This window comes from Neovison vison, chromosome 1, assembly GCF_020171115.1.
Source record: "Neovison vison isolate M4711 chromosome 1, ASM_NN_V1, whole genome shotgun sequence".
Classification (NCBI taxonomy): Eukaryota; Metazoa; Chordata; class Mammalia; order Carnivora; family Mustelidae; genus Neogale; species Neogale vison.
Window position 1 is genome coordinate 26,167,727 of NC_058091.1, and position 72,089 is coordinate 26,239,815.

The window sequence follows — 72,089 nt, forward strand, 5'->3', positions numbered from 1 at the left end:
TCTCCATTCTTCTCAGCATGCTTTTCGGACTCCTCTTCATTCTCCACATTTGTAAGTCAATGGTGCTTTACCTTCAGGTTCAAGTTCATGGCCCCTGAAAACTTGATGGAGTTAAGGACCCTTTTCCCACATGCATGCACATGTTCCAACACGCACAAAAACTTGACACCAATGAGATACCGTCCACACCTAATGGATAACAGCAACAACACTACCAAGTACTGGCAGGAATGCAGAGGACTAGAATTCTCACTCACTGCAGATGGGAATGCAAAATAGCATAGCCAATTTAGAAACAGTCTGGCAGTTTCTTATAAAGTGAAATATACACCTGCTGTACTACCCAGCAATCCTACTCTCAACTATTTACCCAAGAGAAACGAAAATTTATGTTTCCACAAAAATCTGTATGCAAATGTTTACAGTGGCTTTTTTTTCATAGTCAACAAAAACTGGAACTGATCCAACTGTATAACCCAACTAGGGAATGGATAAGCAAAGTGTAATATAGCCATACAATAGAATACTGCTTATCATTTAAAAAAATACCTATCATACTCATCACAGCTTGAATGAATCTCAAGTAAAGGAGGCCAAACTCAAATGGCTATGCACTATATGAGACTATCAATAGCTCATTCTGGAAAAACAAAAATACAGGGTTAGAAAACTGAGTGGCTGTTGCCCAGGAGCGTGGGTGTGGTGAGAGATTAACTGCTAAAGGGAAGGCAGGAATTCGGTTTGGAATGGAAACACTCTAGATCTTGATTCTGGAGGTGATGAGACAACTGGATGTATTTGTCAAAACTCATGGTGGACGTCAAATTTGGGGAGTGAATCTTACTACATAAATTTATACTTCAGTGAACCTGACCTTTAAAAAAAAAAAAAACCACACTTTTTTTCTCTGAGTTTCAGAAGTAAATTTTCTACCATAAAATTCCTCTTTTTTTCCCCTTTTCTCCTCTCACTTGGTACTTTCTAGGCTCTCATCCTGGAGACTTCAAGCATAGTCTTCACACTGGTGACTCTAAATTTTATATCTCCTGAGCCCTGATTCAAAATATTTGCTGGTGATTCAAAAATTGCCATGTCCTGAACTTGAAATTCTTCTGGAGATTTTCCTTCCAGAACTGTACCTTCTCATGTGTTTCCTATATACTTCCTTAAACCTCCCAGCTCACAGACCTATTTTATCGGACTCATTTTTAATTTTTTTTTAATGCTCATATCCCATCAGTCACTAAGTCCTCTTAATTCTACTTTTTAATTATCTCTTAAACAACTCTATTTCTTCCCTTCCATTTCTTAAGCTACTTCCCAAATCCACGCTGTTACAATCTCTCTTCCTCACACCTTTGTAATAACTCTCTCTACAAATGAACTCTTATCTCTTCTGTCCACACCTCATTAACATGGCACTATGTTGGGTTACAGATTTCTTTGGCTCAAAAGCCTGCAAATTTTCTCACATCCTACAGGATAAAGTGTGATCTTAGCCTGATATTTAAGGCTCTTAGTAAAAGAGTTCAAACACCTTTTCCAGTCATATCTCCTACCATATCTTCTCCCACACAACCACCTCCAGAAACATCATCAATATACTAGCAGAGCCCTGCCCCAACCTCAGCACTTGTATTCTCCTGGCTTGTGCAAAGTCTTGTTCTAGAAAACTCTTCCTTCAAAATTGTCTGGCTAGTGAGGAAATTTCTATTCTTTGAGATGTAGCCCAAATATCATAATCTCGAGAGTACCCACCCCAAGAATGCCTCTCAGAACTAATTAATTCCTTAATTGTCATGCCTTTGGCATATGTATACATGTATATGTATGTGTGTAGGCATATTTTAATAGATTCGGTTACAAGATTGAAGGTATTTATATAATTGCTTGACCCTACTAGAGAATCAGTCACTTCAGGATGGGAACTATGTCTAACTCATTTTTGTATACCCTACAGCTGACTAGTAAGGGCTTCTTCCAAAGAAGGTAGTGAATATTTGCTGAACTAAATTTAATTTAATTCATCTTCTGAATTTGAAAGAAATTAAATTCCATAAGTTGAAATAAAGCTTAAATTAAGGTCCACATATCCTATAAACAAGATTGTGTCTGCTATGTAGACTGCTCTATTCCAAGTTTTAATCCGAAAGATAAAGAAAATCTATATCCCCAAATGTCTCCCCTCTTAGCCTTAAATTGTACCACATGTCATTAGAACAGCAATATCTGACATTGAAGAAAGGTCTCCAGTACCCATGCCCCTTGGTACTGGTCTTCCTCAGTAACAGGAGTAAGGCTATTAGACCTTTCGGATTTAAATCACTTGTAGGTTTCTGTGTAACAATCGCTTGTTAAAATAACATGTATTTGCCTGAAGTTCAATACTAAAGGTTTCTCTATTCATTTTGGGTAAGGATGAGAGATTATTCTCTAAATGTTAAATAGAGAAATAAATAAGAAAGTAAACCTCATGAGTATCTCAAGCCTATAGTCAATCAACAGGAATCCACTGAGAATTTTCTATGAAACTAGCCTTGTCCAAGATCATCTAGAGGGTCTAGGCATTAAGATATGCTCTTAAGGGAGCAAAACTAGTGTGGGAAATGATCAAACACGACCATCTTCCTGCTAAGGGTTGATAAAGGACCACTCATATCGAGAAGGGAGAGCTCTCCATGGGCTGGCATCATGCATGAGCTTTTCTAGAGCAAGGCCCACAGGTCTTGTGTGAGAAAAGGGGTTCAATGAAACAGCCAAAGTATTAGTTTCTTAGGGCTCTGTAATAAGTTACCATAAACAGAGTGCCTTAAAACAACAGGATGTTTTTCTATCACAGTTCTAGAGGCAAGAAGTCTGAAATCATGGTGTCTATGGGGCCGTCCTCCATGCTGAGGTTCTAGAGATTCTGCTCCTTGTGTCTTTAGCTTCTGGTGGCCCCAGGTGTTCCTTGGCTTGTGGCAACATCATTCCAACCTCTACCTCCTACATCATACTGCCTCTTCCTCTTCTCTGTGTATCTGTTTTATAAGGATACATATAAATGCATTTAAGACCCACCTGGATAATCCTGCCTAAGCTCCTCCTCTCAAGATCCTTAACTTAATCACATTTTTGGATATACATAATAATATTCACTCTTTTGCCGTGTAAGTTACAGGTTCCAGAGATTAGGAATAGGGGGGCCATTTGGGGGGCCACCACTCAACCCAACACAACCAGCTACGTAATTTGCAGTGGCCGGAGCAAAATGAAAATGCCGGGCCCATATTTGAAAACCAGGAAAACTGCTTTTAAAGGTGTCAAGATATTTTTTCTTTGGTGGTCTCTCTCTCCTGACTTGTCATGGTTTTTTATGTGCTATGTAATGTCATCTTAAAAAATGTAAATTTGTGCATGACTCTTATCAATCACCTTTATTCTGTGCAGTGAGTTTTAAATGCAAATAGAATAGCATCTAACTCATAGCAGAAGCACCAGATCACACAATTTGTATTTCATACTAAAGCATGCATGTGTATTTCATTCTTGCTGGAACATCCGAAGGCTGCACAAAACTACATCAGCTGTTTTTATTACATTTCTTGATGTTCACACTTTCTACGGACTCTCTCTCTCTTTGCCTCACTGATGATTAAGGAGGTACTGAAAGGAAAAGGAACTCTGGGTTGCCGAATTTTTCCTATTCTTTCTATATCATCCTTTTCAGCCCAAGTGGTTGGCGAATAGAGGGAAGTAATATATGCTGGAAAGGATGTGATAAGGCTATTTGGTAATTTGTGTTTCCTAGAGAGTCATGGCCTTGTTTCTCATCTGAAGCAAATTCAGGTTTGAATGGAAAGCATGGTCTCTTACGGCTGTCAGCACCATGACTTCCTCTATCATAGGCAGAGCACACTTACCTTGACCCCACTTTGAGTCTTGCTGAATGCCCAGGCTTTGAGGCACCACTGGAATTCTGTGCCCCCAGGGCATCCTGGATGCTGCATGTGAACAGGGGGCAAAAAATAACAGACATAGAGTGTTCGTATACCTCTGCTCAAGTTCACTGCCATGTTCCCATTTGACTTCACTTCCAAAACACAAGTTCAGAGATAAAATGATTAAGAATGTTAAAAATTAAACCCAGGGCCCCTCTGAGCATGGGACCCTCCACCACGATAAAGTTTGCATGAGACAGCCCTGCAGTGAGAGACCTTGTGGCCCAGCTTTTCAAAGTGTGGTAGCAGCCTATCTGTGCATTGTGATCCATTGATGGTGAAACTGGTTTAGACATGGGTCACAACCAGCTTGAATAGACACATTAATAAATATAAATATTTATTATTTATAAATAATGGTGATTTATTTATAAAAGGGTAAGCATTATTTTATAAAACTTATAATTCAAATATGAGTATCTGCGTCTCTCTTTCTGTGGGTCATTGAAACCACTGTCCTAAGGGCAGGCCTGTGGGTTCTGGAGTCAGACATTGAGATTTCAACCCTATTTCTGTCCATTACTATCAGTGACTAACTGAAAGGGCAACACTTAAATTTTTTGAGGCAAGTTTCTTCCTCTACATGAAGTTCAATTGAGATAAGTGAAAGTGGTAGATAACAGTCATAATGAAGTTAAGCCTAAACTGATGCTTTACTCATAAGTTCATACAAATGACTAAGTAAAATTGATACTTGAGGATTCTCAATTCTATCATCGAAGATGGAATGAGTCTTATTTCCTGGTTTGCTCAAGTGCTTTGAAAGATAGGAAGTCTTTCTTGTAGAGTAAATACAGTCATTTACCTTGAATAGGTGAGTCACACAACAACCTTCCAAAGGTAGATTTTAACTTAAAACTTACATGTGATAACCAACCCCACTCACAAGTATCTGCATGGCCATACTATTCGTCATGTCTTATTACGAGAACAGATTTGCATCGTATTATGCAGATGTGCTTCTCCCTCTAAGAACATATGCCTCTATATGGGGTTCCCTCAAAACATTAGAAAAGTACTTTGTAGTTTCAAGAGTCATAAAAGCTAATTAAATATCCAAGTTTATCTCTTAATCAGTGTGAAGCTGATGTACCTAGCTACTTTCATCAAATTGCCATAGGATCATTTCCTGAATACTCTGTGTTTGAAAACAATGGAATGTACCACTTGAGAATGAGAAAAGAAATACCCAACTGTCAGTAACCTCCCACAGCTTGGAATGGAAATAGAGAAGAAGTCATTACAAGGATTTATAAAACACTGGACAGGAAAATTTAATCATTGTGACTGTAACCTAGCCCATGATCTTTGACACTGAAAATGGTGTGACTGAGCCATGCCTTCTTGAGAAGTTCCCTGCACTTGGAGGAAGAAGTCCAGTGATTGGGGTTTTATGTCATTTGCATTACGTAGCATTTGGTTCTGGTTCTATAAGGGAAGATGCTTGAGAGATATGGACTTTAGGCTCTTTGTACTCTTCTTAAAATGGTTGCCGTCTTAGAAGATGTTTTTAATGTAACAAACCATCTAGGTCCAATGCCAACAATCGTGTAATAAATCTAACATCTTTTTCAAACTTGAGTACTCTTGCTCTTAAAAATGTGTGGGTTTTCCTTTTTATATTTACTTCGTTTTATGTTCTTTTCACAAAAGAACAGAGATCTAATAGCTACCTCATTCAGCAGGCAAGACATGGTTTCACTGATCACCACAGGGCTTGTGGTTTTAAGTATAGACCATTGACAAAAGGAAACCTCAGTCTCTGTGTGGGATGAGGCCTGAAATGTGGGTGGATATGAAGCAGATAGTTCCACTACCCTCCCCCCAAATGTATGGATTGGGGAAAAACATATTTCAAACATCCCTAGACCAGGTTGCAGATTTTATGAGTGAAGGGAAAGTGGGATTCCTGAAAACACAAAGTAATTCAGACCCATCTTTGGCTGCCAGAACTTACTTCAGACAAAAAGGTTAAAGGCAGCATGAAAGCAGGCAGCGGCGTTCCCAGAGAACCAGATGCTGTGGTGAAAATGCAGCTTGAGTAGATTTTACTCCAGACATCAATATACGCACTGAACCTTTGGGGAGGTGAGAGAAAAAATAGGAATTAATAATTTCCAGATTCAAGGCTTCAGGGCACACCCTCGTCCACTGGCAATTAGTCAGTCTTTATTTTCTCTTCCTGTTCTGTATCTGTGCTAAATTGTGTTTGTAAGATTTGTTTAAAGCAGCTGATGTGTTTTCCCATCATTCTTTGGAGATGGGCTCCCTCTCTGTGGTGGTAAATTGAGCATTCCCGCTGAATATGGGCTGAATGTGGGGATAATGATTTGAAGAGTGCCGGGTTGAATTTAGAGTCAACACCATAGAAAACAAAGACCATGTCTAATGATTCCTAGTAAATACACAGAGCAAAAACTTGCCAACAAGGGCTCTCCAACAATTAATTCACTGTTGGATGAAAAAAAAAAAAAAAAGAACACCGCAACCCTTATAGTTACTGGGAATTCAAAATGCCATATGGTTCTGATAGATCAATCTAGAAATGAAAATTTGTTTTCCGCTATTAGGATTTTTATCATTTTAGTTAACAGCACTCTCATCAGAAAACACTGGAAGGTGCTTATTTTTATCATCATCAGGAGTAAAATCTTTGTATTTGTGTATTAAAAGAGGGGAAGTCTAGGGGCGCCTGGGTGGCTCTGTGGGTTAAAGGCTCTGCCTTTGGCTCAGATCATGATCCCAGGGTCCTGGGATAGAGCCCCACATTGGGCTCTGCTCAGCAGGGAACCTGCTTCCCTTCCTCTCTCTCTGCCTGCTTCTCTGCCTATTTGTGATCTCTGTCTGTCAAATAAATAAATAAATAATCTTTTAAAAAAATAAAAGAGGGGAGATCTATATAGTCTTACCATTGTTCAAAATGTTATGAAAGAAAATCAAAATCAACAGACCCCCCCAAAAAATAAAAGTACTCAACAGCAATGTTCTGTTGGGCTAGCATCCTGTTCTTAAATGAATTTGAATGCCCTTAGGCAGAACGTTCGTACATTCCCAAAGTTCACCAAAGGCTCACCACTCCTCTTTATTTTTTTACTCCACATTTTCTCTTTTTTTTGTTATTATATTTTTTATTTTTTTATTAACATAAAATGTATTATTTGTTTCAGGAGTACAGGTCTGTGAATTGTCAGGCTTCCACATTTTGTCTTGCCATTCTAGCCAATAAATGCATTTGAGTTTTACCTCTCCCCAGACTATCATGAGACTTAAGAGCAAGAATATAATTCTTATTATCACTATAAACTCGTGAGGATGTTTACGGTTCATTGATTAAAGGCTGCTGTAGTAACAGGCAGAAAATGTATGCAATGAGACAGATGGATGGAAGGTTTTTAGAATAGAATAATCACAGATGCTACACAGGAAAAAAAACACCTTCATGAAAATGCAATAGAAGGGACGCCTGGGTGGCTCAGTTGGTTAAGCAGCTGCCTTCGGCTCAGGTCATGATCCCAGTGTCCTGGGATCGAGTCCCACATTGGGCTCCTTGTTCAGCAGGGAGCCTGCTTCTCTCTCTGCCTCTGCCTGCCTGTGCTTGCTTTCTCGCTCTCCCTCTGACAAATAAATAAAATCTTAAAAAAAAAAAATGCAATAGAAAACTATTGTAAATGTCTAGGACCTGGGTCTGAAGTAAGGTATGGGTAAAGGTTACACTCCAGAGATGAAGAGGAGTATATTTTAAGAGCCTTTCTTATGGAGCGTGCACCTAGAGGGATGGCGTATACAAAGTTGGCACTCCGTAACCTGCTTATTAAGAAAACATTTTATTTTTTAAATAAACACTTAAAATATGTTTCTTTAAGAAATTGTAGATCAGTTGTTAGGTGTTGTGAGTTTCGAATATGAGAAAATGTCAGATGAGTCATTTTGGATAAGTGGTGATGGATGTGTTTAGGTTGTATTACTTCTAATTGGTCTTGGCCATTCAAACACACTTGTTCTATACCGAGAAGTAAATGTCTGAAATTTTTAAATTTGCTATATCCAGTCATTTGCATTTTATTTCTTCATTTTTTAAATGTTATTTATATGATAGAGAGAGATCTCAAGTAGGCAGAGAAGCAGGCAGAGAGAGAGAGGGGGAAGCAGGCTCCCCACTGAGCAGAGAGCCCGATGTGGAGCTCAATCCCAGGACCCCGAGATCATGACTTAAGCTGAAGGCAGAGGTTTTAACCCACTGAGCCACCTAGGGGCCCCCCATCATTTGCATTTTAATTGAAAATTATAAACAAGGGTAGAAAAGAGTTTTCAATGTAATAATGAAAAAAATAGTTAACACTGTATTGGTACCTCTAAAGGGGTCCCGTTTTCATGTTGGGGAGGGAAGATTGGTTCCTACTACAAATAAAGAAAGAGGATTCAGCAGTATTAGGGATTTTTCAGAAAGCCCTAAAACCATTTTGATTTTCCTTCAAGTTTTGTTTTTGAAACATCCAGTTTCCAAAACATTTTCCCCCCTTAACTTAAGCCTTTGTTTTACAAAGGAAATTTAATTTAAAAAACATGTTTTTTTTTCCTGAGCTTAAATTTGTATTATACAAATAAAGACAGATTTTTGTTTGAAATTAATTCTTGCTTGCTTCTACAACTATGAAGGAACTCCAAAAGACTAAGCTTATGCATTTTCAGAGGTGAATATCACATAGGCTAAAACATTTTAAATTCTGTACTCGGGCCAGATTTTAAAGCATTTTATTTATTTCTTATTATTATTTACAGGTCTTCCTTGACCTATAATGGGGTTAGGTCTCAATAAACCTATTGTGAGTTGAAATATTGTAAGTCAAAAATGCATCGAGCACACCTAACCTACCAAAGATCATAGCTTAACCTAGCCTACCTCTGCCTGGAACACTAACATTAGCCTACAGTTGGGCAAAATCCTCGAACACAAAGCCTGTTTTATAATAAATGTTGAGTATCTCATGCAATTTACTGAGTGCTGTACTGAAAGTATATGGCTACATGGGTACAAATGGTAAAGTACAAAAGGAAAAGATCAAATTCAAAGTATGCTTTCTCCTGGGTGCCCATCGCTTTTGCACCATCATAAAGTCGACAAATCCCAGGTTGAATTATCTAAGTCGGGGACCTTCTGTATTTGATTCCCAGGAGATGAGTTTAAAAAAACAAAACAAACAAACAGACAAAAAAACCAATACCTATCCATCTGGAAGAGATGTAGTGAAAACCTAGTGCGAGGTCACTTTGGGAAAGTGTAAGTTGGCAAAATCTCTGCTTAGTTTCCAGGGTTTCTCGCTGGGGAGGGAGCAGATTAGCCTAATGCTCCCGTGTTACAAACCTCTGCTGAGATGCAAGCAGCAGACCAGCAAGCCCTGAGTGCTAGGAGACTAAGTAGGCGTCCTATTGCCTCTGTGTATCTCCTCGTGATTAACTGTGTACCACGCACTGGTACACATCAGGCAAGGTCATGCGTCATAGTAGAACCGCTCAGGAGAAATTTTTCTCTCAGAGAGCCTTTTCAAGTTGTCTAATAATTTCTCCCGTCCCTGCCTCACCCTCAAAACCACTGCATGCATACATAACAATGTTTTCCGTCCATGCATTCACTGTTTCACCTGACATTTGCTGGGCATCATAAGTATGCCTGCCAGGTGCCATCCTAGGCCTTGAACATACTACGGGAGATGAAGGCACCTTTAATCTCCAGAAGGTTACACCATTTTAAATGTTACCACAAGGCAATGAATCACAGCCTTGCTAGAACATAAATGTAGCTTATCTTTAGGCAGGCTTATCTCAGAGACATAAGCATCTAAGCACTATTTCAAAAGCAAATGGGTCAGCATTGGATTGGGGATAATCAGGATGTCCCATGAGTTTGCCAGTGTGCAGAGAGCAGGACAGCGGACTGGGGGCTCTCCTCCTCTTCTGTGGCCCCACAACAGAGGCCCTCATTCCTGGGCATAGCTCAGCTGAGCTCTGCTCACATGCCCTGGTGATGATAACACAACCCCCAAACACAGCTTCTTTTCATCCACAGGCAGAGGGAGGTACACAGAGTCACCCCAAGGACAAAATGCGGAGCAGACCTTTTCCATCCTGCCATTTCTGCTCCTTTTTACTTTTGATCAGAATCAGATCCCCTGGCTTCCTTCGGGGCACAGTACATAGCTTTTCCGCAATCCTCTCCTTTTATAGAAAGAGGAAGGAGTCCACCTTTGCTACATGGTAGTTTGTAGGTTGCTATCTGGAGCAGATAGTTTCCATTTTTGGCTGCCTGGCGATGAAAGACGATGTTGGGAGAATGCCCAGTTTTGTGAATCTTGTGGGGGGGGGCGCTCAGGGAAGGAAAAGAAGCCCTAAGCTCTTCCTCCCCACACCCTGAAGCCAAGGAGCCAGCATGAGACCGTAACACTATGAAGCCGAGACAACTTCATGGGTTACTAGAACCCGCAGAAGCAGCATCAAACATCCAGTGGCTAAGGTGTCAAGGCCATGGCTAGCCACATGGATGCCATGGTCTGAGCTGGTTCTTTCATCATTATAGGTTGAATTTTGTCCACCCCCCAAAAATGTTGAAGTCCTAACCCACAGTACCTGTGAATGGGAACTTATCTACAAACAGGGTCTTCATGATCAAGACCACGGAGTGGCCCCTAATTTAATACGACCATGTCCTTACAAAAAGAGGAAATTTGGACATAGTCACACACGCAGGAAGAAAAAAGCCCAATCGATGTGATGCGTCTACAAACCATGAAACTCCAAAGATTGCCAGTAAACCACGAGAAACTAGGAGAGGAACTTGGAGCAGATTTTCCCTCTCACCCCGCTGATACCTTGATCTCAGACTTCTAGCCTCAAGAACTTCAACAGAAACTTTTTTTCTGAAGTCCCCCAGTTTATAGTACTTCTGACAGCTGTCCTAGGAAACAAACACATGCATTTTACCCAACCTGGTTTTCCAGACTTTTTGTTGGTTTGTTATATTAATGTGTTTCTGATAAATTCCTTTTTTTTTTCTTTTTTTCTAACTAGAATTAGTCTCTTGTTTGTACATTTGGACCCTAACTGATATCTCTTTCAGTATCTATTCTTCCCTTTCACCTTCCCAGCAGCTCCACTGGAGGGTCAGAGGGTCGTGTGGTTCTGGGGAAACTTGCCTCACCCCAGGAACCAGGGCAGAGCACATGACTCCTGCTTAGCCAATCAACAAAGTGATGGGCTGCTGTGTGGGTAGGTCCCAGAAGATGATCTAATCATGGTGACATGCCAGACATTTTCTAGGAATGCTGAGGTAAAGATATTCTGTTTCCTGCTGTGCATAAATGAAGATCTCTGTAGCCTAGCAATTCTGGTGAGCTTACCTCAGAGGAAAGCCAACCATGAGAGGCAAGAAAGAAGGAAAATAAGAAACCCCATACCTTGGAAGTATCATTGACCCACTGGGCCAGGCCACACCTGATGTCAGTGCTCCCTTTGGGGAGACATTTAGTTCTCCTTATTATTTAAGCCAGTTTGAGACCAATTTTCTGGCATCTCCATCCAGAAGCATCTTAACTGATACACCCCATTTGTAGTTTACATATCATTCCAGAATATCCATATGCCTCTAAGTGATGTGCTGCTTAAAATATTATGTGTCTAATTTTGGAATGAAAACACTTTAAAAACAATGTCAATCAGTCATGAACAGACCATTTTAAGTGAGCAAAGCGGTTATTACTTAACTCCTGTGATGACGGTATTGACCCGGAAGAAAATAATAATGGAGTTGACGGTGGTCACGGCTATCACTTTTCACATACTCACTGTATGGAGGCAATTTGAGGAAGGCTTCTGTGAAATAGAAACCTCATACCTGGGGCTTGAGCAGTACATTGGAGTTTGCCTGGCACTTTGGATCTTTGGGACAGTAGGAATGTCCAAAACCAGGACCAAACTCCTCTCTTCCTAACCTTTGTTCATATTTGCCTGTTCCCTGAGTCATGCAACACAGGGTTGCAGGACAAAAGGTCCTGTAATCATAGCCTTGCCCATTCACCAGAACAAAAGAAATGAATTTGGATCTCCATCTGCCCTGAGTGGGGTAGGGTGAGAACCACTTCCTCTTCCTGGCAGGGTTTATGATGTACCCTGGCTATCCTTTGTGTGCACTGAGTCATGGTTCCCTCTCTCATCTTCCAGCACTAGTCCCTTAGTTCATGTGGTTGGAATCGTATCTTGGGTCCTCATTTACACTCTAGCCTTCTGTTGTATTGAAAGATTCCAGAACCTTTAGCCACTTGCTGTTCAGGGGTTCCCTCTTAGCACTGAAAGACCTCCCTGAATCTGACTCTACCAACTGCTGGAAAAAAAGTGCAACCCCCACCCAGAGACTCCTGCAGACTTGCCCTTCCTAATTACTAAACTTGACTTTTAACTGTGAATTCTAGCCTACCTGCTGTCTGAGTTTAACCCGTAGCGCCTGAGGTAGAGTTCCACTGGCTACCCTTCTTAGAAGATGACCCCACTGCTGGCAGCTCTTTCTCCCAGGACCTCCAGGAAGAATAGCTGTGCTCTAGTCCCTACCCCAGTGAGAACTCCGGCAAGTGTCATAGCTGAAGTTATACTGGTTATGACCTTGCTTCCAAAAGACCTCTCATGATTTTAGCTCTTCTTCTATCAGGTCCTGGGGGGCCAGGGTTCATTCTCTTGAATCCCGTCTGTTTCTCTTTCCTTGTAACAGCACCACTAACCTGGGTCTCCTGTTTCAGAATAATAAACACTCATTATCCAACCCTATTATCATGTAAGAGCCCCAGAACCCAAATATTTACCACTCAATTAAGGGGCAAGAATCCTTGGGTATTTGAAATCAGAGAACAAACCAGATAAAAAGTGTGCATCTGAATGAAACATGTGAATGAATGCCTAGGGGAGTGACAACAGAGGGCTTTGAAATAAAGAGAACCCCAGATGTGCGAGGAAGATACAAGACTTCCGAGACTTATGTGAGAATCACTAGTGATCATTATAGTCCAACAGCACATAGTAGCAAGAAAAGATCATTAGCAAAAATGGCTATAATGAGCACTAGGAACCAATAAGAGAAAAAAGGATAATTATGCCATTTTCATGTCAATTATCATCATCTAGGTATATCACTATAAAGATATCATTGAATATTTCTGTATTATATATATTTCACTGTCGCAATCTGGTATGATTTCTAGCAGTTATAGTATCAAATTTAAGAAAAATGGGGATGGTTGCTTAAAGTTATATTTGATTCCACTGATAAGGAACCACACACACTGGATATTACAGAGATCAGCAAAGCTATCTGCCTGGAGTTCAGAAGGTAAATGCACATGAGATAGTCCTATAGGGCAGGATGGGTGTATGTTTCTGAGAGGACAAATGCTAGAGGTGGCATCTAACTGAGTTGGAAAGGAATTGTCTTTTGAGATTAGATAGAATTTAGACAAGAGAATTAGGAAAAAGGGACAGCATCATATAGGACGCAGAACAAGTGTGCTAGTTTTTAATGCTATTTTAGTTCTCCCTCCCTTTTTTCCTGTCTGCCTACTGTTAATCCATCTGGGAATAGAAGAGAAAAATTGTACTTCAAGAACTCTCAACACAAGATTCAGAGACTCAGCAGAGACTAATACTTACCATGTTTGGTCAACTTTAAGTGTGTTCTGTTCCCACACTACACAGACAGGATGAAATAAATGTTTGTCACCAAAAGAGCCCCCTTTTCAGAGGACTCATTTTTATAAACAGTCATCTAACTTGTTTTTTGTGTTTTTTTTTCCCCCTGAATTTGGAAAACTGGAAAGTCCATGCTTTTCTTCATTGACAGCATGTTGGTTGGGAAGTCATTCCAGATTTATTACAAAATGGAGGGACATTTCCCAGAAAGATGGAATCTATTTTGACCATTCCTAGCATTGCCACCTTAGCAGGATATCTCATTTTGTTTTTGCAATACCCATGTCTGGATGAGGGCTAGGAGTCTAGGGTCCCACACCAAGAAACTTGCAGACTCTGGCTTTCTTTGTGCTGAATCAGGAAACAAAAATGTCACTTTTTGTAATTCTGGGTTTATCCTATTCTCTCCTAGCCAGATGTACATACTTTGAAAAGACTCTCTTCTTTTTTATCAACCAAAAATGTGAAAACAATGGCTTGCTTAAATGATATTATATGGAGAATATTGAGTCTATTATGGGCATCCCTTGATGTGGTACAACTTCCTAATGAATGGTCACTAATTAAGAAGCCGCAGAAGGAAATTTTATTTTATGATACTGGGAAAGTTTATTGTTGAAAAATCTATTTGGATATTTCTTCTGAGCCTAATGTTCGTGCTGTTATAGGTGGAGTGATTCTTGCAAAGGTTTTCTTTCCTTCTCTGACTTGGACATAGAGATCTGCTTTGTTGTGCTTTGTTTCCCACAGAGATACTTGCCAAGTTTAATCATGACTAAACTCAAGCCAGGTTCATTTAATGGACTGCCTTTGACCAAAAGATTACTCTGATCGCAAACCTTTCAGCTAGTTGTGTATTAAAGTTTAGCTTAGAATGACAAGAAATGGGAGTGGGAGTGTGGGTGGGAACAAACCTCTTTCACCATTTCACAATGAAGAGTTGGCCCCGTGCAATTTCTGTGATCTCGTCTCCCATTGCCTCTCATCTTAGGCAGCTTAACTTTGACGTTTATAACACAGCACATAAAACAAAAATTAACTATTTCGACATTCATTTAAAAATGTTTATTAAGGGGTGCCTGGGTGGCTCAGTGGGTTAAGCCTCTGCCTTCAGCTCATGTCATGATCCCACGGTCCTGAGATTGAGCCCTGCATCGGGCTCTCTGCTCAGCAGGGAGCCTGCTTCCTCCTCACCCTCTCTCTCTGCCTGCCTCTCTGCCTGCTTGGGATCTCTGTCAACTAAATAAATTTTTTTTAAAATCTTTTAAAAATTAATTAATTAATTTTTAAAAATGTTTATTAAAAGTCAACTCTGGATAACTTTTGTTGCTAGAGATATGGTGTCAACAAGATAGGCATGGTCCCTCCCTGGTACAGTTTTCAGGGAAAGGAGGAGACAGGCTAATAAATGAGCAGAAACACTCAAGTGTGATGAGTTTTGTTCGTTATCCATAAAACAAACTGGGAAGCAATGTTAGTTACCAAACAAGGTCGAAAAATTTTAAATAATCTAATTCTCCTTGAAGAAACTTTACACACAGACTTTTTCATGTGACGCTTTTTCCTTAGTTTAATAGCAGGTAGCTAAGTTTTTATACTATGAAAAGAACAGTAAAGAAAAATGTTCTGATGGATGCATGATTACTTGTTTGGATCTTTTGAAAGAATTTATAGATGATACTCAGAGAAGGCGATGAGAATATGCCTATTAGGAATTTGACATGGGAATAAATGGAAATTTAGTTTTTATCAGAAAAGCAAAGTCGTAACTATATAATTGAATAAAACCAAGAGCAGAAGAAGAATAGAGCGTGCTTTAATCATATAGCAATTTTGAAATAACTTCTACAAGCCAGTTGAAATTTAAAAGCTAGATTTCAGCTCATGTATTGAGTTTTTCTTTTTCTTTTTTCTTTTCTTTTCTTTTTTTTTTTTTTCCTTTTTTGGAAACTGCTTGGAGCATTCGAATGGGAGAGGCAAGGTCCAGGCCTCCCCTTAAGTAGTTCATTGTCAGGCCAGTGGTAGATAGTAGGCAATACAGCCATCAGGTTGGGAAGAAAAGATTCTCCATAGTCAGTAAAGAACATTTGTAAAACATAGCTCTTAAAAGCACATGCCTGCTGTTTGTGTAGGAGACAAACTAAGAGACAGACAAGAGGGAAGTCAGAAAGTTTATTACTTTATTTATTTATTAAATAAAGTATTAGAATTTCAACATGAAACAGAAAGCTTTCACGCCCTGGGAATGAAGCAGCCGGGTGACACCATTAGTCCATTTGTTTTAGAAAAATCTTTCTGGTGGCATGTGAAGAATGGGTCACAGAAAAGACTAGAATCAGAGACACAAATAGGAGGCTTTGGCAATAAGTGACAAATGGCCCAGTCCTGAAACTTGATGATACAAACAGAGAAGAAGGGATGGTCTGGGTAATTGATCGGAAGTGAGGGTTGAGAGGATGCTTCCAGATTAAGTTGGATGGTGGGGTGGAGGGTGAGACATGGACAAAGAAAGTACGGGAAGAGAAGTAGGTTTTGGTAAAAGATAAAGAATGGAATTTGGACATTTGCATGTAAGATGTCTGTGGGTAGAGAATTCTGGAAGTGGGACACATTGGCCTGGAGCTTTGGAGAAGAGATCTAGACTTGGATTAAAAGAAAAGAAAAAAAAAATCATGTGAGGGAAATCCCCCAGCAAGAACAAGTGAGGGAAAAATGAGGGTCAGGGAAACAGGCCTGGTAAACACAGACATAGAAGGCCTTGGCAGACAAAGAAGAATTATAGTAGATGACCAAGAAGCCATCAGGAAAGATGGGGGTCATGGAATCTTAGAGTGGAGAGAATTTCAGAAAGGAAATATGGTTGATAATGTTAACTGCCATAGAGAGTGAGCAAGGTGGGTCATTGGGTACTTTGCCAGGGACCATGTCAGGAGGAGGGTGGGGGCAGAAATCAGCTTGCAGGCAGGGGGAGGAGTACATTGGAGGGGAGGAAGTAGAAACAAGAAGTGTGACTTGTACGAGGCTCTGCCTTTAGGATAGGAGAAACAGATTGGTAGATCTGCAGACCTACGTGTTTATGTTTTGAGGTAACACCACCCGTGCACACACCTCAAAAGAAACACTGTCATTTGTTTTATTGCTCTAGCTTAAAAGCAATAGAATGATACTGACACAGAAAATTCTAACAATAGACATCCCAAAGTTTTCAATAGTTCTTCCCTCCCTTCTTTTCTTCCTTCCATTCTTCCTTTTATAACTCAAGAAGATAGAACAAATTATCTCCCATGAGCAGGAAGAAATACAGTAATGCAAAGGAATTAGATGCAAATGAGAAATTTTGGAAACAAATAACAAAAACATCAGATAATGAAATAATGCCAATTTGTAATCCCAAATCTACGTACAACTATGTGCTTCATTTTGAGAAGACTTCATCTTTTAAATGGAGGCCTGCTTTTTTATTTTTTAAACAAATAGAAATATTTTACAGGTATGTTCTGAAGGAAATGTACAGGAATAAAAGTGAATCAGTAGGAAGAGAAGACATGATACGATATGAACAAAAGTAAAAAATGCTCTTTAAAAATAGTCATTTTCTGTTCATTCTCTCAGCAATAGAAGGGACTTTAGAATTCATTAACGCATTTTACAGATGAGAAAAATGAGGCCCAGCAAATCAAATGACCTGTCTAATGATAGGATCAAGATAATAACCTTTATGTCTTCATATCCACCCAACCCTTGCCACCCCTAAAAGATTTCCTCTTCCTAAAACAATGCGAGTTGCTACTGGTGATGAAAGGAATATCATAATTCTGTCCATTTAACTCCCAGAGATTTCTTGCAACAACCAAAAAGGCATACAAAGTGCATTGATCTCCAGAAAACTAAACTGTACTCATTGAAGGCTTTTGTCTTCTCCTGATTCTGCCCCTTTGTGTTTACATTTACCTCTTCATAGTTCCTTAGTTCCTCTCTGTATTATTATTCTACATCTATCATCTAGTTTACAATGATTGGATCCCTCACTTTATACACAGTCACAGACACACCCCTTTGCCTCATGAGCCTATTCCCCTTTCCATACAGCTGTCTTCATTTTGACCAGGTCAGGCTTTGGTTCTACCTGGTCACCATGTGTCATGGGTTCTCTGCACACAGATGGCCTTAGCTTCTTTACTTAGGGATAGTCCCTGTCCCTAAGCCTTGTTCCCACAATTCGTACCAAGGCCAACCTCAAAGGACCACCATTTAAGGGTCCTCTGTGGATTGGAAACAGGAGGTTTTAGCACATGTTTTCTGTACTGGTTCTATTTCTGAGAGTTCCTTGCACATGACATTAAAATTGGAGATACTTAAGGGGGAAAAAAAAGAGAGAGGAAAATAAGAACACCCTTAAAGTTAGTCCTGCTGTTGACAGAAAGCAGAATTAGACTTTGGAAAATGTCCATTCCTTAATATCTCATATTGCTCTCATTTGTAGTGTAAAATGATGCAACTCACATTGTGCTTTGTCCAATAGTGCAATTAATCCTCATGAAAGAAAGAAATGAATCACCGCAGCAAGACTCTTGCCTCCCAAATGACTCTTTCTCAAATTAGAAATGAGTAATTATTATAAGGATAAATAACTATGAGTTTCTCAGAATGGATAAATTTTTCTCAAGTCATGAGACAGTGCTCACAGGATTCCCCTCTCCCAAATCCTGGAAACGATAAGCTTCTGACACCCCCATTCTTGCGTTCAGGAACTGAGACATTTAAATGGGCATCAGTGGAAAAATCCACATTGGCTCACAGGATATGAATACGGTTTCCTTGCTTCAAGTGGTATCTTAATGGGAATTGTGTTTTGCACTCCAGTTAAAGAGGCCAAGCCCTGGAGAAAGGCTCTAACTTTCAATAGCTGTATATAAATAGAGTGCGGGAGTAAACAATCACCTTCCCGCTTTCCCAGGCCAACCTTCAGGGGCATCAGACCACAGGACCCATCACATGAGAAATGCCACTCGTGGATTACCACAGTCGTTTCCATCTTAAAAACTGGTATTTACCATTCAGTCAAGAACATAATGTAACCGAAAAAAGAAAGATTGCTTTTCGTCGTGATAAAGTTAGTCCAAAGCAAGTGCCAACTTTTTTTGGGAAAACAGATACTCTAAAGCAATTCAGATGTCTTCAGGAGAAAAGTCATTTATCTTGCCTCTTTGTTCTTATAGGACAAGCTCACTTTCAAACTCAGGTGTCTCTCGTCATTAGGAAATGTCTTGAAAATTAGGCTAAAATCGGTAAATGAACAGGCTAATGTCAAGCAAATTGCTCCCCAAGATTTGATCAGAACATATTGAGCATAGATGAAGAACATTCTCTATCAGTCACGCATTGTTCATTCTGGGCCAAGCTCGATGAGTAGAAGCTGAGTCTCTTGGTTGAGATCAGCTGTCTCCAGGAACCTGAGTAACTGTCTCTAACCCAGTGTGTGTACAAAGAGTAGAAAGGCTGTAGGTAGCCCCAAATGTAGGCAAACACAAGAAGACCGCCTTCCTGATAACCTGTTGATCTTATATGACAGCCAAACTACAATTGAAAATGGGTCCAAAACTCTCTTCTAAGTAAAAGCATTAGAATTTTAAAATAACAAAATTAACACCATGCTGGGGCAGGGATGGCCTGTGAGAGGGGTTTTCCCACTATCACCCTGACCTCAAAAGACTGTAGATAAACCACAAGCATTGTGATTTCTCTCAGAAGCACATTATGGATCTGTCATCCATAATCTAGCTAATTGTTTAGAAAGTGATTTATGTTTCAGTCTAATGTATCTTATGAAGATAAATATATAGATATATGTATGTATATGTACATATATACACATACATATATATGCTATTCATTGTGAAAGAGTTGTTCTTATTTGTGCTTAGTTTCTTTCTCTTGATGTTTACAGGTTTCCCCCCCGCTCCTATTAAGTCAGATTTTGTAAAACAAGTATATAATCTTCCTCCCTACCCTCCACCCCAGTTTGGATGATTTCACAGACCCTCCTTCACCTCTGCTTTTTCAGACTAAAGAGTACTTTCTTATTTTGCTTTTCAGACATTTCACTGGCAATATCCAATAAACCTATAAATGTCAAAATCTCAGAAGTAGGGCACGGAACTTTTTTGCTCACTTCTTGGTAGATAATCCTTATGGTAAACATTGGGATAATAGTCGAGAGAGAGACAGAATATACTGCACTGTTTCTGAGGAACATTTCTAGGGATCATGGCTTGTTTCTCTACCACACAGGGCAGATTTCTCAGTTTTATGCAAAGTTTCTTAAATTATCAGCCTCCCTCCTCCCCTTACCCCATTTTTGTTGCAGTTAAAGACAACAGTTATTGAGTTATTAGAGCATGTCAGAACATTTCTTCTTTACATATAGGATCTTATTCCAACTTCACCACAGTCTGAGAAATGGGCATGATTATGTACATCTTACAAATGAGCAACAGAGGCTAAGAAACGGCTTCAGACACATGCCAAAGGTCACAGAGCTAGTAAGTGGTAGGACTGGGATTCAAACCCAGGGCCCTCTGGGTACCCAGTGAAGTAGCTAAACTTAATTCCAGCCCTTGCCATTGGGGGAAGTCTTATTCCTTCAGGCTGACCATCATCTTTTAGGATATGGGTATATCCTTACATTCACAGTCCCTTTACACCAGCTCTGCATTTTAATTGTCTTAGGATAAAACTATAATCACAGAAATATATCTGTCTCTATAGCTTTTTCTCTGCTTGGCGATCCTGTTTGGAATGAAATTATAGCACATTCACCAGCATTAATCCCATATGAGTGAATGTGAATGGCATCAATGTTATTAATTTAAAACGTGGGATGCTACCAGTTTTCAATTTGGACGGTTGAAATTGTATATATGGCTATTTTCCACTTGTAAATTCAGGCTTTTATCCCTAAGAAGCATTTAAAAGGAGAGAAATAAAAATACTATTGCTAAATATTTGGGGGATTATTTTGTAAGTCAGTGAAAACAGAATCTTTCATTTGTTTCACCAATGGTGGGAAGGTTTTCTTTTTTATTTTCCTGAATAGGTCCCCTGGGAATGAGGGCACATAACACAAAATAATATTCCTTTAATTAATTTTCCAAAAGCACTATTACTTCCACATGGTGACATCCATCTCTCTTTCCCAAAATGTCCCAAAAAGCTCCCCAAACAGATTCAACACAACTCAAAAACATAAGGGATGGCTTATTTTGACTTCCGTACTAAAGTCTAAAGACAACTTTTTAAATGATGCACAGGCATAAAATTGTAGGTTATATTCCCAAATTACAATATTTTTAACATTAAAGTAAATTTCTCCACTTTCTTGGGTCTTTGACTGTGAAAGTGTGAACTCATCCGGACTCTTCATTGTCAGGGGACTCGGGGTACAATATGGCAGCTGGCTGCTGAGCAGAAAGCCAGGGGCTAAGTCTGAATTTTGAGCTATTAAGCATTGCTAAAACATCTATGCTCTTCAATAGGTGTGATATCAAGCAGTGTCCCTTACATGTATTCATCTTGTCTGACTAGCTGTAACTGGTCCTGGTCAAGGACATTCAGAAAATAAGGTACATTCCCTTCTTTCCTATCAACAACATACATTTTCATGTTAGGAGAATGCAGTAAACTGCTGAATTTTCTTTAATACAATGGTCTGTATCCTTGACAATGGGACTCCTTATCCTATAGCCTCATGTAAAGCTAATATTCAGTGGAACATTGGAAATTCCCAATCACTGGGGAGAAGGCTCAATATCTAGCTCAGAAGAGGCTCAGGCTTATTGACTGTCTCCTGAATTTTATAGGTGTCACTTGGGCAAAGCAGGAGACCTCAGCTTGAAAATATGGGGTGGGAATTGTCCTTGTTCTATCTCAGGGAGATAGAGAGAAAGAGATGAAATCATGGGTATGAAAGTATCTCTTAAACAGTAAAGTTGCCTGTAAATTAGTTACTATTTTCATTGTAGCTTTTTTGTTTGTTTGTTTGTTTGTTTGTTTGTTTGTTTTTAAGGAATTACAAGAAAAAATTTAGGTGACTTTTTGATTGTGGCACAATGGGTTCATAGGTCAGGAGAGGAGCTCCTCTGACATCAGATTTTATGACCTTGAGCTTTATCTCCCTAGAGATTTCAGGGTAACATTTGGACATGGTCCCCGTGTTTCTCGTAATGTGTCTGAGAAAGAGCTGAAGTTTCTGTTTTATACCTTGGTATGTTTTTTTTTGTTTGTTTTTGTTTGTTTGTTTGTTTGTTTTTTTTAAAGACTTTATTTATTTATTTGACAGAGAGAGATCACAAGTAGGCAGAGAGGCAGGGAGAGAGAGAGAGAGGAGGAAGCAGGCTCCCTGCTGAGCAGAGAGCCCAATGTGGGACTCGATCCCAGGACCCTGAGATCATGACCTGAGCCGAAGGCAGTGGCTTAACCCACTGAGCCACCCAGGCGCCCCAATACCTTGGTATGTTTTTGAACCAAGCTCAGGACCACCACCAACACAGGAGGTACAATGCCCTTCCTTATCCATTAGCTAAAAGAAGAAAGAAGGAAAAAAAATTCCAGGGATCACTGGTTAAAGAAAAACGGGCAGGATTCCCAACAGAACAGAACAGATAACTAGCTACCAAACAGAAACTTTGATGTCTAGGGAGTTTCTGATATATATTATTTTGGTTATGTGGCATCCAGACTAAAGTCTGTCTTCTAAATTATTTTGAAAAGCACTGTTAAATGTGGCTTTCCTTTAATTTGTAATGATAAGTTTTCCATGTTCCCAGAAAAGAAATGTATAGTAAATAAACTCATAACAACAATTTGGTTCTTTCCCTGGACCTCTGTCATTGCCAATTTTCATTCTCTAATCTTTGAATTTGAAAAATATTTTTCCATGTTCGTATTTAATACTACTTCATACTTATGGCTTCTTACTGATATGGCATCCTAAAAAGTCTTGTAATCATCCTTCTAATCAGACGTGTATCATTTGAACTCTGCTTCTCACACTGAGATCCAAAAGAGAGTATTTAAGATTTGTGCCAGAATCCCTGATGGTAATGAACAGGACAAATAAGCTGAAGTAAAATGATAATAAGTAATATTTGTTGAAGAGATACTAAATGTCAAGTCTTGTTTATGTTGTTTTTGTTTTTGTTTTTGTTTGGTTTTGTTTTGTCCTCTAAAACTGGTAATAGTTTTCCTGCCTTACAGATGAAGACATTTAGGAATTAAAAAAAAAACAAAACAAAAAAAAAACCCTCATACCTTTTAAAAAGTCCAAGCAGTTATAGGATGGAGCTGGGATTTGAACCCAGAATGGTTTGCCTCTAAGACTGATCATTTTTCAATGAATACTGCTACCTCTCCTCATCACATCCGGTGTACTTCTACCTCATGTCCTAGCATGTTTGCCTTTTTAAATTGTGTTAAATTGTGTTTTATAAGCTTTGGTTACCAGAAAATAAAATAGCCAATTTTTTAGGATTCAGATTTGAACCTACCCCCAGGAGATATTTTGCCCAGATAGTGTCATCTAATTGGGCACTTACTCTTTTCATAACCAAATTCTTCTCTCTTCATCACTTTAAAACAGCTATTCAAAGCACACCTTCCTATTAGGGCCCCACGGCAAATCTATTCTTTCTAAGGACACATGGTAACATAGACTTCTGGTATTAAAAGTACCTCAGGGGTACCTGGGTGGCTCAGTGAGTTGAAGCCTCTGTCTTTGTTTGGCTTAGGTCATGATCCCAGGGTCTTGGGATCGAGCCCCGCATCGGGCTCTCCTGCTTGGCAGGGAGCCTGCTTCCCCCCCACTCTCTGCTTGCCTCTCTGCTTACTTGTGACCTCTGTCTGTCAAATAAATAAATAAAATCTTTAAAAAAAAAAAAAGTGCCCCACAAAGTAGGTAGATAAGCCCTTGCTTTCTTTGATGATTTTCCTGGCTTTTGAAAAACAACATCAAATGATTTTTTTTGTTCTGAATTTTCAGTATTCAAAATCATTTTTAATGTTATTAGTCTGAAAAAAAAATAGCCTTCATACAAATGATAACACCCAACTTTATGGTTTTCAGAATTCTTCTATCATGCATGTTTTGAGGACCCTGGACCCTCCCTGTGCCAGGTTTACTCCAGGGCTGGAGAAGAAGTCATGAATACTAGTAAACACTGTCCTCAGTCAACTTGCAGTCTAGAACAGAGCCAAACAAATAAACTGTAACCGTAACATAGACAGAACAAGAGTATGTGTGAAGGCAAACAGAAGGTGCAGTCAACCAAATCCAAGTTATTAAGAAAAGAATTACCCAAGGGCTTGGTATCTTAAGCTGAATCTTGAAAGATGGCTGCCTGTGGCTTAGGCAGATACATAAGAATGAGTCAAGCATTAATTTGATTTGTGTATGATCACATGGGATGACCAGAAAAGACTCTTCATTACCTGAGATATATTTCTGTCCAGGGCAAATGATTTTATCAGTTGCAGATTTAGAGGAAAAACTTCAGTATTCTAGGGAGCCCCGCCATTTCTCAGAGACTTTTCAAAGTTAAAAAATGAGAAAATCATGCACTTAAGGAGGGCAGGGTGGCTTGTGGAGGTAGCTAAAGCTGGAAGAATAGAATATTCTCCTGGAATCTTACTTGGACGATCACGTCTGTCCCATCAGCACACATACAATTCCAAACATTCAAGCAGCAGCGCCATAGTTACGGATTCAGACTGATAGCCTTTTTCAATCACAAGATTTTGAACTTTCACTACACTTTCCTCTCATGTGTTTGCATGATACTGAATTTACCTGCTCATTTTTCTATTGAGAACATGCCCTTGCGTCACGTTTTATTTTTTTAGGAAAAAAATTTTTTTTCTCTACTGCGCCGCCATTTTCATAGAGAATTGCAGCAATGTAGTATTCAAATGTGAGAATTTATGAACTTAAAATCTTCAACTTTTGTATAACTAGGTAACGTTCTTCTCTTTCTTCATTACTGCTCCAGTCTGCTAAAATTGGTTTAGAATAATATCAAACCATTAATGACCAATACTGTAATGTTATTTCTGCCGCCATTTAATATTATCAAATATGGAGCTATTCAATCTTTTTATAATTTCTTAAAGGAAAATATGACTTGATGGGAGCAAATGGTTAAGAATATTTTTTCCCAAAGCATGTTGCCACTAATATTTTTTCTGAAGTACTGAAAAGGGTGTAGGTGTACAGCTCTTCAGAGAAACCATTCAGGTAGGCTGCTGCTAGTCTTGGTCTCATTCAGTTGTCTGGTAGCCAAGTATTTCTTACTTGGAAACTCTGATGACAGTGCATTCAAGTAGTGACATGATTTATTTCCTTTCCCTTTAACTCCAGGTGACTTTCCCAGGAAGAATTGGCATGTAATCCATCTATAATACCACTCCCTGCTCTTTGTGTAGAATGGACTCAGTCATTGCAATTCTTCAGACCAACCCTTTGGGGTTGAATATTTTGAAGGAATGGGAATGATCTTATCCCTACTTTCCTGTAGTCTGAAATAATATCTGGGTAATCACCTATGTTATCCTGGAGAGAACACTTTGCTGTAGATACCGCCTTGAAATGTAATCTAAAGGGACTTTAGATGGCCAGATGTCATTACATTTTTAACTTCTTGGGAACCTCTTCAAATCATTCTCATTTAATGGTCAAAGTAACTCAGTAGAAAAAATTCCCAAGAAACTAAGACCTATTGTTAATTCAGTTCATAATATCCTGTCACTTACTCACTGAGAAATTATATAGTGTAATCAATTAAAGTAGAAAAGTAATCTTAGAGATTCAGAAATAAAAACTGTCTTGCTTAATGATTTTACATTTGATTTGACTTGTATTATAATATAATTTGTATTGATTATAATCAAATATATTTGATTACACTTGATTAATGATTTACATGCTTAAATGATTTTACATTATCAATCCTAGTACAAATGACTAGTGAGTCTGTTATTATATTTGAATCTGTTGTTTGAGGCCAATGACCAATAAGGATGAATGTCATAAAAGATCAAGAACTGTTAAAAAAAAAAAAGAATTGTTTATGATTAGTGTTCTCCTATAGATACATTATGTGGGATAATAATTCCTTAATTTTAGGAAGACCCTTTGCTATGATTACAATTAAGTATGAACATATTGAGTGAATTTTGTTAGGAGCTGCCAAAGAACAAAATTCACTCATACTTGTGAAATGTAAGCACATTATTAAAGATGGTAATGAATTTAACATTTCAGTTAAAACTAACAGATGATTGTAATGAGTGAAGAAGTATAAGCATTATCCTAATAAGTAACTTTGCAGATTTCTCACCTGTAAGAGGCAATTGCTGAAAATCAGTCTTCAGATAAGAAATATAATTCTGAAAAACAGTCTGAGGGGTTTGAAGTGGCGGGGGGGTGGGAGGTTGGGATACCAGGTGGTGGGTATTATAGAGGGCACGGCTTGCATGGAGCACTGGGTGTGGTGAAAAAATAATGAATACTGTTTTTCTGAAAATAAATAAATTGGAAAAAAAATGAAAAAAAAAAGAAAGAAAGAAATATAATTATGATGGGGCTTCTGGATGGTTCAGTTGAGTAAGTGTCTGACTTCGGCTCAGGTCATGATCTTGGGGTCCTGGGATGGAGTCCCACATCAGGCTCCCTGTTCAGTGGGGAATCTGTTTCTCCCTCTCCGTCTGTGTTCTCACTCTCACTCACTCTTGCTCTTTCTCAAGAGAGAAATAAAATCTTTAAAAATACATACATATAATGATAAAATAATTACTACTATTGTTATGTTTAACATTTTATATCATTTCATTCTCAGTCATTGTATGTAGCTATATGAAGAAAGGATATGGCTATATTTATAAATATGAATTAGAAACATATGTATCATATATAATATATATACATTAGAAACAGTTTTATAATCACACAATTGTCGAGTGTGAGTCTAAGAAGACATTTAATGGCTGTATTGGTTTGGGTTGTGTTTTTGGTTCTGTTTTCTCTTACTAATCTAATATAGAAAACTCACTAAACTGTGCAAATTAATTCCAAAACAATTATCTGTGTATTAAAAAAGAAAACATCAAGCTTTTTGTGGTAAAAAAGTAAACATAACTAGCTTTGACTCTGAATGAATATTTAAAGTGAATTTTATTTGTAGTAGTAAAGTTAAATGCATAACATACATTGTTTTCTAGATCATAAATATTTGCAAAGTTCCTTTAGCAATTCAGAGGAAAGGCCCCAGCTTCAAGAAAAGCTAACCATCTTAATCATCGTAATGGGTAATCCTTCCCATGATAATACATTCCATCTAAACTGTGTTCTCTCTACTAAATAAGGGACAAAATTCAATCGAGACTTAACAAATACTGAAATTTGAGTGTTTTATATTTGACCAGAAATGTTTATCCAATATATTTCTGTAATATTATAATCCAGATAATTTATTTGAGTGAACATTATGGAAACCACAGAGTAGTCAACTTACTACCCTGAGAAGACCACAGATAGCCATCATGATTTTCTTCTTTCCTTTAAAAGCTAGTGTATTATTTACATACAAATCCTGTGGAACCCAAGCACAATGATTCATAGTGTGAACTGTGAAATTAACATACATTTCCTGAAATTCTACCTCTTCCATGAAATCTTTTATATTAATTACGTAGAAGCAGTGACAGTATCCCTGGCTAAGTCAGCTCTGTCATTTCCTCTAAATTCACTTTTCCCCCCAGTTTGTGTGTTAGAACATCCTTTCTTCCTGTATTGTTGTGCAATGTTTGACTTGTTAACTACACAGAGACAAATGGACAGTCTGAGTAATTTTTTTATCCTCTTAGGCTGTAAGTTGGTAAGAAACACAATCATGTCTGTTTATGTCCTGTTTTTGATTCAGCCTTGCCTTGCCTGTGGCCATTCATACTTTGAGAATGATGAGGATGATGGTGAGAAAGATGACAAAGAGTTCTGTAGAAAGGGATGGAAATAATGAGGCACATTTGCAGAGTCCTTTCGCTAAAAAGCATAAGGTATGGGCAAAACAGGCATGTGATTTTAGATGAAGTTGTGAAGGACTTTCTTTGAACTGCCTACTAATTTCAGTCTCTGAGAAGACATAGAAGAGAAGTGGATCATCATTTCTTTGGATTCCATTGATTAGCTATATGACTTGGGCAAGTTATTTAACCTTCATGAGACTCCAGATCCTCATGTTAAATAATAACAAACTCCTGTTAGGAGGTGAAGAACCGTGGATAATGGCAGATAAATGAAATGCTGTTTATAACATTCTTGGTACTAGGCCTGGCATATGGTCAGCCCTCAGTAAGTGACTGCTACTATGATTGGGAATCACGAAATCTATACTGAATGCCATACAAGACAACGTATGATTCCAAGTTAGGCTCAATTGATATCTACCTTCAGTTTTGTGTTTACCTTGTGCCAAATGATGTATTATGGTAGGTATTATTTTATTCTACACTAACACCCTATTGAGAATTTACTAAGTGGATTACTTAGTAAATGAAAAGGTTAGTGAAGAGTAGAGACAAAGCTCAAATGCCAGGCTCTACATTATTACCCTCTGCTATCTTGCCCCCAAAGAGCTTTCACATCTGACTGAAATCTAAAATCTTTATTTTCCAGGAGCCTGGGTGGCTCAGTCAATTAAGTGTGTCCCTTTGTTCAGGTCATGATCCCAGGGTCCTGGGATCCAGTCCTGTATTGGACTTCCTGCTCAGGAGGGAGCCTGCTTTTCCTTCTCCCTCTGCCCCTCCTGGCATTCCTGTGTTCTCTTTCTCTCTCTCTCTCTCTCTCTCCCTCTTACAAATAAATAAATAAAATGTTTTTAAAAACTTTTTTTAAATAAATAAAATCTTTCTTTTCCTAATAAATAACTCAGCATTAATTCTCTAACATTTTCTTGCTCTTCAAAGTCTACCACTTTTTTTTTTTTTTTTAAGTTAAGGAACTGTTTGCTTCAATTCTAGGAAAAATCTCTTAACACCTAGACTCGTGCCTGGTATGTAACAGGCATTTAGTAAGTATTTGCTCTAGTTATTCCTTAAGTGTATGTTCTCTTCTTTCTTAAGGGAAATATAATTGACATGTAATATTGCATTAATTCTAGGTATACAGCATAATGATTCGATATATGTGTATATTATGAAACGGTCACCCCAAGAAGCCTGTTTAACATCCACCAACCTACATAGCTTACAAATTTATTTTTCTTGTGAGGAGAACTTTTAAGATCTACTCTTTTAGCAACTTTTAACTATATGATACAGTATTGTTAACTAGAGTCACCACACCATACATAATACCCCCAGGACTTACTTATTTTATAACTGGAAGTTTTGACCTTTGACACCTTCACCCATTTTGCCCAGTCTTTTCCCTCTGCTTCTGCCTACCACCAATCTATTTCTTTACCTTCTTTTCTTTTCTACATAATATCCCTAAATCATCCATCCTGATGATTTCCATACTAATACCATAAATTCTTTGAGCCTCAGTTTCCTCTCCCATAAAATGGAGAAAATAATGTCCTTCATTAAATTTTTTTGTGGTGATTAAAAGAGACAGTAAAACATTTCGCATGCCCAGAAAGATTAATGCCTAACATATGGTCATCAACTAATATTTGGAATTATTGTTAAGCACCAATTATGTATTGCTGACTTCTAAACCTTTACCACTTGCCAATACTACTTTCTACCTCCAACCATGTATGTCTAACTTCCTCTGAGACATCTCCACTCGGATTGTCAATAGCCAGCTGAAATGTAGAATAGGCAGAATGCATCTCCACGTTCCCCTGTGACCCCTCCCCCTTCGTCATCACTGCATTTTCTACTTCCACTAAATTCTACAGTTGCCCATATCAGAAACTTGGAAACCATTCTAGACAACCTTCTCCTTCCCTTACTCCTTCATCCAGGGTCTCACAGACCTGATAATTCCACCCCTGGCTCTCCCATGAATCTGTCTGTCCTTCCATGGGTCCTGTACATCTCTGTGTCGTGGTTTTTCTCAGGACTGTTGCCAAGCCACTTACCTGGTGTCTCAGCCTCCAGCTGTTGGTTTGCAAACTGGCCCCAGTAGGTAGAGGATAAGGAGAGACAAAACAAATACACAAACAACTTTGAGTTAGCAGATAGTATGGTTAGCATGTGAGGGGACTTACATATGAGACTTATCTTGGGCAACACAAAACAAATAGATTTCTGCACCTGTCTGCCAGAATCTTAAAAGTTTATCTCAATAATCTTGGGGGGCTTTAAGTGGGTGCAGTCATGTATACAGTCTAGATGGTTTCAACAACACCTTACTCTGTCAAGACTACAACCTTGAAAATGGCTCTCACTGTAGGGATGGTGGGAAGAACATACACTCCAAGGACAGGGGAGGAGGTGAGACTATACCTGACTGCCCAGGTATAGTCTGCAGTTCAGCCACCAGTCACATTCTTCCTATGACCTCCTCCAACCCCAGTCCGTCCCCTACATTGCATCCAGAGCAAGGCTATTAAAGATGCACATCTGAGCACATCACTCTCCTACTATAGATGCTGAAGTCCCAGTTCCTTACCCTAGAGCATAAGGTCCTGGATTTAGTCCTTAGCGTCATCTTTTTATCTCATGCTCCCACAGGTCAGGCTTCCTGCACCAACCCCATGCTCTGTGCTCCAAGCTTCCAGATGCTTGCTCAAACTTTCTGCTTTTGCCTCCTCCACACATATGTTCTTTGAAATTCAGCTCATGTCACTTCTATAGTGAATCCCACACACCTTTCATGAGCTACCCACACTGCTACTTCCTCCCACTTTAGGCTGAGCCATGCCTTTCCTAGTGCTCACCTAGTATCTGTACTCATAGGACGACAGCCCTCCAAATGATGAGTACCTTAAGGGCAGAGATTTTTTTTTTCCTTTGTGTAGACTACAGGATGTCCTCAGAGAGACGACTTGTGCTTTGTAAATTACCAATATGTAAATGACCAGATGTCTCTTTTAAATTTTCTGCTCTTAATCAAACCTCTCTTACCTGGTGAGAACAATCCAGAGTTTGGAGTTTGAAGATATGCATTTAAGTCCCAACTGTGCAGCCTACTAGTTGGAGACCTTGAATAAATTAGCTAAACACTTCTGAGTTCTTCATAGTAACAATCATATATGAGCATGGGTGTTGCATTTGTAAATACTAAAGGACTTGGAAAACATAACAAATGATAAGATATACAGAAGATAGCTCAAGATGCAGTGATGTTGTTGAGATCCAACTTTAGTAATTGATGCTGTGCCCTCTGTGTGCATCTTCCTGGGGAGACATATTGCACAGCTACCATTGTACAAACCTGGATTCTACTATTAATTCTTGTTCATTGTATGCTATTTAAGTGCTGTAAGCCTTGATTTTCTCACCTGTAAAATGGGAGTGGTAATAGAATTTCTTCATAAGATTGTTGTGAAGATCAAATGCATTGAACCTATAAAACATGGGAACTAGAAGATTATAAGTCCTGAAAATTTTTAGCCTTTTATCATGAAAAGTCCTTGTTCCCTTATGAGCCAAAGAATCATTATTCTCTTAAAAAAAATTTTTTTTTTTTTTTTTTTTTTAAAAAGAGCACCTCGGTGGCTCAGTGGGTTAAGACTCTGCTTTTGGCTTGGGTCATGATCTCAGGGTCCTGGGATTGAGCCCCGCATCGGGCGGGCTCTCTGTTCAGCGTGGTGCCTGCTTCCCCCTCTCTCTCTCTGCCTACTTGTGTTCTCTCTCTGTCAAATAAATAAATCTTTTTAAAAATTTTTTAAGTTGTAAGAAACAAATGATCAAACATTACAAAGACTAGAGTCACTGAATGCAGAAACAAATTGAAATTTTAATGGATACAATATCTAAGACACTGACAATACAAAGGTAGCGGTAACTATTAGGAGGATAAATAGATAGGTTGTACTTATCATAACTAATAAATATTGATCAATGATTTTACTTATGATAATAATTTCCTCATGATTTTTCAAAGAATTTACTAATTCACTGTTAAACCTGACTAGTTCTACCTAAGTTTATCCAAAATTCTGCCACATTATGAACACCCTGTTATTATAAACACACACATTAAGCCACATTCTAAAAATACTACTCTTGGGATGCCTGCCTGGTTCGGTCAGAGGCTCATGTGACTCTTGATCTCGGGGTCGTGAGTTCAAGCTCCATGTTGGGTGTAGAGATTACTTTAAAAAAAATGAATAAACTTTTAAAAAAATAAAAATAAAAATATGAATCTTACCTTGGATTTCCTTTAAATACCTTTGTTTGTTTCCCATAGTTTACAAGTTAAAAGTCAAACTTTGACTTGACAATCAAGGGCCATCCCCACCTACACTTTCTCTGTCCCAATCCAAATCTAATGTTCCTGATACAACCTCATGAATATGCCCAGCTTCCTAATCTGTTCCTGCCATCCCTTCCCACTAAAACTCTCTGGAATCCCTTCCTCTCTCCTCCGACGTTTGTACATTCTGCCTATCCTTCTCTCACCCCAGTAGCCATTGGTAAGTTCTCCTGCTGAACTGCTCTATTGATGATGATGACAGTAATCGATATTGATAGAGTGCTCACTATGTACCAGGTACCCAACCCAAAGATACATACGTTATCCCACTTCAGTTCTAAGACAAGACTAGTCCATAGAATAAGCTCTATTATCACATCTGAATGAAGCTGAGTCACAGAGAGGTTCAGTAACTTGTGACCATCACAGATATAGTAGTGGGTGGTAGGGATTGGACTGGAAGGGATGCCTATCCCCTGCCAAAGTCCATGATCTTAACTTCTAGACTGGGCTCTGGCCTATTGTTCACACCGTCCTCCATAGACTTGATATTTGCCATTTATAACTTTGAATCATTAGTTAACTCTTTTGTACGTGTTCACTCTTCCATTGAGATGGTTATTCTCCATTTACCTCCCCAAATCCATTCTTTGCTTTACTCTGAGTCTTAACTGGGCTGCATCACCCGCTTCCTTGCCCTCCATTTCCTCGTGGGTTGGGCCAAAGGAAAGTATCAGAACTAGATGATGGGAATGAAGATGATGGGAATGAAGAGATGGAGACACCCTCCCACTCCCATTACTGCTCCGTCCCTGCCTCACCAAGTTTCTCTACAACCACAGCTACTGTTGGAGGCCTTCTCCCACGTCTGCAGGGCTCCCATGTTCTGTTACACTGCTTTCCTTGTTCACTCAGGCCCAGTGATGGTAATACTTTCCTACTGGTTTCTAGTCCCTTAGTGTTTCACCATTCCTTATTGGTTTCCTTAATGTCGAGCATGCCAGTATAAATAACCCTTTGTTTACACTAATTTCACTTAAATATGTTTTAAATATGCCATCACATTTCTTACTGGAACCCTGATGGATCTACAACCACCTCCACTTGTGAAAGAAAGTCTTAAATAGAGGAGTGATTCAGTAAATATTGATCATCCATCTTATTAGTAAAGGGATTTGCATATGTAAGTGTATATAATGCAATAAACTTGTGAATGTGAATCCACAGTGATGACTATCGTCTTCTGAGTTTGTCTTATGAATCATTATCAACTCTGCTGAGAAATCTTAATCACTTGTAAACAGCAAGTCGTCATAAAGAAGGAATGTGTGGAAAATCCTTAGGAAGCTTTAATTTGTCAATTTACAAATGTTTTTCCTGAAAACTACCTTTTTTCAAGAGTTACTTGATGATGTGGGATGCTTCCTGTATAGATAAAATGTATATTTTTATGCATGGACTATTCTGCCACTGAACAAGGCAACGTTTGCCCCCAAGCATCAATGTGTGTAGGATTCTGAGCTGTGTGTCTGTTGTCAGGGGGTGCTTTCCCTTGGAGTTATGAACCACCCTTCTCTGGTAAATCATTCTAAGAACTAGTTATTGTTGAGCCTGTCCTTCCTGTCAAGTATAACTTTATGCTTCTTAAGATGATCTAAGAAGCCTCTCCCCTTCCAACTCCAATTCCAGTGACATTTATGAACCGTCTGTTCAAACTAAGCCCAACTTTTTTCCATCAAAAAGATAACCTGAATTTGGAAAAATCAACAATGGCAGTAAATGAATGCAATGTTTATCTCTGGAATTAAGGAAGGATTTCCACTTGGCTGATTTTCTATCATAAAAGCACTGATTGCATTCTTGTATCTAGACTGGACTATTAACATACAAAGAAAGCAAATCGGAAAAGAAAAACATTTTCTGAAATATTTTTTTAAATTCTAGGCAAATCTATTTCTATGAATTTATTGGAAAGTAAAAATAAAAATTTTCAGAAGGGAAAAAAATACATGCTTCAAACTAGTCTCAGTCATTTAGAGAATGTTTGATACTCAAAGAACAGGATTACCTGTAAAGATACAGTTAAAATACATTTGGGTACTTACAACTTTATGAACAACTATTAGATGTCTAATGTTTTACATGAATAGTGTTTCACCATTTCATTTATCCTAATAGCTGCAGAGGAGCTGGAAGTTTGAGTAAAAAACAACAGTAAGAACGTAAGAACCCTTTCTAGATTGGCACTGATAGAGAATGATAGTCAAGCCTGGTAAAATCAGTAATTCCCCAAAAAGAATTAGTCAAGAATCAATTTAGGTTTCTACTTCCATTTAATAGGTAGCTTAAAGGTATTTATTGTGAGCAAGGTGCAGAGAATTGGGACTTTTCCAGAGTTAAGACAACAAAATCCAGCAGGTTCACTAGGGGAGACTCCTTGTGTCCCCTATATTGGTAAGGATACTCCGGTTTCAAGATCTGACCTCTCAATTCCATAGACCTAGAACTTCACGAATTAAGGTATCCAGCATCCGCCAGATCTGACGACAGTGACTCTCAACCTAGATGGTGACACCAAATCAATCAATCACCAACAGAGGTTTACAAATGTATAGATAGCCTGATGTCACCTCCTAAAACTGACTTGATGGCCCTGGGGTGGAGCCTTGCTGAGTTTCTCTCTAATTTTAAGCTTTTCAAGTGACCATAGTCGAAGTTAGAAATCACTCCTAGAGCACACCACTTACACTGCCCAGTCTTGAGCTACATTGTTCTTGAGCACAAATGTGTATGCGGATATTAATTTAACCTTTCCTTTCTTCTCTTTCCCACCCATTCCATCCTTTCTTTCCTCTCTCAATATGTGTTGTAATGTACACTGGTTATTATATAAGACTGATGAACCACAGACCTATACCCCTGAAGCAAATAATACATTATATGTTAATTAATTCAATTTAAATTAAAAAATGCATTAAAAATATTCACTGAGCACTTACTATGTGTCAGATACATAAGAAGAATATCCCTGTCCACATTTATATATCCAAGTCCAGTCTCAACATCGTCTCTTTCCAAAAGGCCAATTTAATTGGAAAGGCAAATGAAAGTTAGAAGATTGCTTGGTAAACAATTAAGCTGTTGATTAACAAGAATGTGTTAAGTCTTTACTTTGGGCTCATCAGAATAAATGTCTCTGAGAGTGGTGTTAAGAGACTTTATTTCACTACAGTTGCCAGATGTGTCTCTCTTTACTGTTGTAAGATGATATTCTCTACTTGCCAATTCCACGGATGCACTGTGTTAGCAAGTCAGTGTAGCCCTAGCTAGGATAATAACTGGGAAAATATGGACATTCTGCTATGCCTCTTCTATCAGACTGTAAAGACCATTACTCCTTTTTTCACATTTGTTACTATACCTTGTCCTTTATTTCAAAATAATTTCACCATTTTTTTTTATCTTTCTTAAGTTTGCAAGTCTTAGTGCAATTATGTAGAGAGGAGAGCACCTTATTCATTAAACTGTAAGTCCTATTGTCAGATGGCTCATCCAGTAAGACGGTCCTATTTGGAAGGTGTTGAAGGGCCTCAGTTTGAGTCCATTCCTATCCTGGATGGTCACTGTCAGTTGCCTGAAGCTGGAGAAATTGACACTTATTTTATTTGGGGAATTGTAGCATTCTGTCCACTTGGGTTCTACCACAGCAGTGACCCCAGTGAATCTTTCCCCTTGCAAGTCAACCATGAGTATTACCCATATTTTCTCTGCTTGCTAAATCTGTTCTCTTGTGATATGTGGGCAACTCAGTCCATTAAGCATCTGTCCTTGGCTCAGGTCATGATCTCAGGGTGCTGGCTTCAAGCCCCCATGTTGGGCTCCCTGCTCAGTGAAGAGCCTGCTTCTCCCTCTCCTTCTGTCCCTCCCTCTGCTTGTGCTCCCTCACACTCTCCCTCTTTCTCTCTGTCAGATGAATAAATAAAATCCCTTAGAGGTGACTGGGTGGCTCAGTTGGTTAAGCATCTGCCTTCAGCTCTGGTAATGGTCCTGGAGTCCTGGGATGGAGTTCCGTATTAGGCTCCCTGCTCAGTGGAGAGTCTGCTTTTCCCTCTGCCCTTCACCCCACTCTTGCTCTCTCTCACATAAATAAATAAAACCTTAAAAATAAATAAATAAGTCTTATAAATTAATAAATAATAAATAAATGCATTCTCTTCATTTTAGCTAGGCCCTATTTGATGATACCTCTTAATGTAAATCCCTAGCCCAGACCTTTTTGCTGAAATCCAGCTACTTACTATCATCTCTACCCAAAAGACTCCCCAGAGTGGAATTAATCTTCCTCTCAAATGTGATGTCCCTCCTATATTTCCTACCTTGGCTGGTGGCAATGCCAAATGCCCAATATCTGAAGGCCGAAACCTCAAGGGAGTCATAGATTCATCTCTCCCCATTGTATTTCTTCTCCCTACTCATCCCATTCAACAAATCAGGTACTTTTGAGTGTAGCTTTTAAATATTTATCATATCCATTCTGCCCTTTCTTTCCACTGCAACTGACTCAGAGTCTTGTTAATTCTTGTAGCACTAATGTAATTGGCCTCTCCTAACAGTCTTTTTCTCCTTTAATTCAACCTCAATAGAGCTGTAAAAATATTTCTAAAACAAAAGTTGACTATGTTTCACCCTTGCTCAAAAATCTTCCCTAGCTATCATCACTTACAGGATAAAGGCTGGAAATGAAGGGAACAACCCAGAAGTAGAAAGTCATAAAACCACATAGAATGAATGGGAGCGGGGGCCATTAACAATTTGATGGTGCCTGAGCCCATGAGTGTGAGGTACAGGATGGAAAAGGTAGGCAGGGGCCAGATCATCCACAACAGGCCAGGGAGCTCTTGCTCTTCCTTCTTCCTGGAATGCCTTGCCCTGCACCCTCAACTGGCGGCTCAGAGTGACTTCTGGAAAGCATTCTCTAATACATCTACGCAGAAGTTAATCTCCTTCCTCACCGCCAATGCTATGTCGCATATTGTTGCTTTTGTTCTCCTAATAACACTTTTGATTTCATAAGAATATAGGCAAGAGATAATATAATCTTAGTGAAGAGTGATAGTAGGAATGAAGTCGTAGAAATAAATTTTTAGAACTATTTAAGAAGTTGAATAGACTTAGTCATTAACCAAAAAGAGGTAAGAAATGTCTTCCTAAAGGAAGAAAAAAAGAAGGAGCTCATCTTCTTTGTCTTCTGTTATATGTAAGTTTCATTTGTTGGGGATTTTAGTTATTTTGTTCATTTACTCCCTATAGCTTGCAGTGAAGCCAACATTGTTTGCAGTGAATCAGATTGAATTTATTATACATATTTTTGACACACTTTCAATGTTTTAGTATCATTTTTAAATTTTTTTAAGTTTCTATTTAAAGTCCAGTTAGTTAACATACAATGTTATATTAGTTTCAGGTGTACAATACAATGATTTGACATTTCCAGACATCACCTGAGCCTCATCACAGGTGCACTCCTTAATCCCCATCACCTATTTCACCCACCTCCCACCCACCTCCCCTCTGGGAACCATCAGTTTGTTCTCTACAGTTAAGAGTCTGTTTTTTGCTTTGTCTCTCTCTCTCTCTCTCTTTTTTTCTCATCACTCATTCATTTTCTTTCTTTCTTTTCCACATATGAGTGAAATCACAATATTTGTCTCTCTCTGACCGACTTATTTTGCCTAGCATAATATGCTGTGGCTCCATCCATGTTGTTGCAAATGGCAAGATTTCATTCTTTTTAATGGCTGAATAATATTCTATATCACCACCTCTTTATCCACCCATTTATCAATGATACTTGGGCTACGTCCATAGTCTGGCTATTGTGTATAATGCTACTATAAACATTGGGGCACATGTATCCCTTTGAATTAGTATTTTTGTGTTCTTTGGGAAGATACCTATTAGTGTAATTGCTGCTTAGTATCATTTTTAGAGATAGCATTTTTTTTAAGGTGCATTTAAGATAAACTTTAACAGTAAAGATGAAATTTCAAGGCAACAAAATGACAAGTCAGGAAAGATCATTTTACTAGGACATTAGCCAAATTTGGATAGGTTATATTCAAAGTCAACAGAGATAACAACTGAACATAGAGAAGAAAATACAGGTGAAGACAAGAATGCTATTTAGGCAAGGGAAAAACTTGCTGTGGGCCATCCCAGTAGTCAAATTGAACACAGGTCACATGAGTTAAGCATCAGACTCTCTTGCAACAAAGACAGATCTTGGTTCAGAAAACAAACACGTCCTCTCCTGAAGGAGTTGGCTCCCAGTCATCGCAGGGCTGGTAGAGGGAATGTCCTATATGAAACAGAAGACCAGGAGCCAGGAGTAGGTTCAAACTGTAGGAGAGAGGCTGGATTTAACAACACCCACCATGCCTCTCAGTATGGGTCTAAAAGTCTGACTTGCCTGAAGTCTTTCTTGACTTAGGAATGAGAGCAATTATGAAATATATGAGCTAACCTGATAAGATTCTTGCCTGGTTTCTCCTCCAGCTTAGCATACAACCACTGAGTTCAGGCCAGAAAAAAAACAAAACAAAACAACAACAACAAAAAAAAAACACCCTTTTCCTCCCATCTTATCCCTCTGCTGCTGGAAATAATTTTTGTACTTTCTCGAATTAAGTTATATCTTAACCAGCCCTCAGCCATTGAGCCAGTCATGACTGCAGGACTGGTAGCCTCAGTGAGTCAGCAAAATGGACAATGACATCACACTCATCAAGTCATGACCTTACACCTCTGTGTCAGCATCTGTCCTTAGACATTTGCTGGCCTTCCACTATCTGGTATGGAGGCATATTTGGGGTACAAAGACCCACCCTTTCACTACCCAGTTGGTTGTCCTTTATAATCATACAAAATCACTGCCCTGAGACAGAGGATAGAATGACCCAGGGCATTTTTGAGGCTGTCCTAGCATCTGAACTCTTACCCAGGCCCATTCCAAATGAGCTCTGCTCTCTGACATCTCTGACATCTAGATGCCAGGAATTTCTCATATAAGCCCAAATGAGAAACATTATTTAGTTCTGGCTCTCTCCTCCCCCTACCACACTTGTAGAGTTGTGTAAAAGTTTTATTGAACTCTAGACCAAGCACAAGGAATCAAACAACTTATTGCTTAACAAAGGATCTAAGTGTTGTGTAAAACTTGCATTAGAGACGTGTGCATTGAAACAAGGACATTTGTGATCAAACCATTTTTTTCTCTGTATCTTTAATTTTACCTTCCAAATAGTACTACAAATGGAGAAGGAATAAGACTAACTGGACTGGAATAGAATTAGATGGGATTTTAACCAGTTTAAATAAAATCTTACACAAATGGAGTAATGTCATGTATTTAGATATACTAAGAGAATGTAGCTGTAGAATTCTGTCTACAGCTAACATAATCTTATTCACAATGCCAACCATGTTGTGGATAAAAATGAACCAAATTTTCAATATAATTTCATATTAATATCATTTGTTAATTTTTTTAAAAATTGGATAATAGTATATGATTTTGATAAAAAAATACTTGAATCCTCAGAGAGACCACTGTCTCTTAATAGGGTGCCTAAGTGTACAGACAGAGAGGTGTGGTTTATGTGTCCTGGTGGAATTAGGGGGATAGAACATCCTGGTCTCATGCTGGTCCTTTGGTGAATACCAATGGTATCCACTGTTTTTCAGAGCTGCCCATTAGCATCTGGAAGCATTTGTCTGTCCTGATGGCTTCCATTCTGGGGCAGCTTGAGATCTGACGTTCTCAGCTTCCACAGAGTCTGCTAGAATGCCCTGGGTAACTGTCTTCTACTTCTCCAACATCTGCACTAATGAGCCTGCTGGCGCGGCAGTTTGCCCCATAGCCTTCTGGACTAGAGTTCCTTCTCTCAGCTCAGCAATTCTCTTTGCAATTGTTGATGAAGTGATCAACCAAAATTTAGTATTGGGTATTCTCTTTTTAATTTCTAGGCATTCTATTGTTTTTATTTTTTAATGTCTGCTTATTCTCTATTTATATTTTCAACTTCTCTTATTTCTTCAGAAACATTAAGTATAGTTTATATTCAGCATTAGACAAATCAAAGTGGTTAAATCTGTCAGAGTCTGTTGCCAATATCTGCTCTTTTAAATTATTTTTGTGTGCTCTTTTTTAGCGTGTTTTGTGATCTGTGACTGTGAGTTGCAAATTTTCCCATAAGAATCCTTTGTGCATTGAACTTTCAGTTCTCTAGAGTAGATTTGTGTCTCCTTCTGCCAATGGCCTGGAAAATAGATAAATTAAATTCTCAGCTTGAAAGTATGAATTCCAAGTTAATCTTTCCATAATATGATTATGAATTCTCACTGAGACTATTTTTCCTTTTTCCAGAACCAGAGATTATACAAGTTATTTTGTCCCTCTCCTGTACAGTAGGGTTCATTTCTTGATGCACCTTTTTCTAGGGGATGCAGACATTTGAGACCCTTTCTTCTTCATGCAAGGACCTTGCAGAATCCAAAGTTTATCTTTCAGAAGCAGTAATCAGAGCAGTTCCAAGTTTCCAGGTATACTGAGAATTCCTGAGTCTGGAACCTGCTTTTAGCATTTGTTTATCTCTCTTCTTTTATGTGCTTGGTGAATTCCTTGCTTTTGTGCCAGCTGAATGAAACATTTTTATTCTATCCAAGAATTTGTTTTAATCTGGAATGTCATCTAGGGTATCTGTTCCAGGATACTGTTGAAATAGTACCGGCCCTTTCTCTGTCATAAATAAGAATAAATATTTATATAATTATGATTTGGTATTCTAGGACCTTGGAACCAGACAGATTTCAGTTAGAATTCCAGCTCTTTGACCTACTAGTTTATGCCTTGAGCAGGTTCTTAGAATTTTTAAACTCTACTTTCTTCATCTGTTAAGTGGAAACTGTAATACCCATAGCTCTCAGGTTCATAATAAGGATGAAAAGCTTATAAAGCACTTAGCAAACTGCCAGGAATCTATTGAGTAATTAATAGCTATTTTCATTATTAACCTTATTTTATCCATTTCCTCTATGCACTTAAATTTTTTGTAAAACAATTTTTAACCAATTACTCAAGCCAATATTTATCTAGTGACTAACACCTCCTAGATTTTAGAGTTAAAATAGTGAATGAAAAATTCCCTTCCCTTTGATATTTTATTTTAGTAAGAAAGAAAGAAACCATTAAGTAAACAAATATAAATATATATATTCTAATATAAATATATATATTCTCTTTTATATGTATCAAGTGGTAATAAATGCCACAAAGAAAAATCAAAACAGGGTAAGGGATACAAAATGATCGAATAGTATATAGATGCAGTGTTATTTTAAATAATGTAATCAGAAAGCCATTCTAAAGAGGAAATCATATGAATAAAATCCTGAGTGAAATGAGAGAGCAAGCCATGTAGATGAAAACAGAGGTAAAATGTCTCCCAGGCAGAGAATAACAAGCATGACCTTGAGATAGAAACACACGTGTCCTGGGGCTCCAGGGTGGCTCAGTCAGTTGAGCATCTGCCTTCGGCTAATGTCATGATCTCGGGGTCCTGGTATCAAGCCCCCCATAGGGCTCCCTGCCCAGCAAAGAGGCTGCTTCACTCTCTCTGTCTGCTGCTCTGTCTCTGCTTGCTCTTTCTCCCTCCCAAATAAAAACTAAAATCTAGAAAAACAAACAAAAAAACCGACCACATGTGTCCCAGTGGGGGGCAACTGGGAGGGGGAGGTGGCTGCAGCAGAGCATTCAGAACTGAGGTTGGCAATGTGGGCAGGAACCAAATCACGGAGGCCTCACGAGTCATGAGATGGACTTTGGATTTTATTCTGGAGGTAGTGGAAAGTCATAGGAGCATTTTGTAGAGGGGAATGATGTGGTCTGGCTCATCTGTTAATAAGACCGTTCTGGGTAATGTATGGGGTATAAATAATAGAAGTTGGCGAATCAGACCACTAGCTGCTGGGGAAGCCTACTGCCAGCCCAGAGAGAGACAGCAGAGGTTTGGGCAGTGGTAACGGTGGAGTCGCTGAAAGGAGGACATAATCTGAAAGTAGTGTTCGTGGGATTTGGTGGTAGATCAGGATACAAAAAGACATAAAGGAGTTCAGGATAATGGCTATCTAACATTTGGGGCTGGGCGACCAGGGGTCAATGAGATGGGGAGAAGAGGGAGAGCATTGAACTCGTTAGGCAAGGAAATCAAGTTTGGTTTTGTACACATTTAAATTTGATATGTCTATTAGTGGAAATGGTGAATAGGAAATTGGATACTTCTGAGTCTGGAGCTCTGCGGTCCTGCAGATAAAAATCTGCATCAGCCGCATATGGATGGTTTTTAAAGCAGCGAGACAGGGTGAGGTTCCCTAACGCATGTGTGCCAATGTAGAGGCAAAGAGCTCTGAGCACTCAACCCTGGGATGTGCCAACATTTAGACATTTAGAAATTGAGAACCAGAGTTCAATGAGAGTAGAGGAGGATGTGGAGCTTAGGTTAACTGGGTAGCCAATGAAAGAAAGTGATTTTTGAAAGAGGGTTCGTGATCATCTGCTTCAGTTTTGCTAAGAAATCAAAGAAGACAAGGGTTAACAACTGACTTTGCACTTTGCAAGATGGAAGTTACTGGTAGGAATGAAAGTGTAATTGGAGTGATTCGAGGTGAGACAGTTCATATTGAAAACTCTTTGGGGGTGTTTTATAATAAAGGGGAGAATAGTGATGATGTGGATTTTAGGAGCATTTTTCACAAGATGACAAATACTATACCATGTTTACTTGTCGATAGACATGATTCAGTAAAGGAGGAGATATTAGTAACACAGGAGGAATGTGGGTGAAAATTGTAGGTTCCAAGTAGAACAAGTCAGATAGGACCCAGAGCACAGGGTGTTGTGATACCTCAGAAAGAAGCATATAGAGTTCATCCCTCCTTCATTATTTTCAGAACTCTACTCAGACCTAATCAGAGACATCTTCTCTGAACACCTTCCCTGAAATTGTACCCTATCTCCTCATCACAGCTAAGCTTTCAGTCTCCTAGCTTTCCTCATAACACATTTTGTATCTAATATTGAACATGTGTGTATTGATTTATCGTTTATATTTTACCCAAGAATGTAATCACCAAAGAGAAAGGACTTTGTTTGTTTGCTATCTTTCAGATTTATAACATTGCCTGGTATATGGTACCCATTTAATAAGTACTTGTGTAATAGATGAATGCAATAGGAAAAAAAATAAACAAATAAGTATATAAATGCAGATAGGTTAGTAGATTTGGTGGGAGGAAGAATAATTATTTCTCTTCTCATCACTTCAATTTTTTCCAGTGTAATAAGAGGCAGAGTCACCAGCATAGAAGGGGAAAAAAAGTATAAAATATTTGCCCCAGACAATAGAAGAAAGAATAAATGCAGTATGTATTACCAGGAAATATCAACGGTCTATAAGTTCTGTGGTCAAATTGTCAAGTGAAACCAGTTAGTAAGTTGGTGTGTTTTCTTTCAACCGAAATCTGTGTTAGATGCCGGCACAGAAAAAGTGGAGAACTGGGTTTAATCAGTGTTGGTATTTTGCTGTGAGTATAACAAAGGGAGAAAGGGTGACAGTTTCCAAGGGCTGCTGAAAAAAATTTACCACAAATTTGCTGGCTAATAACACCAAAAATATATTCTTTCACAGTTCGTGAGGTCAAACGTCTGAAACCAAGGTAGTCAGCAAGACTGGGTCCTTCTGGAGGCTTCAAGAAAACAATGATCCCATATTTCTAGCTTCTAGTGGTTTCCAGCCATCCTTGTCATTCCTTGCCTAATGGCAGCGTTAACTCCATTCCCTACCACCATCTTCCCTATAGCTATGGCTCTGTAGGTGCTTTTCATTCTTTCTTTTTTTGCTTTTCTTATTATGAGGGTACCAGTCATTGGATTTAGGGCCCCTCTTAATGTCCTTATCTTAACTAATTACATCTGTAAAAACCCTGTTTCCAAACACAGTCCCACTCTAAGGCTCTGAGTTGGGGTAAATTTTGAGGAGACACTATTCAACTCCCTTCAGGAGTTGAGGGCATATGCAAAGAAGTGATGAAAACAAAAAGCCACAGAATCTAGTAGGGAAAGAGACATCCGAACACATAGTGGGGCAATAAAGGGCACCAAAAAATGGTGAGGTTGATGGACTAGTGGACCCTATGTAGTCAAAGAAATGGAGTAAAGCTACTACAGTAAGAGTTAGAAAAGCAGAGATGGAGAACAGAAAGTGAAAAGCTTAAAATTTGGGTCAAATACTAGGGCATAACCATGGAAGATGTTGGTGGAGGTGTTATGAAGGAAGAGAACATCGGAACTTAGAGTGAGGAACTGTGAGGTCAGCAGATAAGCTAAATCATCTGTGGGGGTGGTGAAGTCCCCAAGGATGGTTCCAGATGCAAAGGTAGTAGGTCTTGTGCTACACTCCTTTGTGACCCAGGAAGAATGACCGTACTCTTAGTCAATGACTTCAGTAAGGACAGATAAGAATGAAAAGAAGTGGGGATTTTGAGGGAGGAGAAGAAGGACACCCACCACATCCAGGTGCTGTGGGAGCTGGGGCTGCGAGCATGACGGCTCCCCTTAAGAGTGACCAAATGGGTTGCATTACCGTCAAGGAACATTTAATTCCCAAAAATGAAAATGTTCAGAGCATACAATCGGAGCAAGGTGTGCAGAGGATCCTGCTGACAACAGAGTGGTAGAGAAGTCTGGGAAGTGATCCGAGCTGGAGGGAACTGGAACAGACTACAGAGGATACACCGTGAGGGAGACAAGAGACCGGGGCGGAAGCTTGGCTAGGGAGACTCCGACAGGGATAGAAGTAAACAGAGTGGCACAGCCCTCCCCTGTAGGCACAGATTTTAATTTAGTTAATCCTTCTCTTAATAGGAGGGATGTGATATTCCCTACATTCTCAGGACTATAAATAATTCTACAATGAATGTTTGTACCCCTCCCACATGTTACAACAACTGCATTTCAGTTTGAATGGGGTTCATTGTGGTTATTAATATCTGCTTCTCGCTAGCCTGAGGGATTGGGCTCATGAACTCTTCAACCTCTTCGTAGCACGCTGCACATAGTAGGAGTTTCAAAATGGCCGCATTGCCTGTGGCTACTTAAAAATCTAAAAATGAAACCAGTTTTCCGTTTTCTTCCTCTTTGCTTTCCTTTGTCTTTTTTGGAAGTGGCGTGGGGAAGCACGATGTTATGTTCAAAGGCTTTTCTACCCTTATAATAGTCTAACAGCCTGTTTACTTGTTCAGGGCACATCATGACCACGTGACAGGACGTGTGTGCTCTGAAATGACAAAGTGTGTGGATCCTGGCCAGCAGGGTCAAGAAAATACTTCATAAACAAGGCTGTAAATAACATCTGGGCTGTCCAAATACAGGAGGACCTGCTAGCTTTTCCTTTGGGTGGTGGTTCTGTTTGGTCGTGGCCGCATCTCCCCGCAGATCCAAACGAGTCAGGGAGCTGCTGTCTCAGCCCCCAAGTACGTCAGGCTAATTCTGGTGGCTGGGAGTATAGGGCAGGCCATCAATGGGAAAACCAGATCCTGCTGAGTGAAGTGACAGGAAACCAATGAATCACAGCATGGAAGAAGAAAGCCAAAAGGTCCAAATAATCAAGATAAAGGCCTTCAGCCATGAGGGGGAAATAAAGTTTATAAACACTTTTTATCTCAGAGCACAGAAAATATTTGATGAGAAGACTAGTTCAGATTGATAAAAACGTTCTCATCTGAATACCTCAAACCACAACTTTCCATGTAGACATTAGTCAACTTAGCTAATATTCAGTTCATATTCTGACTGCTGCAGTTAGTTTGTAGACTATTACGAATACATACTTTAAGTAAAGGGGTTACATGAAATGAAAGGTAAAAGTGATTTTTAATATCTTGAAGAATAACTATATGCCAGATACACACTGCTGAAAAAGCCTCCGTGGCTCGAGATGCAAACTTCTCAGTGACCTTGATGACTGACAGAATGATGGATGATTTTCTGGATGATGCTGGTAGGGTATATAAAAGCAAATAAAGGCAACTCTGAGGGAAAAGCAGTGGAACCTAATACAGTGGCTTTTCCTTTCTTTGGTCTCAAAGGGTAGGGATGGAAACAGGTCTTTTGTCAATAGCATGAGGTATCTCTGCTCAACCACTGTTACCATTACCGAATTGAGAAGGGAAAAAGATGTGCTGGCGAGGGCTGGACAGGGCTTCCCCACCCCACCACCAGCTGCAGACCTCATGGAGCTGCGTCTGCATCACCTGGGCACCACGTCATTGGCTCTGGGAGAGGCACCAACTATGAGAACAGCAAAAGACATAGATGAATCCACTATCATGGTTGGAGAATTCACCAGTACTCTGGAAGCACTACTTTGCTTCCGACTCAATTCCCTTTAGCAGATACTAACTCGTAGGAGGCATCATGAAAGAAACATCAGACTTGGAAGAAAGAAGTCCAGAGTCAGGCTCTATCACTTACATCCTGCTGTGGTCTCAGGTCATTCAGTTGACCTTTTTCTCAGTGTGTCCTCAAGGCCATGAACTAGGTGGCCATGGGACTCAAATGCCATCAAAATGACTGCTTTTGGGTGTTCAACTTTCCTTTCCTTCCTGTCTTCTTGTGGATCAGGGGTTGTGGGAAACAAAATGGGTTTAACTCTGGGATCTGACCTTGAAAGAGTTGACCGCCTCAATGGGAAGATACGGGCCCCATCCCCAGAAGAATCTTGCACAGACACCTAGAGTTGACATGAGGGAGGCAGCCCAGGGCTGTGGATCTGGACCTCTGTGGTGCAAGCAGGAATCTTCATGCTCCACAAGCTCCCCAGGTGATCTGAGGTGTTCTACTGAGAAGCTAGCGTTGGTCCCCATCAACCCCATCACCGCTGACATTTTAATAGAGATTCTCACCACACAAGACCGCAGAGGCATTTTAGGAATTATGGTCTACCACATACTTCAAATTGGGGGACTGGAGTCGGTTAGGCATCTGACTCTTGATTTTGGCTCAAGTCATGATCCCTGGGTGATGAGATCGAGCCCCACATGGGGCTCCATGCTTGGGGTTCTCTCTCTCCCTCTACCTCTCTCCTCCCTCTCTCTGTCTCTATTTCTAAAAAAAAAAAAAAAAGAAAAGTCAGGGACTAGAAATAGGGAGAGAAAGAGAGGAAACCTTCCTCCATAAACTTCTCTTCCATTACATGATACGTAAGCTCTAACCACAAAGCTCATGTAGCAATTCTTGTGTTCTTCTTCCATGCTACCAATCACTTTCTATTCTGCATGAGAAATTAGAGATCATTTATTCTGTCCACCGGTTCACCTTTATCCCTTAAAGTGCTTGGCCCAGAGCAATGGGAGATAAATGTCGAGGTGAATTGCTCTATGAATATGTGCAGTAAGGCATTCATTCCTCCCAACTTCCCTAACTGCTGAGACCCAGCAGGAGAGAAAGGATTGGAGTTGGAAGTATGTGCCTCTGAAGCTGCCCTGGCCAAGAGTAAAGCACTTTTGACTCAGGAGGGGCCATTTCCCTAGGGATGAGAACAGGTATCCTGGTCCCTGTCTCTCCAGGAAAGGAATGAATGCTGAGGTCTTCAAAACGCCTTGCTCTATGTCAAATTCACAGACATACCTTCATGAGATGGCTGGTGGAAATTGGTTTACCAAGATAATTTTCAAAAAAGGAAAATCAGTAATTATAGTGGGCTGTCCATCAGTGAGACTTAGTGGTCTCAGCCATGGTCTTAGAGTTTTGTTTGTTTGTTTGTGGGTTCAGGATTTTAAGCTGCCAGTTTGTTGCCCTTGTCCCTTGTGTGTGATTCTGTCCATGAAGAGCTCTAACAGCTTAAGGGAAGAACTTAATAGGAACAGCCACTTAACCTGAGTGTCTATGGAACTTGTTTAGATGATTGTTCACAAATTCCCTGCCAACCTGAATTCAATGTCAGAGAAAACACAGACCGGCACAGCATTGCTCGTGTAAATATATATACCCACAAAGAAAGAGCTTGACTCAGAAAGACTGTGGGAGGACTCAAGAATATATATACATTGGAAGCTCCCCGTGTGATTCCAGCTAGGTTTGGGAGCTACTGGTGTCCATAATCAACCTGTCTGAGAAAAGCCCAAGTATGAAACAACCCAGATGCAGCATTATCATTCCCCAGGGAGTTTTGGACATTGAGAAACACTTCAAGAGTGAGTTCAATTTTGTGGAAACACTCATGTGCTTTACCTACGTGCGGGCACACACACACGCACGTGCGCATGCACACACACACACACACACAGTCATATACACACGCACACATACCAGCCATAGAAAGAAAGACTCTAGATTTGATTCACCCAGTTGCTGGCCAAATACTTTCCATCCACTAAACTTCCGTGGAGCTCTTTGAAGTCAGCAATTACTTTGTTCTCAGAGGAGTCATTCTGTGGTGAGGAGAATGTTGAAAGTTTGGCAATGTATGAGGACTTTCCAAATCTGGGTTCTTTCAAAATATTTATCGGTATGTTGTTTATCCCTTTTCAGTATTTAGACTTCATTCTTTCTAATAACCAGAGGACAAGCTATTGATATTAGTCACCTGGAATGCATAATAAAGATAGTAAATTTACCAGCGCTGATAAAAAGGCGGCTCTCCATAGCTGATGACCTTATTAATCCATCCCGTCCTCTGTCAGATGAATGGATTTAGTCACTGAACAGATCTCTTCTCGCAGTGCCTGAAACAGCATCAGTCCTCGGTCAACATGAGCTACGATTTTCATTATTCTTCTTTCATGAACTTGCTAAACAATCCTGCTTCTCCTTACAGGCTACCAGTGATGTTCTGAGTGAATATTTTACACACATCCCATTCCCATCTTCTAGCATTCTGTGCTCTGACTTCCTGCTTTACCCCACATATGTTTGTCCCTAACACTAACAGAGTGAGAAATCTTTGGGTCCATCTCTACTGATAATTGAAACATGTGGCTTTGTTTTTTATGTTCTCTTGGATTCCCTGTGTGCAGGAAACCACAGATCCTAATGTCGATTTCCTGTATTGCTGTAGAATCTCACAATGCAGGGATTTCACTTTTTAATGGTCCCTTCTGTGTCTTTGCACAAGCCCGCCCATACAGCCATGCTCCTGTTGTGTCTGAACAGGCACGGACTCCTAACTCCAGGGATGGCTGTTCTGAGCCACCTCTACTCTCCAGCTCCACTCTGTGGTGCTATCCCAGCCTGACCATCCACCTCCAAAGGGCATTGAATCCGTAGGACATACCCAGTCCAGGTCCCAGTTCGTATCCTCCATGTTTTTGGCTATATAATTAATTAGGTGTTGAAATTTAGAGCAGCTTTATTGACAACCCTGATGATAAGATGACTTTGGTGTATCCCAAACCATGTATGTTCCATCAGTGAATGCTTCCACTAGATCCCCTCATCGCTGCACGTTATCAGTCAGGCTCTGCCTATCACAGGGAAATTCACAAACCCAGAGCATGTGTGCATCTGTGCCTTTGGAAAAGATAGGCAAATTACAAAAAAAGGGACTGTTTTGATCTGTTTTGATTTTACCATCCTCCTACCTTGCCAAAACACACACACAAACACACGCACACAGACACACAGACACACACACACACAGAGCTTCTGTTTTTCCAAGAGCTTTTGAAATTTTACTTGGTTTATACCCCCGGGGCCAGTAGACAGGAAATGAGAATCGGATAGGAAAGGAGCTAGAAACATCTTCTGTAAATTTTTTGTTGTGTGGGGTATGGTAATTTTCCACTTAAAATGTTTTTAAAATAGACTTACCAGGAAATATTGCTTTATATAGAAGGATGGTCATTCTTTCATATTTGTATATGGTTATTATCACTACCAGTTAAAATCACCTTATTAATAGCTCTCTCAAATAATGGCTTTCTTCTGACCACCTGAAAAGTTCAGCCAATATTGGGGTACATTTGCCTGCATGGTAATTCCAGAGATGATATTCTAAGAAAAGTCCTAGCCTGTTAAAGGAACATGTCCCATAGAATTACAGTGTTGGAGGCGCTGGAGAGGATGGCTTTTTTAAACTCTTGAATCCTTCACTCTGTTTCACTTGCTATCAAGGAAGAGGTTCCAAATGATTTCATCTAGTCACAGAAAATAACCCTTCCGATTCTATTTATGATTTTAAGATATTCTGATTCCCTCTGTTTTCTTTATCACTTACACATTTGTTTCCCACTCTACATTAAAATGAGAAAAATAACATAAGCTGACATAGCACGTCTTTTCAAAAAGATCTGTCACTTCCATTTGAGACCATTTCCTACTTCATAACTTTGGTGTTCCAACAGCCTTCCTTTTTTAAAGTTAGGGATAGGATAGGTAGAAGATTTTTGTCTCTTATGCTCCCTTGACAAAATAAAAAGTTAACTCTTCCAGACTGGTCCCCAGACTTGATGTTGTAACTTCACTTTTTAAAGAAATCAAGGCTCCTGAAATCAGCACTCTGCCTTTAGCATTCCTGACAGATCATTCTGCTAACTCCCAGCTCCTGCTTGCAAAAAGCCAGACCATGTAGGATTGCCTGCTGGAGACTTCACTGCTATAACGTAAGAAATAGATTAGGTGACTGTTGCCGGTGTCCCAGAGGTCATAATTCTTCTGCAGATATTTCAAAAGGATAAGGTAATTAAGTTAATAATCCCTGTTGTTATAAATACTAGATGTGGCATTGTTCATTTATTGCCTTCTAACCTCCACGATATCGATTTACACAAGAATAACTCGGGGGAAGTTCTGGTATTGAAGACTCTAGAAAGGAACTAGGATCAAAGACTCCTAGATTAAAGGGTTGATTTAGGATAAATGTTAAAAGGCATAATGTGAACAACACACTTATTACAAACAAGAAATCCCAGTCTTACCTACTGTTCTATCTGACAGAGATTTCACTTCCTGTAAAAACAAAACAAAAATGGAAACATAATTGAGTGAAGTAAATTGTTACTTGTGCAATTAACATAAAAGTACTTCCATTTAGATACCTTTAATTTACATTTAAAATGCAGTTTAATAGTTAATGTAGAAAGGGCCACACAGGAAGAAGAGTTTGACTTTTCTTATGTACATATGTGCGTATGTGCATAGCATGGACAGTAAATGTACATATATATTTTAAGATCCTAAAAAGTTCACTTATCTATCTGTTGTATTATGAGATCATAATACTTAGAGTCTATCTGGCCTCTTTGGAGAAATTCAGAGAGTACAGTTTAAACTTCCGGATGGTCCCACTTCATAAACCAGACTTCCAAATTAGCGTAGTCTCATAGCTTCCAAGTTGGAGATTAATTAGTATGTGGGCAAAGAAGAATTTTAATAAAACATAAAAATGCAACCTGTAGCCACTGTGCAGAATTTCTGCAGACGACTGTTTCTGAGAGCCAGCTCCAGCGTGAAAACTGCTATGGCAAAGGGCTGGCAGAAAACTTAAAAAGCAAAAAATTATGCAAAATAGTGGAGTTTCAAATCAATCTACCAACTTGACCTAGAAAGATCATTTCGTAGAACATTTGCCTCAACTAAGTCTTACTTTTCCCACTTACATCTTACTCCTGGACAATTTGCCAGGCCAACTACCACTTTCCAGAAGCTTTGGGTGGATACTTGTGTTCAGCTTCTGGTGCTCAGAAAGGATCTGTCCTTATGCATCTGTGATTGTTCACATCACCTTGCAAGTAGATATGCTCTGGTTTCTTCCATCATCAACTTTTATTTTTGGTTAATTAATATATGAGGTGTTCAAAACAGGGGCCACACACTTCAGACTGTGGGCCAAATGCAGCACAAATACCACTGATTTTGAAAAGAAGGTCATACTGGATCACATTCATGCTCACTTATTTGTGTATTATTTATGGATGCCACAACATTTGAATAGTTGCTACAGATATTGTACGGATCACAGAGCTTAAAACATTTACTTTCTGGCCCTTTATAGAAAATGTGTGCTGATTCTGGTCTACGAAGCAGAAAACATATTGTAGGAGGGGATTATCCTTTGACATGGATTTGGGTGCTAATTGCTTATCATAAAAACATTTCAAAGCAGTTCATATTTAAACCTACTGCATTTCAACTCACTGAGGGGAAAAGTAGATATTCAGCACAAAAACAGATACCTGCCCATGTTTCTTATCACTTTTTATCCCTTGGTCTTCATGTAGATTCACAATCTATGTTAGGAGAGGGGGAACTATTTGGGGCAAGTGTGATTAATGCTGAAACAGGCAGGCCTTTGGCAAAAGTTGATGAAGGTGAACTAACCTTTGGTGTCTTTCCGTCATCCCTTTTCTCCTGTCCTGCCCTATGTCGCTCCTCTTTTTCCTTGGCATGGTCTAGGTCATATCTAGATTCCTCCTTTATTTGGGTTAGCTCTCAATTAATCCCCACTAGGCTCTGAGCTGATAAGGACCTTGATATGCCCATTCAGACTGGCATTTATATATTAAAGATGAATTTCTGAAGCTGAGGTTCTAGCACAAAAAACAGAGCTTGCCAGTCTGGTGGCTGAGCCTATAGGTTACTGTCATTCCACAGTGCTGATCTCCACTGGGCAGATCCTGGGCCATTTGCTTTCCAAGGCCCAGTAGCTACTCCAGAGACAAACAGCTTCCCTTGGGGTGACGCACCAGCATTATATTTCTCTATTATAGGAAAGAAAAAAAAAAAAAAGATTGAGAAGGACTCACCTCTCAGAATAAATCATTCTATGTTTCACTTATCCAAAAGAAGGGACAGACCTTAGGAAATCAGAGTTGATGGTGACTACTTTGTATTTCCTGGCAAGTGAGAACACTGTGCTCATAAGTAAATCAATAGTCAATAATCTATAGATTAAAAATAGATGAACAGGTCTGACTTGTGGTCACTTATAAATCTCAATCAAGAATAAAATCAGGTTTACTAATCAGCTAACTGGGGTTGTACACTGGTTATAAAAATATAAAGTATCTTCTGCCCTCTTCTCCCAATGCCTGGTCCATAGAAGGAGCTCAAAATTCTACCATCTTGCTACCCCTAAGGCAATAGATGGACCTGCAGCATTGTCATCCCCTGAGAGCTTGTTGGAAATGCAGAATCTCAGGGGGCACCAGGGCAGCTCAGTCTTTTAAGTGTTCAACTCTTGGTTTCAGCTCAGGTCACCATCTCAGTGTCATCAAATCGAGCCCTGTATAGGGGTCTGTGCTGGTGTGGAGCCTGCTTGGAATTCTCTCTCTCCCTCTCCCTCAGCCTCTTCTGCCCTACTCATCATGTGCTCTCTCTCAGAAAAAAAAAAAAAAAAAAAGCAGAATCTCAGGTCCACCTCAATCTCCTCATTCAGAACTTGCTTTTTAACAAAATCCCCAAAATTCAGTCTGAGAAGCCTTGGCTAAGAGACCAAATGGGACTAGGAATCTGGCCATGCCACCTTAAATTTGTAAGATGTAAAGTTAGAAATAAATATTTTAGGAAAGATGAAAAAAGAATGTCAATAAAATTAATGTGGAAAGAGAAAAGTGTATTTTTCCTTTAAATAAAAATCCATGAGGGAAGAGTGCCATTTTGTAAGCTCAGTCAGTAACCGGGACAGGTTTCATAAACCACAAAGCTGAAGTCTGACCTGCAGAGAGTTAAACAGAAATCTTGACTTGGTCCCTAACATGTACAATGTCCATTAGAATATTGTTAAAGGGGTGAAACTTTGGTTGAGCTTAGTCCAGGCTCTGTTTTTTGCCTGGCCGGGAATTCCGTCAACTTCATGCTCACGCGGAGAGCTTGGGCTCATAGCGGGAGGACTCAGCAGGACACAGAAATGATTTAATGGACTGTGTAACTCTCCAAACTAGAGCCAACTTCCAGAATAAACGCAAGCCCCTGGGATTCTTGGAGTGCATTGTCATGGGGCCAGAAGGAAGGATGATCCTCTCCGTGGTTTACTGAATTTTGAGATACTTTCTGTCGGCCACTCTGACTTCTAAAAGAAAGAATTTAAAAATCTGCTGCCTAGTCAAAATGGAAAGTGGAATTGCCTAATATTTGAGAGAAAAGAATCACATTTGCAAGTCTATAGAGTAGGAGGTGTATCTGACATGCTTGGCTTTGAACCTTTACCATCTTTGAAAACAAGCACTCCCGTAGGCTGGGGCCAGACATGAACACATGGTGCGGTCGACCATATTCTGCTCTGTCCTTTCTGTGCAGTGAAGTGATTTGAATTTTTCCAGGCATCATTAGGAATGTGCAAAGCCAATTATTCTGATTCTGTGAGAAGATCATGGGCATCCTTATTTTAGATTTCCCCCATGAAAACAAAGGCAGAATCTCACTACAGGGAAAGGTTTCTGGAGATGACCTGAGGTCTCAGACCTTGTGGAGAGCTAACAGGGAACCACAGTCCCACTTTGGACTATGCTGGAGCTGGTCCTGGCACATGAATGCATCTGGGCAGTAAGACCCAAGCGGAGACAGAGCAGGTCTGGATGTTAAGGTAGAAAGAAGAAGAAAAGTAGAGAGAAAATGCTCTGGAATCCATAGTCTAGAAGGTTAAGCCAGCACAAAGTTCAGAAGTCTCTCTTTGGCCATCTTGGCAAGATGTGAGATGTACTTCCTTGCCTGTTCTTAGGCTCCCTGTCCAACATCAGTGTGTGTCATGCACAAGTCATTTCCCAGTATAAGTCATTGCCCCTCTGATACTTTTTCTCTCCCCAGCAGAGTAGTAGATGAACTAAAAGTTATCTTTCAGATTTGGGGCCCACAATATTTCCTTACAGATGTCTTCCCATTTTTTGCCATGCCCAGAAAAGGCAGATTGTATCAGTCATTTGTTGGGTTCCTCTAACATGCATGACATAATTCTTCTTTCTTAGAGCTTACTGCACTGTCTTTTAATTTCTTCTTTATAGCCCATACACAGCAATGTGGTCCCCCAAACAAGACACCATGTCTTTCCTGCCCATATCATATGCCTAATTCTTGGCAATAAATGATGACCTATATAGTAGGCATCAATATTTGCCAAATTAGAACAAAATTATCCCTTTATATGTGAATACACTTTAAATAATCTCTCAACTCTTTTTTACTTTTTTTTTTCATAAGGGTAGTACATCAACAATGAAATAATTGGAAAAACTCATTTTGCAAAATGTGAAATGCACGAACAGCCCAAAGCCCGTCTCAGGTCCCTCATCTTCCATAAGTTTTTTGCTAACAACTTTGATCCCTGAGGCTATCTCCTTTATCCACAGAGCAGTTGATATGAGACAGAGACACAGAGGTGTGCTGTCTTTTATTGTTCTAATTTGTTTCATACCCATAAATCTTATCTCCCCAGATAGATTGTGGTTCAATTCAATTCAAACACATTGAAATCAGGAAATGGTGATAGAGCCACTCAAGTGTGTGAGTCTGTGTTCCTGGAGTGTTGGCACCGGGTCTTGTTTTGACTTTATTTAATTTATTCAACATATATTTGTTGAGCATTTAATCTCTCTCTTTCTGAGAGAGATTGTATTTTTTTTATGATTTCTGTGTTTTCAAAAAATTTACCAGTATTGTACAAGTTCGAGGGCAAATTGACCAGTCTACAGTGAATCATGCTAGAAGTTGCAGCTCAGTGGTCCCAAGTGCAAGGTGGCTTTATGTGTGGCAACAAATTCACATGAGATTCAGATAACCTTGGCATCAGGAGATCCCCACCAGGGAAAACATGGCAAAAAGGGATTCTGGATACCAGTCCATGTCAAGAGTCATCTGTTCCTTAGGTTATAGAATTGACTCCTGCCCTGGGCTGAGGGAACACTGTGGCCCCAATCCTAGAGAACAACTAGAAAGTACTGAGGAAGGTAACTTAGCCAACAGCTTGGGAGTTGGAGCTGAACCCTCAAGACCTTATGAACCTTTGATGAAAATGCTGGCAACAAAACAACTCAGACCTAGAACCCTAGAACCTGACCTGCCAGGCTTTAAAAGGAGGCTGGAGGGTGCTGTAGGAGGTTGGGAGTTGTTTCTGAACCAGTATCAGATTTGGGGAGCAGACCCCAATTCTAAGTTCCCCCAGATGGTGGCCCTGAGACTACTGACCTCCACCTGCCTATGTTCAGTGTGGGAGTGAGCCCACTGGTAGGGGACTCAGAGGACCCGACATCAGCTGAGTCAGGGAGAGAAAAAGAGGACCAAGAGGGACCAGTAGCAGGGAAAACCAGAAGGGCCCGGAACCAGCCCTAACCAGTCACTATAAATAGCTCCTATATCACTAAATTTATTGCACTGCATTAAAATGGTCTTTTTCCTTGTCTGTCTCCCCACTTGGCGCTAAGCCATAAGGGCAGAGCCTAGGTCTTATCTTGCTTATCATGTTATTCTTAGCGCAAAACACGGTGCCTACCACCGAGGAGACATTCAAGATCTATTGCCCCCTAAATTCTTATTCTGGGGAGAAAGAATGAATCTGTGTCAGGTATAGGGCAAATAAACTCAGTCAACTAAGGAAAAGTCAGAGTGTGGAAGGTGGGCTTCAACCTGTGGGTGAGGCCAGCAAGAGGTCAAGTCTAGAAGAAAGACTGAGGCAGCACTGAACAGTGGCCCATGTCTGGGCTTTGGAGTCAATCCCGGGTTTGAACACTGCCTCCACTTCTCTTGGTTTCTACCTTGTGAGCTCGGGCAAGTTGTTAAATTGCTCTGGACCTCACTTCCTGCTCTACAAAACAGCACTTTACACTAACGACCTCATGTGTGGATGTAAGAAGGAAGCATAAAGAAAGGTTAGCTCAGTGCTGGATCCTGTACTCCACAAGCGGCTGCTGTTGAGGCAAGCAGGAAGCAGCAAATTCCCTCATTCCAATAGCTAATAGGCATCCTCCAGAGCTGGGGAGATTGGAGCCCAGAGATAAAGAATCTAGTCTCCAAAGCTAAAACATAAATGATGAGGGGCACATAAGGAGACCAAAAAAAAAAAAAAAACAGGCTAAAGATTGAGGTGTCCCAGGCAAGGGATCTTGTCAATCAGACATGGAGGGATAAGATTAGGAAGGAGTGTAGCTTGAACCTGTTCCAACAGCTTTCGAAGGCCAGGGATCCTTCTGTGCCTCAGCGCGGGGCTGCTCAGAGTGAGTGGGCAGGTCTGAGCTCATCAGAGAAGCTAATAAGCCACTTGGCAAGAACAGAGATGAGAAAGGGTGTGAAGTCAGACAGTTCATGACAGCCAGGCACAGAAGGTGGTCAATAAATCGTTGTTGATAATTTACTTTCATCATTAGCACCATTGTTCCAAAGTGGGGAGGGGCATGAGCCCTCATTCGATCCTGAGACTCAAACGGGGCATCTCAGTTGCCAACATTCTGGAGAAAATGGTGTTTTCTAACCTACCCCCACGGTTTCATTTGTGGAATCACTGGTATAGTTTATGGAACGCTGGGCCTTTTGTTATTAATCTACAGCCAGCAATGGAGGAAGTGCCACCTTGGCCAGCATGGAAACCATATTTCTTGGCTGAAATGGGAGTGAGCCCAGTTGAGAGCTGGCCGCATGGATCGGATCTACTTCTCGCACTCTGGAGATCTCCTCTTGCCAGCCACCCACTCTTACGAAAGCTGTGTCATGATGCTACTCACAAAGACCGCGGTGATTCTGAAATTCTCCAGCTTCTTCAGACCCTTGCTTGTGCATGTTGCATTTAGGGATTGGTTCGGGCTGGTTTGTTTTTGGTTTTTGGTTGGGTTTTTTTTTTTTTCCCCCTGAGTAATGAATCTGTTTCTGAGCATAAGAGCAACAGGCATCACACAGAATGCAAAGTTTCCTTATAAAAATGTCAGTTGCAATAAAAGGAATCTGGAGCCAGCCTGGCAGCCTGGGAGCTGTTACAGGATGAACTCAGAACCTCAGCTTGTGTCTACATGACACCAAACATCCAGTTAAAAAGTGAAAAACGCAAGCAGTCATCCAGATGTTTTGTCTGCTTGATGCCAAACATCCTGATGTTTTCAACTGTCCAGATGTTTGACATCGGGCAGATCAACCTCCCAAATCTGGAAGCACCTAGGTGTTTGTATCTTGTAGACACAGCCTTGGACCACTGGGCAGCAAAGACCAGGAACTCGGACACCACTTTTCCTGACTCTGGGGACTGTGAATCTCATTAGATCTTCACAAGAGTAAGGTAACTCCATTTAAAAAGTGAAAGGGGCTTGGAGTTAAACACATAGGTTGGTAGGGCTTTGCCAGAGGAACTCATACAAAGGAAAGTAAAACACAACAAAGCCCAGTGTAGCTCAGGCGACTTCACAGCCTCTCTCCCAGCCCTTTTCTATCCCCAGTCTCCTCCAAATCCCTGGGGAGGGGCAGCAGGGAGCCCAGCTCAGAAACAAGTAAAAGTTTGAGTCTGATTTTGTACTGATAGCAGACATTACTTATTAAACTGGACCCCCAACTTCCCAAAAGTGAAGCTGACCTTCTAGACAGACTTCAGAACTGTTTTCATGTTCAATGACCAGCCTGGTCGTGCCGAAGTTATTAAACCTTCAAGCTGACCTATTTCTGGATATGCCCCTGTAGTATGAATGTAAAAGAGGGCTAAGTGGGTCTGTGCGCAGACAGAGTGAGCTGGGCTCTTTTCTAAACAAGCCCTCTATTTCTTGTTGCTCCTCTTGATTCTGGCTCATGATCTCTGCCTGCCTCTCTTCTCCCAATAGTCCTAAGAAATAAGAACAGAGGAAGAGAAGAAGAAAGGAAGGAGGGAGGGGAAAAGAGGTAGGAAGGAGGAAAGGAGAACGACAGAAAGAAGGCACAGGAAAGAAAGAGATCGCCAAGCTCCCAAGGACAGCATGTACAGGCGAGTTTAAAAAACAACAACATAAAAGGAAAAATAAGAGCAACCCAATAAAAGGATGAAACACGGTCATGCGACTGCAAAGAGAATCTGAACATCTGTACTTTTTCTTATTTATAACCACGTGAGGAAAAACAGGAAAAACAGTGTACAAAACCTCAAGTGGAATTTTCTTTTGGTCCCCATTTTGCCAGTGCATTCTGCTAGGAAGAAAGTAACCCTCCTGATTGTCTTCTATAGGCTTGAAATATACAATTCATCATTGTCTCATGCATCCTATGATTGTGAGTTGGTCGTTATTAGTCATTGTTGTGCGGGGGAATTCCTCTCCTACCCACATCTGGACCTCTGCCGTTAGTGTTAGAGTGGAGCACAGCAGCAGACCCCGTCCTTTATCATTTCTGCATTCGATGCATCTCCTTTTAGGATGGCTCTTTGGCTATTGTTTTATTGTTGCTGTGTTCATTACTGGCTGATTGAATCGCTTTTAAATTTTATTGTGACAGTGCTAATGGCAATGACTGTCCTCAACCAAATTAGCTCATCAGTACCATCGGTGTTAAATCAATCAGGAGATTAGCGATCGCTAATATACACATAATTTGGGCTCCTTAAAGGAGACAGACATCTGTTTTCCTTGGCAGCAGCGTGTTTCCAGGCCCTTACTTGATACCATGTGCGTGCCTAACTCCTGTTCACAACAATAGCTTTTATCCTTGGGGGTTGGTAGTATAGTTAATTGATGCCTTTATCTTTTCATGAGAGATGCCAGCTCACATCAAAAAAAAAAAAAGGAGGAAAAGAAAAAAACACAACAAAACATACTACAAAGGCTTGGCGTTTTATCTGGGGGAACTAGAGAACCTCAAAGCTGGACCAAGTATTAGAGAAAACTAAAGATTGCTTTCATCCTCCTTGCTGCAAAAATTTTGCCTGTATCCTCTCATTTCAATGAGTATTGAATTCAATGAGTATTCAGGTCTGAATATTAAGATCTGTCTTTTGCCTTTGAGAAATGCAAGTATCAATCAGAATAGAACAGAGGCGGGGCCAGGTGTGTGTTTCCTGGATGAGGAGGAGTGATGCCGGACAGTAGGGGAGAACGAAGAAGTGAAGTGTGCATTATTATAGACTCCGCAATAAAGAATCAGGTCAATTGGTTGGGTTAGTGCGCTCTGCAAACGGGGATACCTGCATTTTTGGTATCATTTTTGGTGTCATGTCCTATGTCCTATGTCCTGGAGACACATCAGGTTCTTTCGTGGGTAAATGGTTCTGTGCTCACAGTGCCTAGGTTTCTCGTACAAGAGACACTGGTGCATTGAAATTGTGAAGACTTACTCATCCCTTCAAAAAGCATTTATTGAGTAGGAAAACAGCATGCTGTGGACAAGGAAAACTCCAAACTAAAAACTGGATGATCAGGGTTCTGGCTCGGTTCAGCTGGAAAGATGAGATAAGCACATGAGATATTTACATGAACATAAAAGACAATACACAATTAAGTACCTCAGTGGGCATTAGGTTAGATGAAATCTGCCTAAAGGAAAATAACACTATATACTTCCCGGATGTAATAGTAAGAAACACTTTTCAAAATGTGTCACCGTAATTATTTTCATTATATTCATTGTAACTATTGATACTTAGTCTCAAATCCGGGTGTTTTTCTTATGTGAACACAAAGACAAGCATCAAGACATAGGTTTTAGGTAGTGACGTCAGGAATAGCGACTTACAGGTATATTTTAATAGTTATATTTTCTTTTCTATTAATTATTACAAGTCTGCACAAGAATTATAGTAATAATAAGCACTAATGTATACATCCAGCATCATCAAATCTTAATATTTTGTCCTATTTCTCTCACTTTGTTTTATTTTATTTTATTTTATTTTATTTGAGAGAGAGAGTGAGCAAGCATGAGAAGGGGGAGGGGCAGAGGAGAGGAAGAGAGAATCTTACTTAAGCAGGCTTCACACTCAGCACGAAGCCCAACATGGGGCTGAATCTCACAACCCTGAGATCATGACCAGAACTGAAATTAAGAGTCAGGCATGGGGTGCCTGGCTGGCTTAGTGGGTTAAAGCCTCTGCTTTCAGCTCAGGTCATGATCCCAGGGTCTGCAATGCCTTCAGGTCTTCCCACTTGAAGGGGAAATGTTACCCAACACCAAAGACTGTCTTTTCCTGAGCTTCTTCAGGATGTTCATCCAAGTAAGGTTCAAGTTTTGCAACCAGAAAACACTAGAAATCATTTTTTCCAGCAACATCATTTCAATATAAAGAGACATGCCCAGAGTCACACAACTATGATGGCAACCATACTCTTCTGATTTATTTAGAACCTACTATGCTCCAGATGCCTTACAAATATTCTTAATCCTCATGACAAGAGCCAGAAACCACCACAAAGAGTTTATTCTCCAAAACACAGTTATTATTATATGACTACTGAGAGCAGACACAATACTGTTTTATCCGAGCAGAACAAAACTGTAGCAGACAGAGTCCCTACTATCAAAGGCATATAATCTAGAATGGAAGGTAACACCAGAGTATAAACTAGCATGTGGTGACTCAGACCAGGGCAGGCTACTGGGAAGGGGTCTTTCTCTAGCTGGGATCATTTAGGAAAACATTCTGAAGAAATTGGTATGGGAATTGGGCTTTGGAAGACAGATAGGACTTAGATGGACACCATCTTCCTGGATGTGCTGACGAGGCATTGCCCATGTAATGACCATGAGGTGGACAGTGAATGGAATCCAACAGTCTGTAACCATATCCCACCACTGAAGTAGGTGTACCTAGGGGTTAGCAGGGAGGACAAATCAGACTGTAAGGAATCAAGGGGAAGTTCAGTCTGATGAACAGGCAAAAATTAAGATCTGGAGGGCCAGGCAACTAGCAACTGGGGAAAATCCAACAAAATGACCTCTCAAGAACACAGCAAGGCCTCCATGCTCGGACCGCACCCCCACGGCCACCTTTCTTACCACTCTCCCCTCCTTTGCTCATCTGTTGGCTTCTCTTCTGTTTCTAGAACATGGCAGGCTGGTGAAGCCAGTAGGATCATTTATCAGCAGTTCCCTATGCTTGGAACAGGTACCCCGTTTTACATACACCAGCTCATTCTCATCATACAAGTCCCACCTGAAAGGCTTTCCTTTAGCATCTTATCTAAGCCAGCCTCTGCTCTTCTTTTCCTTCGTCATCTCCATGGTCTTTCTCATTCTCCAAAATTATCTTCCTTAGATAACCTCTTGCCCCAGTTGAGAGAGTGAGCACCATGAAGACAGGAAATTGTCATTCCTATTATGTGTTCTGTGACTGGCCTCTGGCACACAGAGGGGCTTCAGAAACATTTATTGATTGTTGTACCACTGAACCACAATATTCTAGTTTCCAAAGAAGCAGACAGATTATCAGAAACTGCAAGGTCTTTTGGGAAGTTGGGTCTCACAACAATGGAGTGTACGGGCAGGATTATATTAAGGGGACATTGTGTAAGATGTATTAAGAAGGAGGTCACCATGAGGAACTCAGAAACAAACAAATGGCATAAGTTCAAGTACCAAGACTAAGGTCTAAGGTGGGCATCAGCAGAAACTGAAGAATGTGAACAGGCTAAATCAGTACAAAGAGACTTTCTACCAGTCAGGTGTCAGAGCTCTTTAAACCTTTCCAGCCTCAGGTCTCAGGGGAAAGGACGTGGATATACCATGGCCTCATCCATTGGGAGAGGTAGAGTAGTCAGTGGTTCTGAAACCAGAAATATTGGCCAGAGGGAGAGTAGAACTCCAAGCAGAAGGGAAAGCCAGAGCAAGGCAGAGAGGTGATGTGTCTCCAGCTTAGAACAGTGCCTGGCCCATCAAAAAGCACAAAAAACACTTGAAGGAATTGATTCATAACATTAGTCTGGTTGTGCTCTCCAGGACAGAGAGCCTGAATGGGGGCAAACCAGCTGGAAGTTTATTCCAAGGTGTGGTTTTAGCAATCCTGGTCCTCGCAATAGAGCTGGGTGGGGACAGATAGAGCTTGATGACTAACGGATTGTGTGCCTGGGGAAGGAATGGAGGCAGGGACGGGATAGGAAAGAGGGAAATAAATCTTACTCTGAGCTTCAGAGTCTGGGTGACTAAGTGACGTGGTTACAGAGCTAGAGAAGTCCAAATGCAGAGCAAGCTGAACGTGGGGCTGGAAGGTTCCATGAAGATACTGGAGGTACAGAGAGGCCTGGATTCAGCAGTGGTTGAAATGGGACTGGAGCTCTGCAGAAGCCTGGAATAAAAATGGGTAACGGTATGTTAGCGACTTCAGTGATTTTCAGGAACAGGCAGGCTGGGAATAGAACTAAATAGAATCGGGAAGATTAGCTGTGTGGTAAGACACAGCAGGACCCAACCCATCCAGCCTCATTATTCATTGGCAGAATATCAGGACTCATCTCAAAAGCTAAATGTGCTGGGGTTTTTTGCACCAAATATCAATTCCCACTAGGACCTCCATACCGAACATCCTTCAATCTCAGCCATTTACTTTTCTTAGGAGGCAAGACTGCAAAGTGGTTACAAATATGGCAATGGCGTGAGACTACCCAGGTTCAAATTCTAGGTTTGCCATTAAAAATTAAAAGCTGTTGAGCATAGGGGCCCCTGGGTGGCTCAGTCTGTTGAGCGTCTGCCTTTGGCTCAAGTCATGATCCAGGGGGTCCTGGGATCGAGCCCCACGTCGTCAGGAACGTGGGAAGCCTGCTTCTTCTTTTCCCTCTTCTTCTGTGTGCTCGCTCACGATCTCCTTCTCTCAAAAAAAAAAAAAAGAAAAAGAAAAAGAAAAGAAAGAAAGAAAGAAAATCCACCACTGAGGCATGCCGCCACTCTCTGGAGTCCTATGCCTCCTTGCAGTGTAGCAACTCTGGGAGCTCTCCATTCTCACAATTGAAAAAGCCCTGGGAGAATTTCAATGCTATTGTTTTGGAGACTTCCTTTCATCCTGCCTTGAATTTGTCCCCGTTCCAGTTTTAGACAATAAATCATAAGCCTTTTAAAAAGGGAGTTCCATTCAATATTGAGAAAAGGGAAAATGAATCCCTGGATGAGAGGTCGGTTCCTGACTTGGGCAAAGTCTGAACCCTTCCAGGTTGGTAAACTCCACCGTGGGCTGTTTTCTTGCCTGTGTGTTTGCTTTGTTGGCTATTGTATTTTAAACAAGAAGGTGTTTTTTTGTTTTGTTTTGGTTTTGTTTTGTTTTGTTTTTTTTAATGAGGCCATCTCTCTGTTTTGTTCATAGTTGTTGGACCATCACTAGCAACGAGGCCGTGGAATTTATTTGAATTGCCATTCCTCATTATCTTTTAAAATAATGAACCCCTGTCAATAGTAACTTGTACAAGGATAATCTACCAGCAAACATCAGTAGGCCAGACGTACTGGCAGGCCCTAGTCAATCTGTAACTGAAAACCAAAAGTGTAGCCGGAAATCCTAATACTGAAACTTGCAGGGTTATATAGCTGATGAAGCAGAAAACAAAAAGTAGGTGATAACTGCTAAGAAGTGCAACCTTAACAGTTGTCATGTCTTTGAGGATTTTCTTAACATGTGGGCAGAGCTTCATCTATTTTGGAATTCACTTTAGCCATCCAAAACAACTCTTGGCTCTGGGTTATTTTCCATCCTCTTCCAAGATAACACCCGCTAGCTATAATCAGCAGGGCTATTCCAACAAGCTTTTTCTTTTCTTTCTTTCTTTCTTTCTTTTTTTTTTTTTTTTTTTTTGCTTCGTTGTCTTTCCTAAAGTAATAGAGAATTCAGGTTATCATATCTTAGTGTCATGTGGTACTAAATAAATCACACTCTACGAAGAGATAACAAGATGGCCCAAGGGGAGTGGGCGTGGTGGGTGTGCACTTTGTACCAGCCAACGGCCCCTTTCCAAGGGGGCTAAATGTGTCCAGTGTAAGTGGGAGAGGTATCAGAGCTGGGTGGCGTGGAGTAAAGGAAATAAGGGAGACAACTCTGCCATTGGCTCAAAAAGTACCAAGGCCCATCTGGTCCCACAGTCAGAAACTGGGTGCTTTCCTCTTGTTTGTCCAATGGATCCCAAAGTAGTGAATGATCATACCCTCCCTACGTGTCCCAGCTGTGCCTCCTCTGAAATAGAGGCCTTCACCCTCTCTGCCAAGAATGGAACAGACAATTTATGAGGAAGGCCAAGTCTCCATGCTGGTTGTATCCACATGGTTTTTCCGATCTGCTGACTTATTCTGTGCAGCCCTCACGCCACCCCAAGCTGACTGCTGCCCATGTACCCACAACTCTGCTGATCTCTCAGTGGCTAAAACTACCCAGAAACCCTGGCTTCAGGCAGTGATGCCTCTGATGGCATTTTCGGGAATCTAGAAGGAAAGGCAAAAGACCAAGGAGGACCCCGCGGATCATTCCGTGAAGTCGCGTAAGCCATCATGGAGACATGAGAGTTACCAAAAACATAGCAACTCTTTTAAAAAGAAAATGAGGTCACTTATATAGAACCAGAATCTGCTCTCAGCTACTCACCCGCCATGTACAGATCTGAAGTCATGTAAGTGTGGCAATTATTAGAAGAAAATGTTTCCAGGATTGGAGACCACTGTGTTTTCACATCTGACTCAACATACAGTAGTCTTGTAGCTATTGAATAAAGAATATGGTATATGAGAAAACAGAAATCGGGGCTTAGAAAATGTGTCCCTTTGCAGCCTCTCAGCATTGCCAGCGGACAGAGAAAGAGGCAGGTGCCCTGTGTGAGAGGAGGAATCGTCCCAGCTAGAGGGGATACGGTCCACCAGGACTTAGACGACTCTCAAGTGCCTGGCACAGGTGAGACAGCTCAGCCTTCTGACATTCATAAGGCAAAACCAGCACGTGTACTTGCTACATGGAAACCACGTCAGCTTCAGTGCCCAGCACACTGGGACTGTTTTCAAACCAATGCATGTTTCCTCTGTGCAGGAGCCTAGCTTAGCACTGGGGACAAGCCCAAAAGAATCACTGGGTCGGCCTGCAGAGTGCTCAAGCTGGATCCTAAGTACTCCTCAGGGTTCAAGGGGCCCTTCAGGGGAACCTTGGGTTTTGTTTACTAACTAGAGAAATCTGAGGGTCCTACCGAATATTTTCTATGAAGCATAACGGAAAATGCCGATGTCCGTGGTACCCGTAGACACGGCACCAGCTGTATTATGTTCTCCCCGACGCTCAGGGAGTTACGGGCATCCACTATGGACAGCTTTTTATCCATCAGTCATACCTCAGTAAAGCAGCTGAGAGAGTGAAAAATAAATACAATGTACTATATTCCACCCTCTAGTTTGCATATTCATTCACCTGCCTTCAGAGATTTTTAGGTTTTCTATTAACATTGTCACAAATCTGGTTTCTTTTCTTCCCATCACACATTTCTTGTGGGGGTTTTTCCCCTCGGAAGATACCTGTCGTATTGGCCCTCAGGTCATTACTCATTTTCTATCTTTTTCTAGACCGTGATGAGGACATGATGTGATTCGGGGAGTATGTGCTTCACTTAAACTTGTCCACTGATCATTTCCTAGGTGCTTGTTGTAGAAGAGAATCCAAAGCAGGAGTTGAAGGAAATCCTCAAAAGTTAAACTTTCTTCTTTCCACCTACAGTACCCTCTCTGAAACCAGCAGGAGAAAAAAGAAAAATGTCATTCTTTTGATGTCCCCAACTATGCCAATGTCCATGGAAACTCTCCTTTTGCACGTTAGTCCACTGCGTGCATCTGAGTGTGTGTGTGGGTTACAGCGACAACAGCCCTTGTTTGCCTACCTTTGCAGGAGGCCTTTTTGGTTTCTAAAAGGCAGGCATCCCCACAGTTACTTGAACGAGTAGACGAATGCTGTGCAATGACATTTTGCAAAAGCAAAATATTGTCCTGATTCATAGCATCCCTATTTTAGTATATGGTTCAGAGAGTGCTCCTGGCCATCCATCCATGTGTACAGCAGACCCAGCAGGATCTTTTTGTGATCAACTGTGTCTCTTTGTGTGTATATCTACGTACGTATACATAAGGATATAAATAAACATGTGCCTGACTCAACCCATCCTTTAAGCATAATCTACCCTCAATATGATGTGACTTCAGGAACACTTGGAAGACATTTTGCTCAGAGGACCTCCACTGATATCATAAATTCTGCAATTAGAGACTCATTCCTTTCCTTTAAATTTCTTCTGCTATGATGCAAATAACAACTGGGATGGTGCTAATTAATGTTTAGAGCCTTACTCCAGGACAAGCAAAGTTTTCTGCCTCTCTGCTGAGAATTAAGTCTGATTTCTAGGAAAGCAAAAAGGACGGATGACTCTGACCGCCCCAGGGAACCCAAGATGGGGAAGAAAGATATCCAAAGGGGGAGGATAGGGTTGCTCCAAGACGGTTTTCACAATTACCCCTAAGGCCAGAAAGGCAGAGCTGTTTCAAAACAGACATGACCTTAACTAGTGAAATCCAAAGAGACCTTTAGCCTCAGAAACAAGAGAGAAGAAAAAAAGAAATAGAAAGGCAAATAAACATTTCTCTGACCAGTCTTATTTGCCGGGCCCCAACAAGATCTGGTTGCCTTTCATACATGCAGATCGGCCAGTGACCAGGGCCTACAGTTCCCTTTTTGGGAAAAGGAACTAATCCCCGAATTGCCAAACATTCATAAACAGATGAACGTAGAGTAAATTTTCAAAACAAGCTTTTGTAACAATTGGAGATGGTCAAGATGGTGAAAGTGAAACCAAACTGAGCAGAAAGGATAAGAGGGTGAAATAGAAGCCCGGAGAGCCACGGGTCCCGGAAGCTTGACCCCTACAGAGCCAACGTTGCTGGGCCACGCTTAGATCTGGCTGAAACCATGTTCTCCCAGAGACCAGAGCCTCACCAGCGGAGGGTCTGGGAATGGAAGTGATTTCAGCATCTCCCTTTGGAACCTCAGGACTCCGGCCAGGGCATGTGACACGCCTCCCACCCTGGCCCCTGGGACCCCACAGGCCAGGCTGGGGAGAGACGGAACAGGGGCTTGGAAATCTGAAGGTGGAGCCGGCTCCCGCGGGCCCATTGTTGTCCCCGGGACCCTTCTCCTCCTGCCAACCTCTTTCACGGCCCATCAGTTGTTTCTCTGAGACAAAAGAACCCAGCTGAGACTTGGACAAAGAAGAATGCAGGGAAAGGGGAGAGAATACCTTGAACAAGAATAGCCTGGAAGGAGCCAAAAGTGGAAAAGGAAGTCTAATTCTGTCCTAGTCCGGGGGAAAAAGGTTTTTTGAGAAATGTAAACAAATCAGGAAATCCTGGCACTTACTCCAGTTCCGATCTAGGGAAGCGCACCGGTCCTTTCCCTAGGAGTGAGCTGCTGTTTGTGAATGAAATCCAGATTAAATTATTCATTGAGTCCTGCCAGCCCCGCAGTTTCCAGCTTTTCCCTTGCCTATGGCGTCGTTCAGACCTTAAAATAATAATAATAAAAAAACATATGCATGTTATTAACTCTCCATATTCAAATGGAAATTCAATGCTATCATAAATCTCTCTTTTCTAATGTAAATTCCTTTCTCTAGCATGAAGCTGCAGGAAAGCCTTGTATCTGAGCAATCTAAACTTGAAAGAGAATTTTTGTTAAACCAGTTATGATAGGGGAAGCATGTTTTTCACTGAGTCGAAAGATTAAAGTTGGTTGTAAAAAGGGGTGGGGGACTGAGGGAGAATTATTGGTTGCTCAGCTAATGATTAGATACAGAACTTCAAGGACAAATTAAGAGGCACAAAAGAGTCACGCAGATAAGTGAAAACAGTTCCAATCGTATTAAATAAAAGATGCATTGTTTATCTTTGGTTGTAATCTCCATTTCCATATTCATCTCTGTCTAAGCAGCCCCCGCCCACCCCTGCACCCTATCCCTTCCTTAGTAACCCCAAATGGATTCCGAGCTCTGGGCACAACCCAGCTGCAGATCTGGGTGCCCATAGTTTCTCACCTACCAGAGGCCCCCTTTCTCTTCCTCTAATCGTGTCGGGTCTGGGTGCATCTTCTAATGAGGCTCTGGCTGAGAAGTGGAAGGTGACACTTTCCGGGGAAATATGTTGTGAACCCTTTGGTTTATTTCAAGGAATTTTCAGCAAACATCACGGATCCTTCCCATCGCTTGGACTCCACTAGTTCTGATTTGGCCCTCCTCTCCCACCCACCTCACCCGCCTCTTGCCCCCTTTCCTGCCCATGGACCCACCCCAGATCCTAGTCTTTTCAGGGTAGACTTGGTCCGAGGGGCAGGAACCATAATGTATCCATGTATGACAGAGCGACAGGGAATAATTCTAAAGGACTTCCTCAAGCTGTGGCATAAGTGGAAGCTCACCAGCAAGAGACCAGGGGCTCCTGGTGGTGTTGAGAAGGCCACAGGCCTAGTGTATGGCTCTCCTCCCGGCCATGGCCCCAGGCCCCTCCCTGGGGGTGGTTTGCAGGGAGGCCTCCAGGGTGGAGTGGGCTCAGGGCTTCAATCCTCAAGGCAAAAGCTTTCTCCACTGACTTCTGCGAACACAGTGCAGGGATACACAGAAAAAAATATATCTCTCACATGAATGCAAAATACTAGCTCTGTCCAGAAAGACATCTATGAGGAAAAAGAATATCAAAATCAGAAATAAAAATATTAACAGCAGGACAGACCTTAATTCATTCAGCTTTGCTCTTAAGGGTTTGAATACATAAGCACTCAGTTTATTACTAATATTTAGAACTGAAATAATAGAACTTAGAATCGGTTTAATAAAAATACCAGAACTAACCTGTCTGGCAGCCCGCGCTGTGAGCAGAGTCACCCTCCAACACGGACCAATTTCTCCCTGATCTCTTATTAACATTCCACATTCAAGATAGAAGATTTCATGTTCTCTTGGGACCATTCAGAGATTTATGGCACCTATAGAAATGTTCATAAAATCTGAGGCTGTGCGAGGCTTTCGACATCTATATCATTGTTATCAGAACTATAAAAACCATCACCCTCTTGTCCATGGCCGGTCTTGTCTTTCCAGATAATATAATCCAGAAGAAAGTAAAATTGCCACTGATTATTGCCTCTAGTAGACTGTACTGCCCAGTGCCCGTGTGTTGAGAGGACGGCCGTGTCAGATGAGGAAAGGGAGGGAGGGCACAAATCAAACTGTATGTCCTGGAGAACTTCAAGGGGAACTCTGTGACACTGTTTCTAGGGCAACTCATTCTATCTGTCAGAAGGATGCTGCCCTACGTACATTATTCTCTTCAAACTGGTTCTCTGGCCTCCTTTATGGAGGAGTGGTAGTCTCCAGAGTGTAGACAGAGAAGGGAAGCAGGTGCTCAGACTCCCAGCATCTGGTTTAGATGACCACAATGCGGAGAACACCTGCAGCCTGCTGGTCCGCCAAGTCTGGCCTCCCATTGTATTCGATTGGACTTTCTGCCTTGAGCAAGAAAAAGGCATTGTTTATCAGATTTGCCAAAGGATCTCCGGGGAGGTGGAGAGAGACGGGATCAACAAACCTAAAACAAAATGCAAGTGTAAGCAAAGCACTGGGAGACCTTGATTCTATGTGACTACCCAAGGTAATCTTTCAGCCTGACGCAGAGTAAGTAAAGCCAAGGGAGAGAGCCAAGTGTGATCATGGACCAAGACAGTTTCCCAGAGGTTTTTCCAGAGAACTGGTACTGGATAGTCTCATCCAAATTCAGGTCCTTAGGGGGAGCCAGAAATTAAACCACACTCATTAAGGGTTCAGTTTGTGCAAGACTTTGCCATGGGCTTTAAAAGATGACTAGAGACCGCCTGTCCTAGAAAAAAACTGGCAAAGAAGATGTTCTTACTACTTAGGTGCGGAACGTTCCATTTGTGCATTTTATATTTTCATATTTTGTAATAATGACGCATTGGGGGAACTGGGTCCCTGCAAATCATACCAAAAACTGGGTTTAGACTCTGTCAAAGATAAGCAACGCAAACACAACTGACCCAACATTATAATGCAACCTCATGATTGGTATTCTGGAACAAAAATCGGCAGCGTCTTTCAGAGACTGAGGAAATCGTTTAGGGATGCCACACATAAAATGCTGTTTTGTTAGTAAATAATTCTGAAGCTGTCCCTGTTTTCTTTCCTTTGTATAGAGCCCCAACTAGTGGAAGGCTGGAGAACTGCATGTGAAGAGAACCCTTTTGCCTGGGAGACACCCACCAGTCTTCCCGCAGGTAAAAAGCCCATGGGATCTTATAGACACGACTCTTTTTGGAACGTGGAGTAAAGGAAAAGGTGGGGAGGGAGGTGTGAAACTGGTGGATCCCCTGGCTCGTTGCGGTAGGAAGAGTAAACTGGGAGTGATGAAAACACATTCGATCTTTCGTTTAAAAATGAGTCAAGGCACTGGCTTATCTGGAGAAAGAATATTTCCCCAGTTCAGAATTTGTCTTTCTTAAAGAAGTCTTTTCAAAGAAAGGGGAAGGTGCTCTGGATTGCATACACAGAAAGAAAGGGATCCAGTTTCACAAATTAAATGAGCACGCACTTATAAACGATGTCACACCAGTTGGAAACAGAATGGGTAAGAATGTGCCCATAATAGGATCCATGAAACTGCCAGTGAAAGGAGCAAAAGGAAGGGAAGAACTGGAATCTCACTAGTGTAGAATGAAAGAGCAACACCTGGGAAAGAATGACAGATTTTCCCAAAGGAATTGACTCTTTGGGGTTGTTGGATTTTGAGTTTTGTTTGTCTGTTAACTATTTCAAGGAATCTCATCTTTTTTGTGGATTTTTAAAGGAATCTTGGCCCCCTTTACCAAAAAGTACTGATAAAATGCAGGCAGCCTAGAAAGGTTATAAAAATGTAAGATGAATTCATCAGTCAGACAATGTATAGCCTGTGTGCCCCAAGGGTTCACAGACATGCTCGGGGATTTTATGGAACTCCT